This window comes from Carettochelys insculpta, chromosome 27 (assembly GCF_033958435.1).
Source record: "Carettochelys insculpta isolate YL-2023 chromosome 27, ASM3395843v1, whole genome shotgun sequence".
Classification (NCBI taxonomy): Eukaryota; Metazoa; Chordata; order Testudines; family Carettochelyidae; genus Carettochelys; species Carettochelys insculpta.
Window position 1 is genome coordinate 8,963,196 of NC_134163.1, and position 69,228 is coordinate 9,032,423.

The 69,228-nt window shown below is 48.3% G+C and overlaps 3 protein-coding genes across 6 annotated transcripts; 2 read left to right on the forward strand and 1 right to left on the reverse strand.

The window, feature by feature from the left end:
- The first annotated feature begins 1,980 nt into the window (after window positions 1-1,980).
- On the forward strand, window positions 1,981-28,083 carry CHAF1A (chromatin assembly factor 1 subunit A). Its single transcript, XM_074978353.1, has 15 exons — window positions 1,981-2,082; window positions 3,321-3,371; window positions 3,593-4,413; window positions 8,412-8,468; window positions 10,858-11,099; window positions 11,662-11,722; window positions 13,686-13,754; window positions 15,282-15,508; window positions 16,251-16,419; window positions 16,646-16,726; window positions 16,935-17,027; window positions 19,144-19,399; window positions 20,498-20,985; window positions 25,896-25,986; window positions 27,615-28,083. The coding sequence occupies exons 1-15, from the start codon at window positions 2,076-2,078 to the stop codon at window positions 27,716-27,718; spliced, it is 2,817 nt and encodes a 938-aa protein (XP_074834454.1). The 5' UTR covers window positions 1,981-2,075; the 3' UTR covers window positions 27,719-28,083.
- A 2,467-nt stretch (window positions 28,084-30,550) lies between these two features.
- Window positions 30,551-41,338, reverse strand: UBXN6 (UBX domain protein 6). Of its 2 annotated transcripts, none has more exons than XM_074978162.1 (11): window positions 41,131-41,338; window positions 37,109-37,266; window positions 36,659-36,720; window positions 35,511-35,642; window positions 35,010-35,107; window positions 33,768-33,843; window positions 33,604-33,688; window positions 32,711-32,930; window positions 32,450-32,580; window positions 31,569-31,714; window positions 30,551-31,183 (listed from the first exon to the last, which is right to left on the reverse strand). In XM_074978162.1, exons 1-11 carry the CDS (start codon window positions 41,139-41,141, stop codon window positions 31,055-31,057), a joined length of 1,248 nt encoding a protein of 415 aa, XP_074834263.1. In that variant the 5' UTR covers window positions 41,142-41,338; the 3' UTR covers window positions 30,551-31,054. The 2 variants fall into 2 exon arrangements, with proteins under 2 accessions (XP_074834263.1, XP_074834262.1); XM_074978161.1 differs by lacking the exon at window positions 41,131-41,338 and adding an exon at window positions 40,908-41,093.
- Window positions 41,339-46,104: 4,766 nt separating this feature from the next.
- HDGFL2 (HDGF like 2) lies at window positions 46,105-68,578 on the forward strand. Of its 3 annotated transcripts, none has more exons than XM_074978437.1 (16): window positions 46,105-46,250; window positions 50,597-50,673; window positions 50,759-50,897; window positions 53,837-54,025; window positions 54,598-54,714; window positions 56,198-56,269; window positions 56,785-56,926; window positions 57,111-57,186; window positions 59,212-59,497; window positions 61,791-61,888; window positions 62,996-63,066; window positions 63,516-63,586; window positions 65,003-65,104; window positions 65,192-65,402; window positions 66,828-66,954; window positions 67,313-68,578. In XM_074978437.1, exons 1-16 carry the CDS (start codon window positions 46,179-46,181, stop codon window positions 67,407-67,409), a joined length of 1,947 nt encoding a protein of 648 aa, XP_074834538.1. In that variant the 5' UTR covers window positions 46,105-46,178; the 3' UTR covers window positions 67,410-68,578. The 3 variants fall into 3 exon arrangements, with proteins under 3 accessions (XP_074834538.1, XP_074834539.1, XP_074834540.1); XM_074978438.1 differs by having other exon boundaries at window positions 61,797-61,888; XM_074978439.1 differs by lacking the exons at window positions 59,212-59,497; window positions 61,791-61,888.
- The last annotated feature ends 650 nt before the right edge of the window (window positions 68,579-69,228 follow it).

A 69,228-nucleotide genomic window follows, 5' to 3' on the forward strand; every position in this document is an offset into this window, starting at 1 on the left:
GGCCATGGTGGCCATCAGCTGAGGGGTTGAGAGACGCTCTCTCTCTAGCCCCTGCGGGGCTCTATGGTCACCGTGTGCAGCAGCCCTTAGCCCAGGGCTTCTGGCTGCTGCTGCTGCTGCAGCTGGGGATCCATGCTGCATGCACAGGGTCTGCAACCAGTTGTCGGCTCTGTGGATCTCGTGTTGTTTAGTGCAACTGTGTCTGGGAGGGGCCCTTTAAGGGAGCAGCTTGCTGTTGAGTCCGCCCTGTGACCTTGTCTGCAGCTGTGCCTGGCACCCTTATTTCGATGTGTGCTACTTTGGTGTGTAGGTGTTCCCTCACAGCGCCTATTTCGATGTGGTGCTGTGCAACGTCGACGTTGAACGTCGACGTTGCCAGCCCTGGATGACGTGTAGACGTTATTCATCGAAATAGCCTATTTTAATGTCGCTACATCGAAATAAGCTACTTCGATGTAGGCTTCACGTGTAGAGGTAGCTAATGAGTGCCAAGTACACTCTACATTTTTGTGTGTTCTTTACATTGTTGTGTATTCACTTTTCTCCATGATTCTTGCTGCATCTGTGTTATGCTAGATGTTGGCTAACTCCTTGCATGAATTCTTAAACAAATGCTCATTAAAGCGTGAGTAGGTGCTTTCATTGTATGTGTCTGACTCCTGTTCATAAGCAACCTGTATTGCCAAAACTGACCCGAAAAATCAATTCTTCTTTCCTATGGGCAATAAACATTTGATATAAAAGGTCTTTGTCTGTGACTTCCAGATACAAGAGTATGTGAATATTTAGTAACACTTAGAATTAAATAATTTGTTTGATGTAAATAGGACTAAATTCATCAACAAAATTTGCTCCAGTTTGTGAACAATCAGGTAATTTCACATTCAGGCAAATGCAATTACAACACTGTCCAGTCCAGTGCACCTTTTCACCATGCTAAATCGTTTGTGTACACCTCTGTCATTTGCATTACAGAGCCCCACTACCTGACTGCCCAGGAACGTGGGGATGGAAGTGCAGGACTTTTGGGAATTGTGCCAATAGAAAAAAATCTCCTTCTGATCTCCACTGGCCCTCTGCCACTATACTGGCAAGGAGTATATTATCCAGTAAATTAGAGAAAGAACTAGGAGTCAGGATTCCTGGGCAGTGCTGTCAGAAGCTCAGCAGTTTTAGGTCACGTTTCAACTGCCTCTCTGTTTTGTTTCATGTTGGTTCACCTGGACGGTCAAATCATTCCATTGTGCCAGTGTAAATCTGGTATAAATTCATTGCTTTAATTGGATTATTTAACATTTATACCTGTATGACTGAAAGAAGAATTGGGCATTATGACTCTTGCTCTAAATAATTCCAGTGAACACCCGGGCAGGGCAGAAGTGATTGTACACTTGGACATTTCACTCAGGCCCTTGCACATTGGTTGCACGCTCAAGGTCTTAGCAGGCCTGATTACATACTTAGTCATTGCATACTGGGGGTCACACTTGAGAGAGCAGCTGACCCTCTTGCACAGTCAGGAGCGCAGGTCTCACTGCACACGTCAGGGAAGCAGCACCAGGGATGTTTGCACACTCAGCGTTATTGCGTGGGGGTCACATTAAGGAGGCGCAGACCCATAGCAGGGGCACGCTCAGGGGGAGCAGGGCCCATGGCACAAGGAGAGAGGCGAGCAGCATCCTACCCCAACCTGTGCAGCACGAGACCCTCACCTGCTCAACCTACAGCCATAGCCCATCCTTGGGTGCTTCAGCCAATCATTGCCGTGACACGGCAGAGTGACAGCCATTTGCCCCAATGGCTCGCGGTCTCCTCCAGCCAACAAGAGGGAGCCCGCGGCCTCCGCCTCGCCCTCCCCTTCCGGAGCCGGCTGGGAAGAGGTTGGGTTCTCGCGGGGCTTCGCGGGGTCGAGGTCACGTGGGGCTCTCTGGGCCTATCAGCGTGGCGAAGCGTGGAGCCGCCGAGGCTCCCGCCAAATACGAGCGGGAGAAGCTGGCGCGTCCCGCTCCGTGCGGCCGCCGGGAGCCGGGGGACGGGAGGCGTCAGGCGTCAGGGCCGCGCTCGGGGGCCAGGCCATGGCAGGTACGGGCCGGGGAAGGAGCCCGGGGCGGAGGGGACAGGGCTGCCCCTGTGGGGGGAAGCACAGCCCCGGGGTTTCCGTCCCCTCTGTCTGGGGGCCGCCTCAGCCTCCCGGGGGGCGTCCCCGGCTGCCGGCGGGGCGCAGGGAAGGAGGCGGTGCCCAGCGTCCCCGGGGATGGCCCCCCAGCTGCCCTGCCGGCGCCGGGCGGGAGTGGGGAAGAGGCGCGGGGCGGGGCACTGCCCCCCCCCCCCCGCCCGGGGGGAAGGGGCACGACCTCCTCCCCCCCCCCCGTGGGGCAGCCTCGCTGGAGGGGGTCGGTCCGCCGAGCGAACCGCGGGGACGTGCCACAGATGGGCCCTGCGGGCGGGCCCCTGGGGGTCTCCGACGGACCCCTGCGTGGGGCGCGGGGGCTCCAGTCGGAGGGGGCTGTCCCCCGATCACGTGTCGCCTCCCCTCCACCTCGTGTGCGGTTTCGCTGGAGTCGTGCTGATCCGTAGGCCACCTGCACCTTCTTTCCCGCTTGTCCCCCAGACTGAGAAGGTCGAATTTCCAGCTGTCGAATAGCTGGCGAGCCCTGGCACTGTGAAACCTGTGCTGCTCCTCGATCGTCCTCCTTTTTATTCCGGTCTGGGGGCCTTTTGCCCTTTGTGGTTACAGCAGGGAGATCTTACTCTGTCCAGCAGAACATTCTCTGGGCTCCTACTGGGTCAGGCCGCTCCTTGCCCAGCAGAACAATGAAAACTAATCAGTGGGTCTGTCCCACGAAAGCTCAGCTAATAAACTGTTTTGCTAGTCTTTAAAGTGCTACTTGACTGCTTTTTATTTTAATAAAAGAGAGTTTTTCTTCACACAGCGCACAGTCAACCTGTGGAACTCCTTACCAGAGGACGCTGTGAAGGCCAGGACTCTAACAGAGTTTAAAAAAGAGCTCGATAAATATTTGGCCTTTAGGTCCATAGATGGCTATTGGCAAGGGCTAAGGTATGGTGCTTAGGTTTTTGTCAAAGGTGGGATATAGATAGCAGGAGACAAATCACTTGATCATTGTCTCTGGTTCACCTCTGGGGCACCTGGCATTGGCTACTGTCAGCAGACAGAATACTGGGCTTAGATGGACCTTTGGTCTGACCCAGTATGGCCGTTCTTATGAAGTAGCTGATGACAGGGTGATGATACCAGTTTAATATTTCCTGACTCTGTAAGAAATGTGAGCTAAAATGTGACTGTTTTCTGTTTACAGCCATGGAGTGCAGAGATAAACCTGTTATTCCCACAAGGAAACTCATACAAGGTAACTTTCAGGAAGTCCTTGTCTCAGTTTGCTTTCTAAAATATATTTTGGGTGTTGCATAAAGTTACTGAATCAAACAATTGTGTTCAGTATATGTAGTAACTTAGTCTGTTCTGAGTCAATAAAGGATTTCTTGAACTTTTAAGAAAACTCTTAATGTGTAGTTTCTCCCCTGCTGAGTTGTATGACTTCACTAAAGTAATTAAATCTTACCATTTCAGCACGGTTGCCTTTCAAGCGTTTGATTTCTGTACCAAAGGAGAAATGTGACACAGGCATGGAAGTCAAGAGAGTAAAGAGCTCACAAGATGTTCTTGGTCAAAATAAAGATTCCAATCTTGATACATCACACGGATCCTTGGACAACATGGAGAATGACTGCCGCTTGGATTCTGAAATGCAGTTCACTTCCAAGCTTGTTAATGGAAAGGGTCCTTTAGATAATTTTCTACAAAAAAACATAAGAAATAACCTCAGAGAAACTTTACTCCTGTTTGACTTGACAGAGGACTCTAACCACACATTAACTGATGGCCTAGACCACCATAAATTAAATTCAAAAACACCGTCATCAGTAGAGACAACTAATGGTATAAAAGAAGATGTAAGCCAGTTGAGTCCATTTAATCCCATTCAGAATGTCCAAATGGATGTTTCAGTGGATACCAGTCCACCCTTCAAAGCTACTACAAAAAAGGATGATTACTCAATAGATGTAACCAAATCCTGTTCTCTGTTGTTAAATACACAGTGGGAGAATAAGAGGGCTAATCAGAGTGAACTGAAGGATGTCATATTTGAGGGGAAGATGCCTGTGGTGGTTCTGGAGGATATTATGACTGCAAGATCTCCCCAGGCTGTGTCTCTGGAAGGAAGTATGACCTCAGAAAGTGAGACAATGGAATCTTCTCCTGAAGGAGACTCTATACTTACTCTTTCCTCATTAAGTTCCCCTTCTTCTGTCAGCTCACCTGAGGTACAGCCTGTCCCAGGGAACAGGAGCGATACTAGTCCATTAGCTGCTTCAATACCTGTCCGGAAGGTTGGTTTTTTTGTTTTTGCTTTTGCTTTTAAATATTTTCTCTTTTCCATGTAGCTAGTGTAGTCTCCCACCAAAAAACAAATAAAAAGCCCTATCTTAAGATTTTTGAATGTTTGTTTGGCCTTCAGCGGTTGTTAAAGGTCATGGAAAAAATTTCTGAAAAGTGGTGTTAATATACTTTTGCAAAAAGCTCATCACTCTTTTTATGGTGACTGAGATTCTCAAATGTTGCTCTTTAAGGTAGAGCTGGATTCTTAACTATTTTTAAAGTGACTAGTTAAGATAAAGTACTTCATGAGTGCATCTCAAACTATATGTTAATGTTATCACAGGTATTTCATATTTTGGTCATGAAGCAGACCTTGTGACTTTACATCTGGGTGATATGTGGGTAAACAGCAGTGATGAAAGATAATTGTTTTTGTGGGACACTGAAAATCTTTACCTTTTTATGAAGTGGTTAGAATTACAAGCCTTCCTGTGTATGCAGGATTGAGTTTTCAGGCTGTGGAAGAAGCTGCTCAAGCATGCAAATACTGCTTTAAAACTTACATACAATTGCTTGAGTGATTAAAAAAATTGCTCAGACTGCAAGCCTTATTTTGAACAATATAACTACAAACTCCTGGGCTAGGCAGGAGTGGGAAGAGGAAAACTCAAAAGGCTTTTCTTCATCTGTTAAAACCAGTGTGCAAATCTTGTGCTGTCAGCCATCTTGTTAAAGTATACACCATCTGATTATGTGCAGTTATCCATTACTTGATCTTGATCTCCCCCCCCCCACCCCCAAAAAAAAAAAAAATTAGTAGAAAACTGTTTCAGGCACATGGTGCTAACTGACCAGCAGCCTTAAGGTGCAATAAATACACATCTGATTAAGCTTTGCATGTGTTTAATTTTATTCACTACTGAATTAGTTTCAACTAAGGCTTCTGTTCTAGTAATTGTTAGAACCTTAACGGCACCGTGGTTTTTGGCACTGCAGTGAGGGAAACTTGAGTTTTTGAAACTGCAATCTGTGAGAATTGTGCTGAAACAATTAATCAAATGGCTTGAACAGAGTTGAAGTGAATAGGCTTTTCTGGAATCTATCAACTGAGATCTAAAGTGGGAGGTTTTCTTGCATGGAACACAAAGGCCTGATGCTTATTATTGCTGAGAAGACCTTGTAACTATATGCTTTGGGTTCTGCAACTCGTTCAGTGCAAAAGTCTGATTGTGTGGTCTGTGTACTTGTTTAGTTTTAGCTAGCTTCATTCTTTCAGCACTCATTTTTTCCCTCAAAGAATTTCATGGCTAGGGTGTGGATACTGCTCTATGAAGAAAGATTGAGAGTAAAATGTGTAGTTTCCCTAAATGAAGGGAGTAGAAGAGGGGAGGGGAAAGACATGCTTGGGCAACTGAAAGGTGTAAACACTGAGAATGGAGACAATTATTTAGGGGAGACATAAAGGAGAGATATGATCCCTTTAATTGTAACCTAACCTATTATCAGATGCTTGCTTATCAATTAAACTGTGGAATAGTTTCCCAAGGGAAATAATGGAAGCTCAATTACTGGAAAAAAGACTGAAGTGTATTGTGGAGTACTATTATGCCTTGGCTGGAGTTTGGCCTTCATTATGTTACATCTCTACCACTTCTAATTTGTTACATTTGTGGCTTGTGTTTTTTAGCAAGAAAAGAACAGTTATGGAGTTAAGTTACAAGTAGTCTGGATGGAATTAAATGTTTATAATTTTGATGGATAATATTGGTTTGTCTTAAGCCATTTTAGCTTTTATTTTCACAGTTGTGGAAATTATGGGAGGATCTGCCTTTAATGACAGACTTCTTGATCCTTAACTTTAACAAGTAAAACAAACTGGCAACATGTAAAAATGTGTAAATGTACTTAAATTTCAGAAATATTCTATGGGTTGACACGGGCAAAATTTGGACTCGGATGCTTTTGAATTGACCCTGGAATCTCTTTATTTACTAATTTTTCTCTGGTATTTGAATCTCAATTATGCCTTGATTAAGAAATTGGGATCTTTTTAGTTTTCAAGCAGTATTTTTTTGCCACCTGTAAATGGAAATATTTTGTATAAAGTGAAATTGACACTTGCCAAGAAAAAATTAATTCTTTCAAGCCTAGTTATAACTAAACTTGATACCAGAATAGACAAATATTGTCAGTCTACTACAAGCTTGTCTGTTGCCATAGCACTAACAAACACAAAGTACTTCCAGTATATAGCATCATAGGGTAAATATGCTCATATTTACACCTAATATGATGGTAAATCAATGGTTTTTATACTGAAGGTCCACTTGGAAATCCTGTCACAAAACTATGTCAATGTAATGATATAAAGGATTTGGTGCAGGGGCAGTCATCTGCATTCCGCACACCTCAAGCTAAGGTATAATATTGTATCCTTGGTATTTGAAATTAATGGAGTTTATGCCAAAAATGGGGAAAAGAGCACATATGGCAGCATCTGTGTCCTAGCTTCTTTTCCATAGTTAAATTGGGGAAAAAAAATCTGTTTACCTAAAGGACCTTGTGGCAAGGACTCAATTCTTATACAAGGCAAGATCATTGTTTGTTTGGTTACACTGCAGAAGCATACACCTTTGAGAACAGGAAACCGGGTATTGAGTGATCTCAGATGAGTAAAATGTTGGCTCACCTGATCTGTATTGAGGGGTCTAGAAAAGGTGAGAAGAAGGATTTAGCAAAGCTAACTAAATGACACACAATGCTACAGTCAAACTTAATAGTCCATTTAATCATTATATGAATTCCCCAGCTTCCTATGCAGAAATTTGTGTCTAAACCAAGCATGGATGTAGGGTTTGATGGAAGGTGGAGCAATAGGGGCCTTCTTTCTCTGACAATTTCTTGTCTCGTGGTTGTTAGTGACACTGCTTTTATTTGGGTAATGACTCTCCACTATCAGGACAAAAATTGATGTAAGTCAGCAAAAATATTTGCAGTTAGTAGGCTCTAACTTTGCTATAGCCTTGGTTCCTTCCCTTTATGTTTCAATGATTTATAGTGGCTTTGTGTTTAACTTCTGCTTTTGTATATGTACAAAAATAAACATCTTGTTTTCTAAATACAGTAATATGCTAGTTATCTGACATAATCAGGACTGACTGACTGGTTGGATACCGAAAAATATTGGATAAGTGGGAGTGGGGTGGGTAGCCCCCGCCAGTCCTGGGAAGCTGAGACCTGGTTGGTCCCAGGCCAGAGCCACTCTTAGCCCTGGGAAAAAGAGCACAGGTGGGTGGCCCCTGTTAGTCCCTGGGTGCAGAGCTTGGCTGCCCCAGGCTAGCTCCCTGGCGCTCAGCTGCTGCCAGCTCCTGAGCATGATGTTACCACTGGGCCTGGGGTGTGGAGCTGCCACCAGCCCTCTAGCTGGCTTCCTAGGTGGACATCTGCCCCCAGCTCTAGGGTATGGAGCCCCAGTGGACTGCTGGCTGCCCTGGTGCCATCTACCTTGGCCAGCTCCCTGAATGGGCAGCCACCCCCAGCTCGGGCAGGGATCCGCTGCTGACCCCTGTGGGGCTGCCAGCTCCCATATGCTGGGGGAGACTGTCCAACTCCCATTTTATCCAACACCACCTGAGGTGGTGTGGGATGAAACAGAATGTTTGATAACTGGAAGGTTGGTTAATCGGGGGTCAGATAACTGGGGTTTGCCTGTATGCTGTGGTGCTAGTAAGTTAGAGAAGAATGTACTAAAGTTTGCAGCAGCATAATATAAGCTTCAGTTTGCAATAAATTCTCAGAAATACATGCTTGGTAAATCAGTCAGGTTGGGTAGGAATGAAGAGTTGAATTCTGTTTCCTAATCTGGAGGCGCATTTAACCTAACCAACCTACTGTTGGATGTCTGAAATTACATCAGGCTTTCTGGAAAAAGGTGTGTTTTAGTAAGTGTGGAACTGAGAGAATTATGTGGAGAATATGCATCTATGAACGTGTGCTTTCTAAATTTCAGGCGTACCAGAAATGCTTCAGAGGCTCGGCAGAGAAGGAGAAGCTGAGATTGCAAAGAGTAAGGCATTTTCACTGACATAGAAAGTTTACCTGCTGTGCTTTTGCATTAAATAGTAAGCAAAGCCTTTTGCATTTCCTTTTGGTCTAATTTAGCACTTATCTTCCTGCTTCTCCAGCTCTTCTAACTGAGGAATGTGGAATCTTTATGCATGCAGTTTAAAAGTTCTTGGCTTGTCCAGAAGTTGCTTAATGCATGAGTAGAAGCTCTGCTTATTTCTTCTACAGTAGATCCTGCCTTATGAGAGAGTTGCATAAGTCAAATTTAATGTGCAAGTTGGGGGAGCCAGGAAACTGAGGAGGGCATCAGCTTCAACTAGTAGAGGGGAGCCAGGAGCAGGTGGCAGCCTGACTAGCTTGCAGAGTTGGGAAACTGACTGGGGCTAGTACTGACTGGGGCTAGTGCCCTTGTCAGTTTCCCTTCTCCTGTCCCTGGCAGCTGAGAACCTGATTCTTGGCTGCTGCCACTGACAAGACTGGGGAAACCTCTCTTGTCAGGCAATTTCTCCACTCCTGTCAGGGGTAGCAGTCGCATTAACCCAAGACAGATGTGTGTATCTGCTAGTGTCCATCAGACAGCCTCTGAGATTAGGCATGATAAGTAATAACATAGGCGTGTTTCTTGCTGACTTCAGAAATTCTTAGGATTATGTATTGTCTCAAACTTTTTCACTACCTGTCTAGATATGCTCTTGCCTTGCATTCTGCCAAACAGGGCTGGAATCCTGAAAAAACTTTGCTCTAGGACGGGCCCCCCCCCTTCAACTTTCCTCCTTTTCTTGACCGCTACAGTTATGGTGTCAAGAAATCTAGCAGTGCTCTGCTTACCTATGTTACTTGCTGGATGAGCTGCCACGTGCTGCTCCAGACAGCATTTGTAAGCTGCATCCTGTATCCATTAGAAAGCTGGTGGTCAGCCACTCCCTTGTAGTGGTTTGGTACTATCTTCTAATTCCCCAGCTTGCTTCTCTACCGCTCTTTCCTGTAATGTGTTGCTAGTATAAAAGCCTTTGACTAAATAGAATTTTATACATAGTCTGCAAGAGAGGCTTACTTTGTTGCATGATTGAACACCTAGACTGGCATTTTGTCAGATGCTACTAAAGCAAGCATGATTTACAAGCACCTACTACGTTCTCTCAGTAACTTGGTTACAAGGGCTAATCACTGCCTGATGCATTTCTTGTAAGGTAAATTAACTTTTGTAGTTTAGATGTTTCATATACATACTCCTACTTTGAGGGGGCTGAATGGAAATGCAAAGTACTCCACTTAGGAAGGAACAATCAGTTTCAGGTATACAAAATGGGAAGTGACTGTCCAGGAAGGAGTACTGCAGGAAAAATCTAGGGCTATAGTGAACCACGAACCATGAATCAGCAGCTTGAAACTGTTGCAAAAAAGCAAACGTGATTCTGGGGTGCATGAATAGGAGTTTTGCGAACAAGTCAAGAGAAGCAATTCTTCTGCTCTACTCTGTAGTTACTAGGCCTCAGTTGGAGTATTGTGTCCAGTTCGAGAGATCACATTTCAATAAATAAATGGAGAAATTGAAGAGGGTTCAGAAAAGAGTAACTAAAATGACTGGAGAACTTGGAAAAAAAAATCTGAGGGAAGATTGAAAGAACTGGACTTGTTTAGTTTGGGAAAGAGAAGATTGAGAGGGGATGAAACAGCTTTCAAGTACCTAAAAGGTGTTAGAAGGAGGTGGGAGAAAAATTGTTCTCCTTGACATCTGATAGGACAAGAAGCAATGGGCTTAAAGTACAGCAAGGGAGGCTTAGGTTGTAAATCAGGAAAAACTTCCTGTCAGGGTGGCTAAACACTGAATAAATTGCCTAGGGAGGCAGTGGAATCTCCATTATTCGATACGTTTAAGAGCAGGTTGGATAAACATATGTCAGGGGATAGTACCTAGTCCTGCCATGAGAGCAGGGGACAGGACTTGATGACTTCTAGAGGTTTCTTCCAGTTCTAATACAGTAAACCCTGATAAGCAAGAATTTTGGTTTGCGCTTAATGCACATTAATGCCAGTTAGGTGCAAATTGAAAGGAGCAGCTCGCTGCTCCAACCCTGCATGCCCCCAACGGTGGGAGGCAGGCTGGCAGACAACTGGTGCAGCATGGCTTCTCCCTGGCTCCCCCACTGGCTCCTGCAAGCCCAGGGGAGCCAGGCTGCCACCTGGTTGCTGGCTCCTTCTCTCCAACTTGTACAAAGTTGAGCGATACAAGGAGCATATGTGCAGGCACACGACCCTCACATAATTCAAGTCTACTGTATTCTGTGGTCTTTTCATGGAAATACAAGTATATGTAAAGTCAGCCTATTTTGATACATAAACACACACAATGTGTGACAAGGACATTTACTGAACTGTTTGGCAACTAGGATCAAGAACGTGCAGATAAGCTGCAGAAGTTGCAAGCAGAAAAGGAGGAAAAAGAGAGGCTGAAAGAAGAGGCAAAAGCTGCAAAAGAGCGGGCTAAGGAAGAGGCAAAGAAGAAGAAAGAGGAAGAGAAAGAACTTAAAGAGAAAGAAAGGAGAGAGAAAAAGGAAAAAGATGAGAAGGAAAAAGCTGAGAAGTTAAGAGTGAAGGAAGAAAAACGGAAGGAGAGACAGGAAGCATTAGAGTAAGTGATTTGTATGTGAAGCTTATAGAGATAAGTTATGCCAATAAAAACAATTTTATACCAGTATAACGGTGTTCAGATAGAGGGTGTGTAATTGTTTTCTAAATAGTTTTAATGCCACTTTCAACTATGTGGATCTGTCCTTAGTCTTAATTTTCATTGAGTGCAGATGATAAATTAAGCTCCTGCTCTGAAATGGCTGAAAAGAGGTTTTGTCTGAGCTGAGATTTTTCTTCATATTCTGGCTGGAGAGCTTCTGCACTCACTGTGGCCTTGCCTTCTCTTTTGATTTTTTTTTCTTTTTTAAAAAGCTGTTTGTTACAACCACACATCCCTCTTGTGAGTGTTGGAGGAATTGAAAATAGATAACTAGTAATGTAGACGTGTCCAGTGCAGAAGACATGAACAACCTCTTGTTCCATATTTTTTTCTGGTTTTAATCAAATGGAGTGCCATTTTGCTCCATTTGTACAAATGTCCTAGGCTCTGCCACAATGTAGATGATAAATACTGTCACCTTAATGACTTGTGTGGTAACTTCTTGAATTTTTATATTTTAAAGAGCAAAACTTGAAGAGAAAAGGAAAAAGGAGGAGGAGAAACGTTTAAAAGAGGAGGAGAAGGTAAAAACTTCTTTCTTTTTGGAGTCTAGCTGTCCCTGTGACATTTGCCTTTTGACTAGGCTCTTCTATGAGAATTGGAGATCGTTCCGGGTTCTTGGTCCGATATCCACAATTACCCCTTGCTAGATCATCCAGAACATGGCTTTTAATATTCTATGGATTTTGAATCTCTCCCCTTGCTCTCCCTTCTCCATTGCATCACATTTAAACTTGTGTTCTTATTCAAGGTGCTATGTATTCAATCTGGTCTGATTGCACTAGTCCACCAGTGATGCCTTGGCGGACTATCCATCCGTCCCAGGCGTACCGGTGGCCTTTGTTCGGACTTGGCAAAATGGAAATATTTCTAAAAGTCATTCAGGTAGCTTAAGTACTTCCTCAGGGAGGATATTCTGATGAGCTTTTGACACAGATGCCATCCAAAGTTGTCATAACCCATCTTCTGAGCAGGATAACAGTGTAAGCCCTCCACCAATTATACTTCCCACTCAGTCTAACACAGGCGCTCGAGTGATGAATTGAAAGCAGGAGAAAACAGAGCTGGAGCAACCCCTTACCAGAACAACAAACCTCCTTAGCGTGTATATTTGTTCTATTGTGTTTTGTGTTTAAGCTTAGAACTGGATAAGGAAGTAGTCAGGGTGGATGGATATAAATTAAGGGGGTTTTAAATCTCAATTTAAATCAAATTACCAAAAAACACTAGACTGTGCTTAGAGTGCATTTAATTTTAGAGTAAGTCCTGTTGAACTCACTGGCACTTCTGATTTTTTGAGAAAACAAGTATAGAACGGGCTTCCCTTGGAAGAGCTGGTTTATGCTGAAGTAAAATAGGGAATAATTTACGGCATCATCCTTTATGATCTGTGATCATAATGTTCCAAAGTTAAGGGGCATGTATTATGTATGATTACACTCAGTGACAGATGGCAACTTTAGATTTTTCTTTCTGCGTTTTTCTGTGTTAATATATTTGATTCTAAACCTAGTTAATTAGACAACCCATAAAAATTAGCTAAACTAAGCCTTTTTTTCCTAACACCACCCAACACAGAAAACAGCTTGGGAAAGTCCCCCCTTTACTAAAAAGCACAGAGAATCTGGGAAAATTGATGCATTGCAAAGTGAATTATTTGAGCTAGTAACCAGTTGATCCTCTCAGCCATATCTACATCTTTATCCAAATCTTCTTCTCCCAATAAGCAGTTTTCGTTCTTTCATCTTTGCAACTAGGTCCTGCATCATCTTTTTGCACTGCTTATACTTAACATCTTTTCCTTTTTTACCCCAGGAACAAATTTCTTCAAAATATTCCCAGATATAGGGTCTTTTGTCAAGAAGCCATGATGTCTTTTTCTGGGGCAAAAGTGTGAGTGACTATAGAAAGCTGTGCGCTGAATGTCATTTTTTTTTTTTTTCCAGTCTACTCCATTGTTGCTTCCATCTTTTTCTATATATTGTCTCTCTGTTTTTAAGATAGTGTCTTAAGTAACTCCTCTGTTGTGCTTGGCAAAGGTCTACAGCCACATAAGCATAGGACAAAAACAAACCTATCTAGCATGCATCAGTCTTTTTACCTGTTATATTTTAGTTTGTTGAGAGACAGAAATTGGAAGCACAGAACTTTCAAGAAGCAAGAGCTAGTAGTTGGGCTGTACAAATTAGAGTAATTCATTTCTGTGATACTAAGTGTGAATGTAGCATGCTTGTGATGGTCTAATGGTAACTTATTTTAACTGAAATTTAGTATTTTTGATCTTTAAAACTTTATTTTTGTATACCCTAGGGTGTTCATTAGTACTGACTGGTATTGCTATGTTATGGGAGCTGAGCAAAAAGACTAAACCCCTTACTCCATACTGCATCTTGAACTTTAAAGAGCTAAAGAACAAGCCTTCTTAAAAACTTTACCATATGAATGTTCATTTAAGGTGATAACATGTATTTCACTCTCTAATTCCAGCGCATTAATGCACAGAAGGCAGAAATCACCAGGTTCTTTCAGAAACCAAAGACTCCGCAAACCCCCAAGGTAGGTGGTTGTTAATTACTGTACTTGTCTACTTCCTTGATGATCATCTCAACCAGCACACAGGTTTACTTAACAGGCATCCTCACTGTTTCTTTTTCAAGGAAACAAACTTGAGGACTTATTTCTAATTTGTTTTAGAAAGCACTGGCTGACAGTGTCTCTGAATAGTAACAGAGGAAGCCGTACTAGTCTATACACTATCAAAACAAAAACAGTCAAGTAGCACTTTAAAGACTAGCAAAATAGTTGATTAGGCGAGCTTTCATGGGACAGACCCACTTCTTCAGACCAGAACAGACTCAATATTTAAGGCACAGAGAACCAAAAACTGTAAGCAAGGAGGACAAATGAGAAAAAGATAATCAAGCTGAGCAAATCAGAGAGTGGAGGGGTGGGGGGGAAGGTCAAGAATTAGATTGAGCCAAGTATGCAGACGAGCCCCTGTAGTGACTCAAAGTTCCCATCGTGATTTAAATCATGCATGTTGAATAGTAACAGAGAGTAAGCCGTGCTAGTCTATACACTATCAAAACAAAAAGCAGTCAAGTAGCACTTTAAAGACTAGCAAAATAGTTTAGTAGGTGAGCTTTCGTGGGACAGACGCACTTCTTCAGACCATAGCCAGACCAGAACAGACTAAGTATTTAAGACACAGAGAACAAAAAACAGTAAGCAAGGAGGACAAATCAGAAAAAGATAATCAAGATGAGCAAATCAGGGGGTGGCGGGGGGAAGATCAAGAATTGTGCCCATTGGCACAAAACAGACATCAAAACACTCCAGATCCACAAACCAGTTAGTCAACATTTTAATGGAATGGGGCATTCTGTCAATGACCTAAAAGTATGCGTGATACTGAAGAATTATCGCACTGTTCTGGAAAGGGAAGCAGCCCAGCTGCCTTTTATATTCAAATTTGGCACATTAACGCATGGTCTAAATCGTGATGGGAACTTTCTGAATCGCTATAGGGGCTTGTCTGCATACTTGGCTCAATCTAATTCTTGACCTTCCCCCCCGCCCCCCACTCTCTGATTTGCTCGCCTTAATTATCTCTTTCTGATTTGTCCTCCTTGCTTACTGGTTTTGGTTCTCTGTGCCTTAAATGTTGAGTCTGCTCTGGTCTGGCTATGGTCTGAAGAAGTGGGTCTGTCCCAGGAAAGTTCACCTAAGAAACCATTTTGCTCGTCTTTAAAGTGCTACTTGACTGCTCTTTGTTTTGATAGTGTCTCTGTGGCTAGACTCCTGAGAAATTTGTGGCTGATGCTGTGTGGGACAGAATTGTAATCTTCTAGCAGAGGTTATACTTCTTGCCAGCTGTACTGAAATCTGTGACTCTCAATTTAATAACTGTTCCAGGAATGGCTACAAGACTTTAATTCCTCTTAAGGAGATCTGCTGAACTCACAAATAGGAAGTATGTAATATGCCTAGTATCTCTTGAAATATCAGGACTTTAGATTTAACTCAGATGGGCAGGCAATGGATTCAGAGTATAACATTTTTAATTCTAACTTTTAATTTCAGACCCTTGCTGGCTCCTGTGGGAAATTTGCTCCCTTTGAAATTAAAGAGAACATGGTCCTGGCCCCACTCTGTCGTGTTGCTTTTGATCAGGACCTCTCAGATCAGCTAGATCAACTCATACAAGCACAGGATAGCGAAGTCTCTTTTTTGAAAGAACTAAAATGCTGCAAGCCACTTAAATCTGGGCCTACGATTGTCTGTGACCACAGCGCTGACATAGTCAACAGGTTAGTCTGGGACTTGGGTTGCTGTTCATTTACATTCCAGTTGTAAAACCAGTGTTGGAAAGTGGTTTGCGCCAACTGCAGTGATCACAAAAATATGGGGTTTTCCTTTTAGTCTAGTGATGAATCTCATATGATGGGAAGCAATGAATTGTGATGCAGATTTCCTTCATTTCATACACAAGGTCACAAATCCTCTTCTGGGAATCTTGCACTTCAGCAGTGTCCAGTGCAGAGGGGGACTTATCTGTTTGCTTCATCTAACTTTTTGTTTACACAGGCATGTGCTCAAAGCTTTTGTCATTGAGGGGTGTGAAAAAACACCCTCCAAACAACAGAAGCTTTTAAACAATTAAAGAGTGCCAGTGTGGAGAGTGAAGGTACCACCCCTCCTTAGAAGTGGTCTTCCAACAATGAAGAAGTTATGCAGTACACAGGGCTACAACAGCACAGCTACTCAGTTATCAGGTTTGCAGTGTAGACATAACCTAAATATGGCTTTTAAAAATAAAATAGCTGTCTGACAAAACAGAGGTGCTAATTGCAGTTTTTAGGGAAGGACCTGTCCTGGATAGTTGCTTTGTCCTTGGAAAGCAGATGGTGATGTGTAAATATGAATGCTCTAGAATTGTCTGAGATGGCTGAACTGAAGGCAATCTCTCAGGCCTTTAAGTGATGTCCATAGGTTCTATCGGCGCAGCAGTGGGAATAATAGCTGCTATGGGCTGTGTGTTTGTTTCAACAGCGGTGTGGTGATAGTGAATAGCTGCAAAGTAAACAGTGTTCCTGAAAGGAAGAAATTTGGCAGGATGAAACTCCTACAGTTTTCTGAGAATCACCGACCTGCATACTGGGGCACATGGAATAAGAAAACCACTGTCATTCATCCCAGGAATCCCTGGTCCAAGGATGATGTGAGCATTTCACAGTCACTATGATCTTACCCGCACCTTACTGATGTTCTTTCTTTCAATGCTGTTAGCAGATCTTTGTCCAGATACCATTCATTCTTCTGTTTGCATTTCACAGACCAATTGTCATTTATTCCCTTTTGCTGCTATTTGAATTGTTGCATGAACTCCTGCATTGCTCTCTGAGCTCACTGAGTGAGTGCTGGCATGTGGACACTTCTCATTACAGAAACTGCTGGACTACGAGATAGACAGTGATGAAGAGTGGGAAGAGGAAGAACCAGGGGAGAGTCTCTCTCACAGTGAAGGGGTGAGAATTTCTTGTGCTAGCTAGACAGAAGTTGTGGAGACAATTCAAAAGAAACTTAACTGTCTTAGTGGCCAGAGGGATTTGTTAGTCTCTAAGCCAGGCTGCTTGCACTCTTCTGCGTGTTCATGTCTGGATTTTTGCTGCTTTTGAAACTCTTGTTAGGCTACTTACAAAGTACTGGTTTCAGTAAAGTTAACTTTCTCTTCAGGATGATGAAGAGGAGGGAGGAGAGGATGAAGATGATGATGATGGCTTTTTTGTACCCCATGGGTACCTATCTGAGGATGAAGGAGTGACAGAAGTAAGTGAATTGAGTGGGCCTCGGTTTCTTGGTTTCCCAAATGGTACTGTGCAATAAATTGTACACTTTTCTGGAGGAGCTTCTGTGTCAGCTCAAACTTGTAAAGACTTGGACACTGTTCTCATTTGGTGCAAATTTTTTTTGCTATTTGGTAGAGGAGCCACAGCGTTCTCTGAATAGGACTGGTCTGCTTATCTGTTCAACAAATAAAATGGTATGCTTCAGCCTTAATACTAGCACGCTCCCCAGTCAGTTGGCATATCTGTGTCTTTGGACTTCCAAATGAGTATATGCTGCAAAATTTTGATCCAAGCAGGGGAGAACATCCATTTTATGGAAGCAGTTTTATTTACATGTATCCCTGATTGCAGCTGTTTTGAGTTTAGTAGGTCATCTGGCTATATGAAAATCCAAGAAAGCTCTCCTTTGAGTGGAGTAGAAGATTAAGCTAGAAGTAGCTACTAATAGTGTGTAACGAAGACTTCTCCCATGTCCTGTAATAGCACACTTGAATAGTGAGTGGTGATTAGAGAAGCATTTGAAAAAAAAATTATATATCACTAGTGAAAGTCAGTGCTGATTTGTAACCTTATACCTGGGGTGGAGAAGCTACACTAGAAATTCCACCAGACCCACAGGATGACAGGCTTTGCTATATGGCAGGGATGTGTAATTTTTGAGGGGGCTGCTCCAAGAATTTGGAAAGTGGTAAAGGTCTGCACCTTTCCATGATAATGGATGGGGTCTGAAATGGAGGGTGGATGCAGAAGGGAGCCTGGGGTAAGAGATTGGGGTGAAGGAAGGGATTGTGACCTGGGGCAAGGAATTGGGGTTCAGGGTCTTGGAGGTGTGGGTGCAGGTGGGGTGCAGAGGATTGAAGGTGAGGAGAGGGGCTGAGTTGCCTGGGTAACTCCCAGCCAGCAGTCCAGCAGGTTCCCTGCCTGTATGGCCATGTGCATCTGTGAACAGCTTCGAGAGGTACTTCCTTTTCTGCCTGGTCTTCAAAGATTGAACTGGGGATGGGGCAGCATGCAAATCCTCTCCCTTCCCCTCAGGTTCACAGCTGTTCAGACAGCCTATTTGACTGTGGTGGTGTGTAGCGGTGGAATGGGCAGGGAACCTGACAGGCTCCTACTGCTCCTGCAGGTGGCTTGGTGGTCCGAATCTGGCCTGTGGGCTGTATTTTGCCCAGCCCTGCTGCATGGGCCACTAAAATAGAATGTGAGGCTCAGAGTGAAAACCCTCCTCTAGGTGTATAGCAGCTAAAAGGGGAAATAAGCAGCTTATAGTGGCAACTTCAGCTTGGTGGTCTCAGGAAAATAAGTAAAAGCTTCTATAACAGGTTGAGCCAGTGCTTGGAAGATTCATTTCTAAATAGCTTCTAAAGAGGTATTCATCAAGAGCAGACTGAATTTCTTGAGTTAAGATGAAAGAGAGTGTCGGGTCAGGCCACAGCCCTGGTAGTGTTTATAAAACTTAGCCAGATAGTTCGTGTAACTCTTCTAGAGTTGCTGTTTTGCAAACTTTTTGAGACAACAGTAACAGAGAGGTAGAGGTGTTAGTCTGTACTCAAACAAAACAAAACAGCAGAAATGTAGCAGTTTAAACACCCAACAAAATGTTATCACTGAATAAATCATTTTGTTAGTCTTTAAAGTGCTACCTTTCTGCTGTTTTGTTGAGCCAGTGTGTCTCATGAATAGGAGACTCAAGAAACCAGAGTTCTGTTCTCAGCAATGCCCCTGGACTATTGCATAACTTTAATTTAGGTCACTTCCCTACATGCTTCAGTTTTCCACCTGTAAATAAGGCTATTTCCTGCCTATGAGACTTATGGATAACAAACTCAAAGCTAAATATTAGTGATTCACCACCTGTACATTGGAGATGGAGAATTAAGGTTTTTCTGACACTTTTTAAGGCTGTGACAATACTATTGCTCAGCACTGTATGGGATTTACTACTTTCTGGTAGGTTTCTTTTCCAAACTATTTGCTCATACTTCTGATATCCAGTATTTTTGATTTCTCATAGCTCTGAGTACACTAAAGCAAAAATGAGAATTTCAGTTTCTCTGGAATTAACGAGTTAGACTTTTTTTTTCTTGGTTTTTCAGGAGCACGATCCAGAGAATCAGAAAGTTCGGCAGAAGCTGAAAGCAAAGGAATGGGATGAACTGATAGCCAAGGGGAAGAGGTTCCGTGTTCTTCAGGCTGTGAAGATTGGCTGCATTTGGGAAACAGATGAAAACAGTGGTGCAGATGCAGACCTACAGGTGCTTCAGCAGTTTGCAGTTTGTATTCTGGACTCACCTGTTGCAGAGGAAGAGCAGATGCAGAAAACTAGCCAAAAAAGGACAAAAGACCAGCAAAGTAAGCCTGGGAAGGGGCAAACAGTTGTGCTTTCTCCAAGTCAGATGCCACCTGTGAGGAAACCCCTCACACCAGTCATTGGCCATGTTTACACTAGCCCCAAACTTTGAAATGGCCATGTAAATGGCCATTTCGAAGTTTACTAATGAAGCGCTGAAATACATATTCAGCACCTCATTAGCATGCGGGCGGCCGTGGCGCTTCAAAATTGATGCGGCTCGCTGCTGCACGGCTCGTCCCGACGGGTCTCCTTTTCAAAAGGACCCCGCCTGCTTCGAAGTTCCCTTATTCCTATGAGCAGATGGGAATAAGGGGACTTCGAAGCAGGCGGGGTCCTTTTGAAAAGGAGCCCTGTTGAGACAAGCCACGCAGTGGTGAGATGCGTCAACTTCGAAGCGCTGCGGCCTCCTACATGCTAATGTGGCGCTGAATATGTATTTCAGCGCTTCATTAGTAAACTTTGAAATGGCCATTTACATAGCCATTTTTGAAGTTTGGGGCTTGTGTAGACATAGCTATTAAGACTCAAAACAGACTGGATATGTGAAGTCAGAAATATTTGCAGGTGAACTTTGTGGGAACTTTTTCCATGCTGGGTACCGATATGTTCCAACTGAAATCTGTTGCTTGCTTTTAAATGCTGGAGTCTCTTACTGTGAAATAGATTAGGAAATAAGACAATTTGTTGTGTTATCACTATATACTATTCAGGAGAATGGAGATTCTGTCGATTTTATCGACTTCATGCTGTGAACAGGCATAACTGTTGCTGTGAAATTAGAGGGAAGGGCTAGAGCAGGGAATGGAGTTCTGTTCCCAATAAACACCGATTTTTAACAGTATGACTTCCTCTTTGTAAAATGGCAGATACTGGGTTGTTGAGCATTACTTGCATTCTAAAATTCCTTGAAGCAAAGTGCTCTTGCCTTGTGTGTTGAGTGACTACAACTCCTGTGTGTGTGTGTGTGTGTGTGTGTGTGTTTTCTTTCAGTAACAACTGCTTAGTTAATACCAGCAAATCAGTGATGCACCTTGAGTTCTAAACATATAACCGCTTGCTTTCAAAAACCTACATGCATTGTCTTTTTCTCTCTCCAGTCTTGGGACAGCTACTTCCGCTGCTGCATGGAAATGTAAATGGAAGTAAAGTGATCATCCATGAATTCCAGGAGTGTTGCCGCCAAGGCCTGTTTGGTGAAACAGCCCTAGCCCCAGATACTAGTGATGTTAGTCGTACAAGTCCTAACGCTTCCCAGCCACAGACTCCAGTCAGTGAGGACTGTGCTATTCCTTCAAAAGCTAGACTAAAGCGAATTATTTCAGAGAACTCTGTGTATGAGAAGAGACCTGAATATAGGATGTGTTGGTATGTCCACTCAGAGGTGCTGAAAAGCTTTGATCAAGAGCACCTTCCTGTTCCGTGTCAGTGGAACTACATCACATCAGTCCATTCTGCAGCCAAGGAGGACAGTAGTACTACGCCAGGAGTGACGGTGACACAAACCACTCCAGTTTCAGCAAAGAGGAAGTCAACAGGAAGCATGTCTATCACCAAGTTCATGAAAAAGCCTAGGGATACAGAACAGGTGAGTTACTCTAAGAAAATTCTGACTTAGAAGGGGATAAGAACCATTAATGCAGAATACTGATGAGCTAACTAGGCAAGCATGGATCTCCCTATGGAGGGCAAAATGTTGGTTTTACAGTGGGGAATGTTAGTGTAAATTTTACAGCAATAATCTCTTGTGGTGTATTGGGAGGAAAAGGCAAGAGAGGGGAAGATGAGACAGTAATTTGAATAGACAGAGGTATCTTTGGAGTACTAGTTTTCAAGCAGAATAGAAAGCCTCACTAAAATATTAAAAGCTTTGCTTTCTATCCATCCACTTTCCCCTGTTTTGGTTGGTAATCACCTCCAAACCCTGAATGCATATTGTTTTGAATGCCTAGTTAACCTTGCTCATACTGGGGGCGGGGGCGTGGTGGTGGTTTGAGTAAAATTAGTAGTGTATTCTGTCACTGTCAGATATATTCCTTGCTGCCTAGCATCGGCTTATTAGAGTACACTAGCCCGCTCTTCAGCGGCTGACCCCGATTCCTATAGTAAACCCAATTTTCAGTTGCGCTTAACTTGCCCCACAAGGCCACTTCTTGGGGGGCACTCCCCCAGCTCCGCTCACTACCTGCACATAGCTCCTCCCACCCCTGACCCCTGCCTCAGGCTCAACCTCCCGAGCCCTGGTTCAAACCCCCTGCTGGCTCCCCCCCCAGCTCCTGGCTCTGGCTCCTAACCCCTCACATGTGGCTCCGGCTCACCCCCTGCCCCAGTTTAAACCCCTCACATGTGGCCCTGGTTCTATCCTCCTGCCCCAGTTTAAATTGCCTGCATGTGGCTTAGGTTCTCACATACGTGTGCATGCACACACAGCCCTGCAGCTCCAGTTCAATCCCCCCCTGCCAGCTCACCACCTGTGCCCACCTCTGGTTCCAGCTCAGACCCCCACTCCCCACGCACAGCTCTGGCTCAACTCCACTCCTCACCCCCTTGCAGCCCCAACCCACCTCAGGCTTAACTGTCCCCAACTGCCCCCCCATCCCAGGACTTACCTTTCTGCTGCTGCTTCCCCGGCTGCAGAACATGTGTGTTCTGCTGGGGGAAAAAGTTGGACCCCCACTTACGCAAAATCTGGGTTACGTGACGGTGCGTGGAATGGAACCCTCACATGTTGAGACCTTACTATACCTATGGACTACATCCTTAACTTGTCTCCTTACAAAGTCTCAGAGCTATAGATTAGCAAAGTATTCTCACCAAGGAAACTGAGATTTAGTAAGCTTAGACAGCTCAAGTACAGTATGAGGCAAAACTGAGCATTTATAATTATGCTCTGGCTTTGGGCCACATTTTTTTCCATCTGCTCTCTCTACTTAGTGTAAGTGCAGATTTTAATAAGAATTTTAGCTATTAGGTTGTTAAATTTCACTGAGTCCATGGGTCTAAGGTACACCATGTGTTATGATAGGCAAGTTTATCTGCTGTAATGAAATGCTGAAATAACAGCTCTGTGGGTGAAACTAGACTGTCGCTACGCTCTTGAATAAACTCTCAGAAATTATAAAGACAAATACCCTATCACCTGTGGGTGAATACTTTTCACAGAGCAATTACTATATCTGATTGCTCAGTCCCTAAAGGAAACCTGTACAACACCTTCAGTCAACATGCCTTGACACTTAACTGCACTAGACACTAAAAATCTAACTGAAAAGGTGCTGATTAATGGCTGCTTATAACAATCTATAACTCACTAGCAACATCCTTCCTTTCCTGGCTCTGATTGGAGGGGTAGTAATGGGCCACTTTCTTTTCAAATGGTTCCTCGAAATGTTAACTACTTGTGCTAAACAATCTGTTCCAGCCTGCATTTAGCTGACGCTTAAGTTTTGCCAGACCTGACGAAAATCTGACAGCTTGAAAGCTGCTTCTCTCTCTCTCTCTCTCTCTCAACAGAAGTTGATTTAATAAATATATACCTCACCTACCTTGTCCCTCTAACATCCTGGGACCAACAGAACTACACCAACACTATCAAAGCAAAAAAGCAGTCCAGTAGCACTTTGAAGACTAACAAAATAATTTGTTGGTGAGCTTTCGTGGGACAGACGCACTTCTTCAGACCGCAGCCATACCAGAACGGACTCAATATTTAAGGCATAGAGAACCAAAAACAGTAATCAAGGCTGACAAATCAGAAAAAAAATTAAGTGCTACTTGTCTGCTTTTTTGTTTTGATAATTTTTTTTCTGATTTGTCAGCCTTGATTACTGTTTTTGGTTCTCTATGCCTTAAATATTGAGTCCGTTCTGGTATGGCTGCGGTCTGAAGAAGTGCGTCTGTCCCACGAAAGCTCACCAACAAATTATTTTGTTAGTCTTCAAAGTGCTACTGGACTGCTTTTTTGCTTTGATAGTATATAGATTAGTACAGCTCCCACTCTATTACTATACACCAGCACTGAGTACTTTTTTATTGAAGTTATTTCAAGAGATGTTGACTTGTAGGTCCAGTGAAAAGCTAGAAAAGGTTGTGTTTGTTTAAAGCTACAAGTGTTCTAACTTCCTTGCTTTTGGCATCTGGGATGCTAGTGTCTTTCCTGAGTCTGGGGTGGTTAAAACAGGACTAAAGCTCTTTTCCAACTCGATCCCATCAGCTGCTTGTTTACTAACTCCAAAAAATGGAACAGAGGTAGTACTTTGCTCCACTGACTGCACACGGTTTTTTTTTTTGTTTTTTTTTTTTAAATACCTGCAAGCCTGGGAGAGAAGTCATGACTGACTCTCCTTTCTCTGTTTTTTATCTCAGTCTTACTCTGAGTACATTGGGCCTTTTCTTCTTGGTCCTGTAAGTGAAGCTGCTCATCATTTGAGGCTTGCACTTTAGGTGTTCCTGGCCCCAGAGATCCATTTTGCTCTTGATTGGCCTAGACACTGATAAGGAAGAACCTAAAACCTCTGCTTGGTGTACAGTAATGCATGTGTCTCGCAGGAAACCCAATGTCTGGAAGTGTTCCTGCAACCACCACACAAATTTTTGTGCAAGTCAAAGGGAAACAGGAACCAGACTGCAGCCTTGTTCTGGCTCCCCTGGGCTTGCAGGAGCTGAGAAACTGACCAGCCCACCCATGCTGGTCAGTTTCCTGGCTCCTGAAGTGGTGGGGAGGTGGGAACCAGGGGGCAGCTCATGGCTGGTCAGCTTCTCAGTTTCCACAAGGGGTAGGGAGCTGGGAACCAACAGCAGCAGCCTGGTTTCTGGCTCCTCTCAACTTGTGCAAAAATCTGAGTTTAAACAGAGGTTGAAGGAACACAGCCCGCATGTAACTCAAGGGTTTACAGTGTTCAAGCAGTTATCTATGGACCATGATTCTCCTGCAAGAGGAGGAGAGAAGGGTGAGACTGAGGTTACTGGTAAGCAGCATTAAATTTCAAGGAGGTAGACACATTTAATTTGAAACACAGTTTAAAGGTCTGGATGTTAAAGGCAACTTTGTAAAGTAGAACTCTGTGGGGTGAGAAGAGTGCAGTTTACAACAAGCTGCAGGAAGCTTCAGATTATTTGTATTGCCTTCAAGTCCACTTTTTGCGGCTGCTATCTTATTGTTTCTCCCCTCAGATAGGATGGGTGCTTGTCAGGAAAAATCAAAATTAGATTGTTTGTTTGAATCTGTGCATCCAGGTCTTAGTGAAAATTATCTTTCAATGAGCTGTTTTCTTTTCCATCTTATTACCTACTCGTCTTTCTGCTACCATGTTTTATGATCTGTCTTCTAAATACTGGTGCTCTTTAAGCTGAAGAGCTAAAGAAAGTAACGAATTGTTGAAGTCTCGGGGGAGTAGCCCTGTTAGTCTGTAGCTGCAAAAACAGTGCATCCGATGATGTAAGTTTTACCCATGAAAGCTTGTGCCCAAATAAATCCTGAGAATCAGTGCATAGAGTAACAAATATTAGAGGGGAAGCAGAGTTCGCCTGTATCTTCAAAAACAAGTAGTAGTCCTGTGGCACCTTATAGAGTAACAGATATTGTGGAGCATAAGCTTTTGTGGGCAAAGACCTGCTTTGTCAGATGCCATCTGTAGGTCTTTGCCCACAAAAGCTTATGCTCCAAAATATTACTTTAAGGTGTCCCAGGGCTGCTTTTATAGTAAACTGAATCTTAATTCAATGAATCTTAACTATATGAAAGATATTATCAAACATGTTAAAACGAAAATACATTTTATCTTAAAAGTTAATCTGATTTGTAATGAGGGGAAATTGCTGGGAATCTAAATTTTCCTAATTCCAGAAAAAAATAGATGCAGCTCTCAGTGCAGTAAGCACAGCTCCTCTCACTTTCACTCTTGGCTGAAATGGCAGTGGTCACTGCTGTTCCCATTTCCATTTCATAAAAAAAGGAGAAAATTAGTTTGTGTTTTTAACACTGAAAAAATAATCCTGAAGGGAAAATTTTGGCAGGAATATAATTTTCCATGTAATTCCCTATTGAAAGCAAGAAAACTTTTTAAAAACCATTTTTACTCTTAAAACAAATTTCCATTTCCGAACAAAGCTTAACAACACTGTTTTTTACCCAAGCTGAAACATCAGCTAGTACCTTACACAAAAGGCAATTAATAGCCCACATGTTTTAGCAAGCAGTTTTTGATACAGCAGCTGGTGTACCAGGAAATCTGATATTTGCAATATACATACTAACTTTTGACAAGAGGTCCAGTCTGTGTGTGAAGTCAGTTGATTTGTCCCCAGGGAACAGCTATGCCTAACTGTGCTTTCAGGATATCCTGAACAAATCCTATGACATCTTTACTGTAGAGAGAGAGTCAGCACAAAGGAATTCAAGCCCAATTTGCTGAAGAGTTTTTGATCATCTTGCATGTTAGAATCACAAGCAAACTTAGTTGCTGGTATGTCTGGTGCAGCTTTTTTATTTGTTTAAAGGCTGAAACTATGGAAATGGATGGGTTCCAGGCAGACACTGAAGAAGAAGAGGAAGATGACTGCATAATTGTCGACGTTAAACCAGGGAAAGGTGAGAGAGAACCTCTGCCAAATGGCTTTTGACAGATCTGTTCCCAGGAGCCACAGTGAAAGCGTTTTCTATACTCAGCAGAAGAGAAACAGGACACAGAACTAAAACTGCTTCGGTTCTTTCTGCCAATATTTCCCACCATGGGCTGCTTCATTCTGCATAAAACCTACTATTGATGCTTCAGTTGTTCCCTGCACCATTTAATGCATCCTAGCCCAGCAGACTCATCATTGTCCACTAGGCAGCCTCACTCTTCTAGTCATACCTCCTATTTCAGAGACAAGGTGGGTGAGGGTAATATCTTCTAGTGAACTAACCTCTGTTACTGATGAAAGATGCTTTTGAGCTACATAGAGCTGTTGTCTGAAGAGTTCTGTGGAGCTTGAAAGCTACTTTCTCAGCAAAGTTGGTCTAATAAGAGATTTCCTCACTACCTTGTTTGCCCCTGTCTAATATCCTGCGATGAACATGGCTGCAACAATACTGTAAATCTTCTTCCATTCCAGTCAGTTCTAAGCTGGGCTGCTTCTTCCTGCTCTGCTTGGTGCTTTAGTTGGACATCAAGATTATAACCAGCCTCCTTGTGGGAAAGTAACCTCTGAGTGCACACAAAACACAATCAGGGTTGGGTGGGGATGTAATAGGAGAAAAGTCTGAAGACACGCTGCCCTTACGCAAATTGCGTCAGAATTGCATTTAGCTGTCAGATTAGTTACCACTGATTTGATTTTTTTTTTTTTTTTTCTTTTTATATATGCTGGTAACTGAACCACATTGTTCTCCCCTCCTTTGGAAGAAGTAACATTCAAAAGACCTAACGAATCCCTCACAATACACCACTTATAGGTGCTATGCTTGACCTTATTGAGTACTTCACTGCTGGTCAGTTTAATACGAAACAAAACAACTCTCCCTTTATACAGTAGTCCAGAGCTGTCAGTTCCCCTAACAAATTCTGCAGTGCAGCTGATCTTCATGAGACTCCCCCTGCGGAGCCGGGTGCAGATAATGGTGTGCACATTGTTCTTTGAGCCTATATTCTGTAGGCAGGAAGGATGTAAAATTCCCCAGCTTTTCAGCCATCTCTGTTCTTTTCTCTGTACCAACTGGAACTGTCATGGTACCATCCTTTCCTTTCTTCTCCTTTTTAATAAATATTTTTAAACATCAGATATCTTAAGCTAAAATTGTGTGCATTGTTTGATATGTACATAGATTTTTTTTTCAATCACCAAAAAGAGCAAATTAAAGGCTCTAACCTCTTATGTTGAGAAATGGGGCTGTTCTTGTTCAGTTTTTCACCTAAGGACTTGTCTTTGCACAAACTTGCACTGATCTGGCAGTGATTTTAAAAAATTCACCAGATGACCCCTTTGTATAAACAAGTTATTTTGAGTTAATGTAATGTATTTTGAGTTAATGTGAGTTAACTCAATCCAAAATCAGCCACTTAGTGTCCACACAGACAATTGTACCAGTACAGTAATACATACTTTGTGAGTAGATAACCCTGAAGACTTGGACAGAGCCTCTAACATTAGCTGCACTTTTTAATGAGGAGGGATGTACTGCAGCTGTTGGGTTATACCGTATTTCTGGTGAATATGAAAAATATTTTTCTATTTCAGAGTCTACACCTGCAATTACCGAAATTGCTTCAGAATCACATGGTGCAGTGGAGATGGTCCCCATGCGGAGAGCTATTGCAGTTGGCCCAGCTAATGCTGTTTGATACTAAATACCTACTAACATATGTCTGTAGAATTTTTAGGATTTTTTTAAACTGGTGTATCTTTCTACGAGATACTTGAAAGTATTCCGTATTTCTTGTAAAGAGAAGACAGCACTTTGGTCTGAAGCAGAACAGATGAAAGCTTGAAAAATTTTAGGTTAGTTTTTAGCCAAATATTGCATATGTCTTTTTAATAAAGCATTATTGAAATTGATATTGTATGAAATGCATCTAACTTGTGCTCTTTAAGCAAAGTTAGCTGTGTGATCTTGAAAGTGTAAGCTTACTGCAATACCCATGGGCAAGTCTTCTGTTCATAATTCTGTACAGCATGGCTCTTGGGGCATAAATGGTGATGTGTACAATTATATTTGAATTTGCTACCTGTATCTTTGTCCTGTTTCTGGTCTGTCTCCCTATAGGGGCATTACCAGGGATGAATTTTCTGTAGGGGCTAGGAGAGAATGTACATGAGATGGTACAGGCCAATGCTTCTCAACAGATCTGTGGATGGTAACTGGTCTCTGAAGTCTCCCTAACTGTGTGGAAAGGCAGCAAGTTGGTTCCTGGCACATAAAAGGCTGAGAAGCACTAATATCAGTCCAAAGGGACTGAATCTGGGTGAAAGACTGAAGTGTCTAACATACAGATTTTTGTTTGCAATTTGAAAGAATCTAGTAATATACTGTAAGTAGGTGGGTAAACTTATCCTTTGACAATCTCCAGAGCCTATGAGAGAATGCAACTCTGCACCCACAGCTTTTTTGCTTTATTTCTGCCAGTCTTAAATATTGGTCATTGGCTAAAAGGAAATTTGACCTTTCAGAGTCTGTCTTAAACACTCTAGTATGCGATCCAGTAATTCCTGCTTCAATTGCTGGGAATCAATAATTGAACTATAGATGTCTAAAAAGACACTTCTGTAATAGAACACAGTTGTGTATTTTCAGTCTGAATGTTTGAGTTCAACTTTTAGGTCTTATGCCTTGGGCGCATTAGCCTCTTCTAGCATTGATTATGGATCAGTCTATAAATACACAGAACAAGTTGCCTCTTACAGAACCATGTTTTTCTGAAAAATATGGTCTATTCAGGTAATTATGTAGCTTTCTGGACTGGCGGTTATACTACCTGTTTTAGGGAATGTGGAGATATCCTGTTGCCATCAGCTATACCAATGATGGGCAACTAAGACTTTTATGAGTAAACCAGAGGGCTGTGTCTACACTGAGTTTTGTCAACAGAAGGCCCCTTCTGTTGACAAAACTCACTGTCTCCGCACTTAAATCATTCTGTTGACAAAGTCTTGACAGAACTCTGCATTTTCTTTGACACAGCCCTCAAACTTGAGGTATAAACAATCTCTGGACAGAGTACTTTTGACAAGTGCAGTGTAGACATTTCTGTTGACAGCACTCTTTGCAGTTCTGCTTTCTAGCAGGTCTAACAGTCCAAGTTGTGTGTAAATACAATCTATTGACAGGTTCTGTCCATTACCCTAACAGATGCTTCTAGTGTAGATGTAGCCCAGGAGTTGTCATTTTATGTTCAAGTTGCAGTAAGGAGTATAAATCCACTGAATTCAGGGTGCCAAAAATGTCAAGTAGGGGAAGGCTCTCATGCCCCAGTAGCCAAGAGGGGTAATAAGCACCTGCAAGCTGCAGGTGGAACTCTAGGAGGGTGGAGGTTGTCCATCACTGAGCTACAGGCATGTGATGGTTCCTAGTTATAGTTTAGAAACTTAAACCTTCTGAAACCCTCCTGTTTGCTCTGTAGCCTTCTAGGCTGTCTGTCTTTAGTGATCTTGAACTCAAGGGCCAGCCCCAGCTCTACTCAAGACCCACTAATATCACTAAATATTAAAGGGGAGCAATTCTTTCTTATTTTACCCTAACCTCAGCATGGAGGAGAGGTTTATAAACAGCTAGTGAGAGGGAAATGAACACACAGGGTCACATCTAAAAACTTAGAATTTGCACACCTTTATATAAACAGGGCTTCTGACAGTGAATTGAGCTGTGAAAATTTCATGGCTAAAGTAACTTGAAGCTCTTACAGCTAGGGACAGTTTGACTCTCAAACAGTGAAATTACTTTAGTAATCACATCTCCCTCAAACTGCAGGTTACATTCCCCTTTGTCAGTGAGGATTAGAACTGACTCCAGGAGCAGGAGCATGCAATGGGGGGGGAGGTGTAAGACTTCTGTACTTTGCTTTCACTATTAGGGAAAAAGTGGCAGTGAAGTTTGTCAACAGCCATTTTTGTAACCTTTACAGTAGTATGCTCAAGCTCATGTTAGCATTTCACTAGTTGTGCTCATTTTAGCTGATGCTAGGGTAGAACCTTCAAGCTGTTGTTGTCAGTTCTAGATAATTCTACCTCCCCATTTCTTCTTGTCAAGTTCACTAGCATGTCATCTTCACTGTGCAACAAGAGGTGGCAATAGGGAATAACCAACACAGCAGTACACTATCAGATCTGGTATCTTCCTCTGGCTACATTTAGGCTAGAGGGAGTTGTTGGAAAGTGTCTGACAGATTGGCCAGACTACTCAGCAAAACATCCAACTGGAAGCATAGCAGCCAGGGTTGTTCAGTATCCTGGAAGCCCCTTCTGTGAACAGCAGGCCCTCTGGGACATCCTCAACAGGTCTGACAGGTTCTTCCTCAGGGTAAAGCATCAAAAGTGGTGGTCTGTGAATTTACTGGCAATAGAACACCCTTGGAACTTTGGATGCCCTATTGACAAAACCTAGTTTAGACAGCCTCACTCACTCAAGAACACAGGAACCATAAAGCAAATTTAACTCCAATCACTTGACCCCCAGGAAACTATTTCCAAATTTTCATTTAATCAAGCCAACACAATTAGTGTTTGAAACAGGTATTAGCAGCATTTATACAATGGAAGCATAAAGAAATGCTTAACACTAGCCCTGTTCACTATGAGAGCTTATCAGGTAATCCTGCAGCTGTCCCTTGTTTGCAACAGTTCAGTAGTGATTTTTTTTTAGTAGATCTAGAAAAGATTAAATATACATAACCAAAAAAACTTTACATTGAGCCCTACAAAAACACTTTTTTTTCCTTCCTGGGCAGGACAGTCTTCAGCCCTAAATCTGGTTAAACCCAGTCCTCATGTCCATTATATAGCCACTCCTATTGATCTGGAGATAATGCATTAGCGTAATGAAACCTGACCTAGTGCTTTAGATACAATTGAAGTCTTCCCTCAAACAAGTTCATGACAAACAGTTAAGGCAGCTTCTATTTTCATGCTTGAGGAGGCAACAGCACATAATAGAATCAAGAACCCTGAATCCAGTCCTATTTATTTCATGACAATATCTGGACAGCAGAAAGGTGTTTGGGTTTTAATGGGCTCCCTTTCTTCTCTTCTCCAGAAGCTTTTATGTCTGCCATGACAGCTGCATCCCAGGTGAATGTGAGGAGAGCAGAGGGTACCTAAGACAGGCAGAAAATGTACAGAATATTAGTAACAATAGCTACACTGAAGCTGGTCAGTGAACATTTCATGTATCTTAAACCCACTGAAATGTTCTTTGATGTGGTTGAGTACGATTGTTAGTTCTAGAAGCCCACCACTAGCAGGCAGGCAAACAGGGTACACAGGTCAAGCTTGTGTAAGACTCCTAAGCTTTGTTCCCAAAGCTTTCCAAAACCCTTTTGACAGGAGATGGTACAGCTCAGGACCAGGCTGAAGTTTAACTGCATTGAGCAGCAGATAACCAAGAACTTAGACCATCCCAGGAACAGAATTACAATCTAATTTCCTTTCCCTGAATAGTTTATCTGCTGGGAGTAGCTTCATCTAGGTCACGTTACTCACCAGTCCACACTCATTGAATGCCAAGTTTTCATCAGTCAGTTTGATACCTCCAGGAGCAAGCAGGTCAAAGGGCATCCAATCATCCTGCAGTGCTTCTCTCACAAATTTGTAGAGCACAGATACTGGCTCCCGGGCATAGAATGTCCCTACCATGAGAAAAGGCAGAGTGTTCTTCTACTTAAGATAAAACCCACTTAACAAGCAGATTCCCATTATGCTGCTCTCAGTTTGCAGAGCTGGAGAATGTTATGTTGGTTCATCAGAGGAGGAACCAAGTTTGTTATTTATGCAAAACAAACAATTCATAGAAATACACTGGTCATCCCAAGAGCAAAGCAGAGCAACAAAATTAAGTTACTGTGGTACCTCTAACCTAAAAATAAAATACCCTGGAAAAGATCAATTCAGTAACATCACTGCAAGATTCCAGACGTGTCTCCTATTGAAGAATGTAACCGGTGTTCCTCAGCCTGCAAAGTCACTTTCAGCTTAGTGCCCCCAATGAGTTAAAATCAACAAACCAAGCCAATAAATTGCTCCTTTACTATTAACCAGATGGAAACATACAGCTTTAGAGTGCATCAAGGCATGATGCTGACCAAAGATATCCCAGATCTTCATACTCACCCTTTGTTTAGAGGAAAAGAGTTTTAGACATTTCTACAGAGGCTGCAAAAATAGTTACCCCAGTGTTTCAGTGACATGAAGTAGCTAGAAGAAACCCAGCAGGTTTAGTTATTCTATCCCCATATGTTGCCAAGTTATGTCCCACGGTCCCACCAGAAGCTTATGGTTCTTGCTCTTAAGATACAAAGCTGAATATCCAGAAGGTTTCTGGGTTGTGTAAGTAAGTTGCAAGGCCTGGTCTGGCCATTCTTTACCTTGTAGAATGTATCCATCAGGCAAACGGACTCGTAGCAGTGTATAGTTATATTTCCGCATTTCCCTTTGCTCTTCTTTTTCCCGCATAGCCTTTGTCCTCAGCATAGAGGCCTTCTCCACAGCTTCTGTCCTTTATAGACAAGGCAGGGAAGGGCAGTGAGACTTCCCCAGCCCACAGCCACACGGTTGGACCATCCCCCTCCCCCCAGTTATGCAGATCCTTCTAGAGTAAGCAGTGCTTAGTACTACAGGCCACTCACCGGAGCCGCTGTTCTCGTTTTAGCTCCTCTATTGTGAGGTTGTAGAAGTCATGGGGCAGTTCAAACTGGGCAGCTTGAGGGGAGGGTTTGAATACACAGAGCTGGCGATCCAACTGGGCTTTCACTGGCTCAGAGCTCAACAACTTCTCCTTATAGTTCTTGAGGTCCTGCAGTTTAGTCAACGCTTCCTCCTTCAGCACATAATACTCTTCTGTGGTCTCTAAAACACATGTAGGAGAGGGCTCAAGTACCCTTTTTCCCTTCGATCCTAACTGCACTCCCCATACATTAGGAGCATATCCACTGCTACCTGTGAGCTAATGGAAAGCACACCCACGAACACATCACCTGGGGCAACAAGCAAGCTGCAGGTTGAGGGTGTGGGTAAAATGGTGATGTTACAATGTAGAGCAGTACTCTGCAGTCTGCTGTTAATCTTTGTGGACTACTGTTCCCCTTTCAGGAGTCTGATGTGTGTCAAATATACTGAGTTACACTTCACCTAGCTACTTACAAAAAAAAAAAAAAGATCAGACAAAACATCACAGCACACCATTACTGAAAAACTGCTGACTCTCTCCTTTTTACTGTATAGTTAAGAAATAAATCAACTAGAACACTGTACTTCATCTCAGTGTACAGTACACACAGCAGTATAACATGTCATGGTTGCTATGAAATTTTAGTTTGCACTGACTAGCCTGTTGTAAAACTAGACAGATGTCTGGGTGAGTTGATGTACCCCCTGGAAAGCCTGCACATACCTCACAGGTGTGCATACTCCTAATTGATAGCCACTGCTTTAGAGTAACCAAAGCTGTCTTCTCAACATGCCCTGCTACCACTCAAGTAGCTGATCTCAGTCTCAAGTCTAACAGAGTTAGATTTCTTGCCTTGTCCTGGAATAGGCAGTGCTGCCTTTTCAAATCCAATGGCTTCAAAAAACTTGTGTGCCCCTTCTAGAGGGTTTATCCTTTCCTATAAGATAAGAAGAGGGTTAGACTTAATCTGCTAATTAGTGAGACTTCCTCAGTAGGGCAACAGAAAGCAACCTCACCTGAAACACTTTATTCTGCAGTTTGATTTTCCGGTACTTCTCCTCCTCTGGATGGAGGTGGATGTTATCCAGATACCTGCAGAAGACAGGACTTTCAGACACTTCATTCACAACAGGCATGGATACTCAGATTACTAATGAATCATGGGTCCTATCTGGTCCCCAGATCAAAGTTTTAAAAAACATTACATGGTCCAAATTGATTTCCAAGTGCCTCTCCTCCACTAACATCCTTCCCAGGCTTGTTTATCCCAAACCAAGTCTATTTTTGAACACTCACGCATTGCACTAATAGCCTCAACCACCTTCTCCAGATAGGAGTCTTTAGAACTCCCCATTGAAGAGGCACGTAAACACACAGGACATAACTAAAAACGCAGAAGTCCTCTCAATATGAAAAGATGGCTGAAGACTACTGGGTTTATTTGCATGCCAGCATCCAGACTGCTCTTCTTTTGCTATGCTCCTGACAGCTTGAAACAAGCTGTAACTGGTATTTATGCCTCTCCCCCACTCCACCCCCAACCAGTCTGCAAGCAAAGCCTCATTCAGATGCATTCACATGTCAATCAGAGATGGTTCATTTAGGTGTACCAAGTTCTACACCTGCAGAGACCACATTTATGATCTAGTCCAGGGGCAGGGGACCTTTTTTCACATGGGGGCTACCCATCAGTGAGAGAAAACACACACACACACACACACCCCACGCACACAACTAACCTGGCTCCCAACAAGAAAAAAAAAAAAAAACTTTATTCCACCCCCCCACTGCTGAACTCACTGACCTGGCTCTTAAATACATAAAAGACCCCACTGGCTGCCAGTAACCTCACACTCCAGACCCGGGGGAGGGAGGAGTGAGGCTCTGGGTTGCCTGCGCTTGCAGTCAGACCCTGGAAGGCAGGTGGGGCAGACGACAGCAAGACACACTACAGGCCAGATCCAAGTAAGCTGGAAACCTAGGTTCCCTATGCCTGATCAATTCCATCTCCCACTCACAAGTTCTGTCCCCTTGACTACCCACTTGGTACTATTTAAGACTTCATTATTAAGAGATATTTCCAAATCTTCACCTTCAGTTTTCCCTCAGGCACCACCTAGACCACAAGAAAATTCCCTTCCCCTTAAGCTTCTGGGAAAGGTGCGCTGGCTTTCACCCTGACTTCTCATCTGGAGAAGTGACAGATTTCATGCAGGCCACCTGTGAACTAAGCTGCACAAGGAATTCAGATCACTTACTTAGCAATGGTCTCAACACCCAGTTTCACTTTCTCTCGGTCCCTGTTGAAGGTGTGAATCTCCATGATTGAGGCAGCCACTGGGTCTTTAGAGGAATGCTGAGAAGGACAGGAACCAGTCACAAAGGGGTCAGGGGACTGTCTTGCCAATTTCAGAAACGGAGGGGCAGACTGAATGGAGTCCTGGAGACAGTCTCTTGCCAAGCTCAGAGGAAAGAATTGGGGCAGGCATTTGTCAACCACTATCCTTATCTAGATTTATGGTCCTTGCAGAGCTGGAAGCTTTGGTGGAGAAAATGGGGACAGCAGAGGACTGTGATTTTGAAAGATGATGGTAAAGGACAGAACATGTTGTTTTGCACAGTTTCAAGCCCAGGGCTGCCTGGGAATCTGGCTGAAACCACAGCTACCTGAGGATTATACTACACCGGGGAACCATGCCGGCGACAGAGTGAAGGCAGGAACTGGTGGACATCTGTGGTTGGCAGAGGATCTCACTTACCAAGAGGATGGCCTCTTTTATGTGCGCTTCCTTCTTGTCTTTCCTTATGGTGGCCCCAGTTAGTGGGCAAATGAAATAGACCCCTGACACTGACAGTCCTCCTGTTTCTTCCTCGATGGCAGACACGGGATCCTGAAGAAAGGAGTTGAAATCAAACAACTCAAAAGGGGAGAATGTTTGACACCCACCTCCCCCACGCACCGCTCTCTTGCCAATGTCACCCATCCGGGGAACTTATGCCGAGAGGAGACGCCAGTCTCATATCAGCACACGTTTTGGACTGTGCGGGTTATTCAGCAGCACTGTGCCATGCTTCCAAAGCTTGTCTCAGATCCTTTCTAACACAATGAGAGGTACTGAAGGCATCCTGAGAAGATACCAGTGACAGACCCCCGCCCCCCATATAAAACCAGAGGAATCGATTGCTGCCAATCAAGTCATCTGAGGTTTGCAAAGCGCTTATAACTAAAAGGGTAAAGAGCCCTGAAAAGAGTTACAAGGGCAATTCCCACAGCACTTCTGTTATACCCGTAATCTCTACTTATGTTAAAAAGATTCAGCCATAAGAAAAGATCCTTCCTTTACTTTCATCATGTGGCTTTGAGCTTAGCACCAGCCAGTGCAACAGAGGGCCAGATTCCAGTATCCTTACTCATACCAGCCAGCACCTTAATCCAGAGTCGTCTTGCTGACTTCGATGGACTGCTTGTGGTATAATGTACCACCCATTAGAGGTATGCAAATTTGGCCAAGGACCAGTCTATAGGAGTAACTCTCCTTGGCGCAGCGAAACTCAGGCTTAGCCAAGCAACGTTTTGGACAAGGAGTTTTTAAAAAGAAAGGGGGTGAAAAGTTTGTCTAGAAGAGTGTAACTGTTCTTAATCCTCGTCCTTCTTTCTCACTCCCCACCAAACCAGCAGATTGCAGAAGAGCATGAACAAAAAACATTCACAGTATGAACCAAAGGGTATTTTTCCCCCTCTCTGAACAGCTATTTCTCTGCTCCTTTCTGAAGTCAGACTGAAATACACAGTCCCCACCACACTTGGGCTGGCAGCCCCTTCCCTAGAGATGCTTGAGCTTCTGAACTCAGGGATTCTCAAATGTCCAGGGGTCACATGCTCTTGACTGGCAGCATCACCTCATACCTTGTGATCAGCAGAGAGTCCTCTCTCACTTGCTGCTGCTTCAGCCAAAAGCTCCTTTTTCACTATGAGACATAAATCCTGGTTACAGCGGCAGATGTGGCAAAAAACTACACTGAACTGGGGCAGGAAAGCAGCAGTTAGGGTTCACAATGCTGAATGAGGCAGGTGGGTTTAGCTCCTTTGGTATCTTGCCTCTGGCAGTGGGTCAGAACATGATGGTTCAGGAGACTGCAACCCCTCACTTCCAAGAGTGCACCTAGCGGTTGTGTAAAACTGTCCATGGGGTGTGAAACTACAGGAGACAAGCTCCTCAACCTACTGAGATGAGTGCAGGTTTTGCTGGGCCAACAAACAGACCGGTGAAAATACTCCCCAGAAATGGGCACTCTTTGAATTGACAAATATGCTTGTCAAGGCCCTGGACCAGCTGGCACCTCTTTCTGTTCTTACCCTGATTCTTGATGGCATCTTGTGATGAAGGGAGCCAAGGCTTGGGCTTCTGTTCCAGCCGGGCCAAGGCTGCAGCTGCTGCCATCTGGGCCTCATCTGTGGGTCCTTGGCGAGGCTTTGGGGTCACTGCTTTTGACTTTTCTTTGGGGGCCCTCTCCCTGGTGAATAAAGAAAGGCACAAAATAAATCAACAGCTTTAGCAGGCCAGCCTGCACCCTAAAGGAAGTCAGCTGGAAGCAGATAAACCAGTGAGTAGAGTGAGATGTACTTTCACCTCAATTAAAGGGGCAAGTTAGGATTTGTGTACTTCCCCTTACCTCAGTCACTCAGACTACAGATAATTAAAATTAGAAGGTTTATAAAATCTAGTTTATATTAACTGTCTCCCTTTGATCAATAAAATGGAGCCTGATCAATTTCATGTTCTGGCTGTCCTGCTATGAGATTGTATTTGGGTTGCAGACACAACAGAAGACCTTTCAAGCAACTCTTCCTCAAGGTTAAACAAATTGCATGTAATGCAACTTAAAGAGCTGAATTTCAGAGTCATGAGCACGTACAACTAAACTCCAACTGAAGGGGCTCCAAAATGGTAAGCTAACTCTGATGGTGTCCTTAAAGTATACCACAAGCTTTGTGCCTCAGGCATGTGAAAAAACCCCCACACTCCTGAGAGCTGCAGCTATGCTGACCTAACCCACAGAGTAGATGGTGCTATGTAGACAAAAGAACTCTTCCATCAGTGCAGCTATTGCCTCTAGGGGAGGTGGATTAACCAAAGCCATGGGAGAATCCCTTCAATTCATGTAATTAGCATCTACACTGAAGCACTACAGTGGTGGGCTGCAGCTGTTGCGTACAAGTGTAGACAAGCCCTGAGCCTTTGATTAAAGATGATCTGCAGAAAAGGGAAAGACACGCTATGTTTTTGTTACATAGAAAAGAAACTCTTTGAGGAGATGATGGAGGTTGGGTTTTAAAAGGCTTTTACATTAGAGCTTCAGGTCTTGTTTACCCTGGAAGACTATGGACATCTAGAAGGAATTCAATTGCTAGAGAATGAGATTTCTTCCAGACTTAAATTATTAACCCCTATTTCACTCAAACTTGAAAGAGGAGCTCCTTGCGAACCTGCTTTAATAAGAACTCAAACATAGGCACAGAGAGGTAGCCGTGTTAGTCTATCTTCACAAAACAAAAAAGAACAGTCCTGTAGCACTTTAAAGGATAACAAAACAATTTATTAGGTTATAAATAATAAATTATATAAATAAATTTATTTATTATTTTTGTTTTGTTACTCAAACACCTCAGACTCATTTAGGGCATCCTTCATCAAAATCAAGACAGACGGAAGACAAGCAGGATTTTTTAACAAAGATTCATGCCTTTAAGGCAGAAAAAAGGCATCTTCCCCTCTAAGAGACTGTTTTCCCCAAGATATTCTTCTCCCATTAAAACATGAGAAAGGGATGCTGTGTATACATATACTCAATCAAGTCTGGAAGATTGCAACCACTGCAAAGTATAGATAGCATTAGAATGGAGAATGTGTGTTGCTAGCAGGAAATAGAATATAACACTTCCAGCTGCTCTTATAAACATCCACCCTCACCAGACTATAATCCCAAACAACACTACACTGGACAGCTCCAAGAATGGGTTTGAACTGGAAGTAACTACAAATGCTCAGTGACATAACAGCTTTATAAGGTCACAAAGCAACCTGCTGCTCCTGTTAGGTAGCATTGCTACTCAGCAGCTGTAGGGCAATCAAACCTTCATGGCCCGGTTTTGAGCAATAAATACAATTGGGTTAGTTCTCCCTGAAAACCAGAACAAACTGGATTAAATCTATATTTACAACAACAAATCCCTTGCAACTTTTAAAAAATATTGGTATTGAAAAGTTCTGTTATTAAACAAACTTATTAGTCAGATTTCTTCAGGATTTAGGCTAGAACTGGGGATTCTGGCCTTCTCTGAGTGTATTTGAACAGTGCAGCAAGGCTGAGATCAAGCATGTGAAAAATCACATGGAAACTAAAATGACACTGAAAGAAAGCAAATACATAGCGCAGCTCTGAGTAGGCCAGGCCACTGCAGACTTACAATTCCAGTCCATATGCACTTTCACCATTACTAGGCTGTGAACTGGTCTAGTATCTTAAACTTACTCTGAAATATATACTGATCCTGAAGCCATGTGAACTAGTCCATCAATAACATTACTACCCAACAACAAGAAGTCTTATGGCACCTTATAGATTAACAGATATTTTGGAGCATATAAGATATGGAAATATTTTGTTAGTCTATAAGGTGCCACAAGACTTCTTATTGTTCTGGAAGGTACAGACTAACACGGCTACCTCTCCGATACTATTACTACCCCAAAGAGTTATATGGTGACAGGTATCAAAGGGGTAGCCATGTTAGTCTGTATCCAGAAAACCAATGAGAATTAAAAAAGTAAAAACATCTGACAAAGTGGGTCTTTGCCCACAAAAGATTATGCTCCAAAATATCTGTTAGTCTATAAAGTGCCCCAGAGAGAGCTACCTTTTCTTTCTGCCTGCAAGGAGCTTGTATTCCAAGACAATTTTACCAGCCACGATCTCCTGAACCAGCTGAGTTTGGGCTTCCCTGAATTTATATAACACAAGCAATCATTTTTTCTTTGACTTTTCTCAAGATGCTAGGCCTTACAAACTTTAAATGCCACACACTGGCCAGGGAGGTGACATGGTGATTTTAATTCCCAGTATGTTATTCCATATGCACTTAGCTGAAATATTTCGTGAACAGCTGAAGTACAATGATATTCAGAAAGGTGACTATCCACAACATGCTAAAGTTCTGTTCTTGTCTCAACTCTCTCCCTATTCCTTTACAAGTCAAATGATTTTTCCTTCATTAATCACTGAAAAAAAACCTTAATTTTGTATCTGAAAATCAGCCCCCAGAACAACAACTCTGTGGTCAGAATTTGAAAAAAATGTATTCCCTGAAGCTGCACTGGGTCCGGTCAGTTCTTTGCTGTACCAGCTACTGCTCAGCTAACAGGAGTAAAAAAAAAGAGTGTGTTTATGACATAGAGAGTCAGCAGCTCTGACTCAGATCCAGATGAAATACATAAACAAAATCACTCCTTCCCAGCTATTTTTTCCCCACTTGGTGGAAGCCTTTTTGATTCTAAAGCCACACGGAAGACAAGTTCAAAACAAAAAGCAGTCAAGTAGCACTTTAAAGACTAACAAAATAGTTTATTAGGTGAGCTTTCGTGGGACAGACAAGTTGTTCCTCTAATGGTGCGTTCTGCACTTCACTGGGGAAGTCCAGTCCCCACCCCCCAAACCTACGTGTGGTCTGGCCTGCAGACCCCAGCTCAGAGACTCTTCTACTGCTGTGTGCCCAGAGCTCGCCCCGTTTTGGAGCAGTAGAGCAAGGGGGAACCACGGCACCGCCTGCTGCATCAGAGGGAGGGAGCCGCGTGGCGACCCACCTAGCAGCTGATTAAGGAAAGACGATTTGTTCCCCGGCAGCTGAACAGCACCACGGACCCCAGGAAGAGATGGAGACCGGGACTGGACGCCTCGGAGCACCCACAGCTTTGAATGCATCACCCTGAGCGGATCGCATCTCACCAGCTGCTCCCCGACCCCAACACCGCCTCCTCCCGCCCTCCCGAGCCCCCGCCGCCGCCGCCCCTCCCCCCATTCTGGGCCCCCTCAGCCGCCGCCCCTCCCCCCCATTCTGGGCCCCCTCAGCCGACGCCCCTCCCCCCCCGCCCCGGTACCTGGGAGGCTCCGTCAGCTTCTGGCCCGGCCCCGCAGTTTTGAATTTCAGATCCGCTTTGATGTCCTGGAAGAGCTTCCGCATGGCGGCGGCGGGGCCGGACAGAGCCGGGGAGGGGGCGGGGCGGAGCGGAGCGCAGACACACCGAAACACCTGCGGAGCCTCCTTCCCCTCTACCGCCGGCAACAGGAAGTCCCGCCTCTTGCTGCGGGCACGTGACTTACCGAGCGGCCATCGGTCCGAGGAGCGGGCGGGAAGCTCCGGGGGGCGGGGCCTGCGCCTTTCCATCACCTCACGCGCCGCCAGTGTGACGGGGCCTCGCTGGGACGCTCTGGGCCTCTCTTCGCCTCTCTGTGGTGCGAGAGGTCCGCCAAACGCTGGCAGCGCGGGTGTGTGGCGACCTCTAGTTACTCGGCCCGGCGCGTGTCGGTCCCCGCCCCGCCCTCACACATACTCCTCCTCCCCTCAGCCCGCCCCCACCTCCTGCAGCCCTGCCCCACCTCCTCACCCCTCCCACTCCACACATCGCCCCTTCTACCCCCCCCCCACCATACACCGCCCCGCCCCTTGTCCCCAGCCCAGCTCCACGCATGGCACCCTCCCTTCTCCCCCGACCCCACACGCGGCCCTCACTGCTTCTCTGGCCCCCACCCCCACATAGCACCTGCTGCCCCTTCTCCTACCCGCTCTCCAGCTCAGGAAGCCACCTTCACTCCCTCCACCGTCTCCATCTCCTCCCCCCACACATTCCTGCCTCTCCCTGCTGCACCCCCTGCACCGGCCCCCAGCGAGGGTGGCCACCTTTGGTGGACAGAAATAAAGGAAAAATAAGGGGCACTGCTCTCTCTGCAGTGCACATTTCCACCAGCCCTCAGGTATACAGTGGAGTGATCACAGGCATCAGTCTTCCCACTTATCAGACTTATTTTTTCCAATACATTTTACATGAGTAAGAAAAGGGTGGTCAACCTAAGGGACAAATCACTGAAATAAGGAATGGTCCTTCAAAGCTGTGGTTCTCAGTCTGGAGTCTGCAGACTTAGCCTAATATTTTCAAAGGGCTCTGAACCTCCACTTCACAATCTTAGGAGCCCACAAGTGGGAAAAGAAGGTTGAGAATCACTGCCTTAAAATAAGGGAAGAATGGTCATAATCAGCCTACTCCCAGCTCCATCCCTGCCATGATTCCAGCCTTCATACATTATGCTCCTGAGGCCTTCACGCCTGGCACCCACTGCCCCCTACTAGTCCCCAGTTCCCCACCTCATGGTATTCCCACAGCCCCCTCCCCACCTTTGTTCCTGGTTCCCCCTGCCTTTACATCATCACATCAACCTTTACTCACACCAGCACTCCTGTTAGCATTGTTGGTGCAATGGCACTACAGTTACTCCTGTCTCAATGGCACTTCCAGATCTAAAAGCACAAGCTGCTACACCTTGAGATAAAGAGCCAAGACTATTTAGCCAAGGGCAGAAATCAACTTATATTCTCAGTACTGGGGGTCTGGAACACACACTCTCTAGCAGGTATCGTAGGGGTAGCCATGTTAGTCTGGATCTGTAACAGCAGTGAAGGGTCCTGTGGCACCTTATAGACTAACAGAAAAGTTTTGAGCATCAGCTCACAAAAGCTCGTGCTCAAAACTTTTCTGTTAGTCTATAAGGTGCCACAGGACCTTTCGTTGCTGTTACTCTCTAGCAGGTGACATAAGTTTGCAGGGTCTGGATCTTAGAACACTGGGAAGCATCTGAAGAAGGACCTTTCTCATTTCACTTGCTCCCTAAAGCACCTCACTTGCTTTCGGACGCTGCACACAGGTTCTTAATTCACCCTCAACAACTCAGTATTTCAGTGCCTTCCAGTCATGCATTAAGCAACCTGATTAACATCTGAGATACTTTCTTTCACTCACCCTCTCTCCAGGGGGAAAATTGCCATGCAAACCTTTAAATCAGGGGTGTAGATGTTTTCATTGTGTAAATCTCTGCTCCTCAGTGGCATATCCAGCTAGTTTAGGCAAGTTAGCACGAAGGCCATGCATGCAGTCACGGACCCATACAGCTGTGCTGCGATCAGAGCACTGGCGCAGCCACCTTACTGCTGAAACCAGCTCAACTGACTTGCTTCAGGGCTGGAGAAAAATCTGCAGGAGTTCAGCACCCATCAGCAGCCAAGTTCCCCTCTGTTCTCCTGCCCTCAGCTCCTCTTGGTGGCTCAACTCATTCTCACTCTCAGCACCCCCCACATACTGCGAACAACTATTGCAGCAGGCAGGAGGCTCAGGAAGGAAGCAAGGGAGTGGAGGGAGCAGGGATGGGTGTACTGCACTTGGGGGATGGAGCAGAATGATGTGGGGGAGGGGCCTGGGCAGAGTGGGGGATCAAGCCCCCCCCACTAGAGAGGAAGCTGTTGCCTATGGCAACACTTGCATCACTCAGGGAGATGAGATTTTTCTTCCACGCTCCTGAGCAAGGGGCTGTGGACTGAATCTTGCACCTGTTGAGGGTGGCGGAAGGTTTCAATTGACTTCAGTGGATGTCACATAAGGATCTAAACACACATCCTGCTGCCACCTTTTTTCCAGTGTCCATTCAAGTTCACTGAAAGAACACCATTGGCTTGAATGGGTATTGGGTCAGGCCTGACCTGCTGAGTCAGTAGCAGGCTCTCATGCTTGCTAGAGCCAGCCACCAGAGACAGACATGATCACCTGCACTAAGCCAGGGCGTTTCACTGAGAACTGTAATAAGATCAAGGACGATACCAACTTCAACTCTAGCTTAGACTTAGCATACCATTGAAACAGGAAAAAGAAAACAATTCAGTTCTGTAACATCTCCAGAGACAGCGATCCAGAAGGTCCCTCCTCACACTGCTTGAGGTACCTGGATACACATGGGGGAGGGTCTTTAATAATTTACCACTCACTTCTGGCCAGATCATTAATTTATAAGCATCGTGTTTAGTTTTAGGGAGTCTTTGGGGAAGTAATATCAAACAACCTCAACAGAGAAGGTGAAACACAAAACACTGACGCCATCCCATTATACAACCCCCTTATCCTTTAATAAGGGCTTCTTTATCCCCCTGCAACCAGCCTGGGAAATGCCCCAGAATACAGTGATCTGTGTGTATGGGTTTTTACACCATACCAACCACAGTCTGATCAGTCTCCCAACATAATCAGTGCTTCAGGGCAGACCAAAATGCGCAGCTGAGCCCAAGAGACAAAACAAACCAAGGAAGTGGAGGGTATAAAATGGAGCAAAGCAGTAAGGGAGGGACATGAAAGGCACACAGCAGTGTATTTCTCTTCTAATCTTTTATCTCCCTGTATAGCTCAGCCCTGTACTCTAAAACCCTCCATACTGCCCTACGATGTTTTTCTCCCTAATACTCAGCCCTCCATTTTACCACCTCCCTCCTTCCATGTCCATACATCTGTATACCACCCTTTACCTCCCTCAACCTACACATCTTACCCCAGCTACACTTATCTTCCCTCCAGACTTTCTCCCATCTACATCCATCCCTTGAGTTGCCTTACCCCATCTATACACCCCCATCTCTCCACAAACCTCCACGCTTCCTCTCTACAGCCAACATTCAATACCCCATAGTATTAACTCATGCCCCATATTCCGTCACCATACACCTAGGTCCTCAGGGTCCCTTCACTACCACCCGCATGGCCCCTTAGCTTCTTACTCAATATACCTACATCCCAACCCATCTGTCACTCCTGGCCCCATCCTTCCCCCATGGCCCATCTAGCCCCCAGGCCCCTCCCCCATGCCCCATAGAGAATCAGAGAATCCTAGGGCTGGAGGGGACCTTAGGAGGTCTAGTCCAGCCCCCTGCCCAAAGCAGGCCCAACCCCAACTAAACCATCCCAGCCAGTGCTTTTCAAGCTTGACTTCAAAACCTCTAGGGATAGAGATTCCACCACCTCTAGGTACACATTCCAGTGCTTCACCACCCACCTCATGAAATAGTTTTTCCTAATGTCCAACCTACACCTCTCCCGCTTTAACTTAAGACCACTGCTCCTTGTTCTGCCATCCCTCACTACTGAGAACAGCTGCTCTCCATCCTCTTTAGAGCCCGTGTTCAGGAAGTTGAAGGGTGCTATCAAATTGCCCCTCAGTCTTCTCTCCTGAAAACTAAATAAGCCCAAATCCCTGTCTCTCCTCGTTGGTCATCTGATGAAGTGAGTCTTTGCTCACGAAAGCTCATGCTCAAAGCTTTTCTGTTAGTCTATAAGGTGCCAGAGGACCCTTCGTTGCCGTTACAGATCCAGACTAACACGGCCACCCGTCCGATACTCGTTGGTCATGTGCTCCAGCCCCACTAATAATTTTTGTTGCCCTCCACTGAATCGGACCCAATGCATCCACATCCTCCCTGTTCTGGGGGTGGCGTGGGGGCGCTCAGAACTGGACGCAATACTCCAGATGTGGCCTCACCAGAGCTGAGTAGAGAGGAACAATATCTTCTCTAGATCTGCTGGAAACGCTCCTCCTAATGCACCCCAATACGCTGTTAGCCTTCTTGGCTACAAGGGCACCCTGGTGACTCATATCCAGCCTCTCATCCACTGTAATCCCCAGGTCCTTTTCTGCTGCCCTGCTACTCAGCCAGTCGGTCCCCAGCCTGTAACCGTGCTTAGGATTGTATCGTCCCCCTCATGCCCCATCTAGCCCCCAGACCCCCATGCCCCTATCCTCCCCGCCATGGCCTATATAGCCCCCAGACCCCTCCCCATGCCCCATCTAGCCCCCAGACCCCCATGCCCCTATCCTCCCCCCCATGGCCTATATAGCCCCCAGACCCCTCCCCATGCCCCATCTAGCCCCCAGACCCCCACCCCCCATGGCGTATAGAGGCCCCGGCCCCTCCCCCATACCCCGTTTATACCCCCCATGCCCCACCCTCCCCCCTTGGCCCCTCCCCCACACACCTATCCTCTCGACGCACCTCCCTGGCGTCACACCCCTCCACTACCCCCCCCACCGCCCCGCGTGCCCCGACAGCGGCCCAATCCCGTTACTCCCCAGGCCCCACCCCGAGTCTCGATTGGCGGGCGCGGGCGAGGAGCAGGCGCCGGGGCCAGTGCGCTGCGGGCGTGCGGAGTGGCGGGGTGGGACATCCTGCGGGCCCAGGGCCAGTCTCCTGCCGCCCTCCCGCCCCCCGCTTCCCCGGCGGTGCCAGCGGCCTGGGCCTGTGCTGCGGCCTGTCCCCTCCCCCTCCCCGGAGCCCCGGCCCCGCCATGCCGCACTGCTTCAAGCCCGGAGACCTCGTCTTCGCCAAGATGAAGGGGTACCCGCACTGGCCGGCCCGGGTGAGAGCCCAGCCCGGGGGCGCGGGGAGCCCCCGTCACTGTCCGTGTCCCAGTCCCAGCGGGAGCCCCCCAGCCCTGGGGGAGGGAGAGCGGGGTACCCCTAACCCCAGAGGGAGCCCCCCAACCCCAGCCCCGGGGGAGGGAGAGTGGGGTACCCCTAACCCCAGAGGGAGCCCCCCAACCCCAGCCCTGGGGGAGGGAGAGCGGGGTACCCCTAACCCCAGAGGGAGCCCCCCAACCCCAGCCCCGGGGGAGGGAGAGCGGGGTACCCCAACCCCAGGGGGAGCCCCCCAACCCCAGCCCTGGGGGAGGGAGAGCGGGGTACCCCAACCCCAGGGGGAGCCCCCCAGCCCCGGGGGAGGCAGAGCGGGGTACCTCTAACCCCAGAGGGAGCCCCCCAACCCCAGCCCTGGGGGAGGGAGAGCGGGGTACCCCTAACCCCAGAGGGAGCCCCCCAACCCCAGCCCCGGGGGAGGGAGAGCGGGGTACCCCAACCCCAGGGGGAGCCCCCCAGCCCCGGGGGAGGCAGAGCGGGGTACCCCTAACCCCAGAGGGAGCCCCCCAACCCCAGCCCTGGGGGAGGGAGAGCGGGGTACCCCTAACCCCAGAGGGAGCCCCCCAACCCCAGCCCTGGGGGAGGGAGAGCGGGGTACCCCTAACCCCAGAGGGAGCCCCCCAACCCCAGCCCCGGGGGAGGGAGAGCGGGGTACCCCAACCCCAGGGGGAGCCCCCCAGCCCCGGGGGAGGCAGAGCGGGGTACCCCTAACCCCAGAGGGAGCCCCCCAACCCCAGCCCTGGGGGAGGGAGAGCGGGGTACCCCTAACCCCAGAGGGAGCCCCCCAACCCCAGCCCCGGGGGAGGGAGAGCGGGGGTACCCCTAACCCCAGGGAGAGCCCCCCAGCCCCGGGGGAGGCAGAGCGGGGTACCTCTAACCCCAGGGGGAGCCCCCCAGCCCCGGGGGAGGCAGAGCGGGGTACCTCTAACTCCAGGGGGAGCCCCCCAGCCCCGGGGGAGGCAGAGCGGGGTACCTCTAACCCCAGGGGGAGCCCCCCCGGCCCCGGGGGAGGCAGAGCGGGGTACCTCTAGCCCCAGGGGGAGCCCCCCCGGCCCCGGGGGAGGGAGAGCGGGGGTACCTCTAACCCCAGGGGAGCCGCCTCGGCCCTGGGGGAGGGAGAGTGGGGGTACCTCTAACCCCAGGGGGAGCCCCCCAGCCCTGGGGGAGGGAAAGTGGAGACCTCCTAGCCCTGAGGGAGAGAGCAGGGGACCCTCTTGCTCCAGCAGGAGCCCCCCTTAACTCCAGCCCTCGGGGAGGGGGATGGGGGGACCCCCAACACCTTCCTCTGGGGGAAGTCCCCTGCCTAAGCCCAGCCCTGGGGTAATCCCCCTAACCCCAACCCTGGTGGAGGCCCCTGCCTAAGACCAGCCCCTGGGGGAGCCTTAAATGTTGCTTGTGGGCCCCCCACTCCGAGGAGACCCCCTTACCTTCCCTGTGAAAGACCTTTAACTGAGCCCACCCCTTGGTGTGGGGATGCTTAGGGAGGGAGTCCCTAGTCCAGCTTGTGGCCTGGGGCTACCCTACCTTGGAGAGGGGATATAGGCAGTGGGTGATGGACTGGGGGGCGGGGGTTGTGGGGAGCAGGGCATGGGGCGGTAGAGGTGGCGCAGCTCAGGGATCGTGGGGCAACGTATTGAGGTGCAGAGAAGAGACAGAGATGATTCTGGACGTTGAAGAGCTGGGATAATGGGGACAAGACGATGCACTGTGGGACGTAAGGGGGAATGCTGGGGAAATGGGGTGTAGAGAGCTAATGGATTGGGGTGCTAGGTGGGAGTTAAGGGGAGAAGCAGTATAAGGAAAGGGTCATATGAGGTTTGGGGGGGTGGGTGCTGTGCTCTAGAGAGGGTACGGTGATGGACTTTGGGTGAAGGGGGCTGTGCAGAGATGAGGTGAGGAAAGAGAGATATGGATTGGGGTAAAGAGAGAGGGGATCCAGGGTGACAGTTTGCAGCAATGGTAGTCAATTTTTTTTTATTTTTTTTTTTAAAGATCCTGATACCAGAGAAAATATTTCTTTTTTAAAAAGTAGCCATGACAATAATAGTAAATAGAAAGATTTTGAGATGTATTCAAAAACATCTGGCTCTCTGGATTTGGCCTGCAGTCTGCCTGTTGACTGCCCCGGTCTGCAGCATGAGAGGGGAGGTTCGTAGACACATGTGGTCTGGGGTAGGGGGACCATTCTCAGGGCCTAGGGTGAGAGTTTGGTCTGTTCCTGAGTGTCAGGTGAGGGTATTAAGAACTGCAGTGTGATAAGGCTGTAGGGTGACCGTGCTGTGTGGACACAGTGCTTGGATAGGGTATGGATGAGACATGGCCTTTGGTAGGAATGAAGGTACATTGGGATGTTGATGACTCAGAAAGGTCAGTGTGTGGGAGCAACACACACTGGATGGGGGGAAGTGCCTTGGGTAGTGGCTCAAAAAAGTAGAGATGTTGGGTTCCCTGTTGGAAGCTGAGGGAGGGGCAGGGTCACCAAAATGCCTCACAGGATCTGCTGGTATATTTTTCCTAATTCTCCTGTGCTCAGCTGCTGCTAAAATGTGGGGCTGCAGTAGAACTTGATTAGAATTGGGAGGGCACTCGCATTGCTTGGGTCCCAGTTGGCTCTAGGCTGGCTCTCTCCCTTCCCTGGAGGATGATTTCCCCGGTATCTGAGGTCACCCCCTTGCATGTACATTCCCGCTTTTCTGCAGTCATAGATGCCGTAATATTCCTTGGTTCCTGCCTAGGAGCTATGCCCAGGCATAGGGCCCTACCAAATTCATGGCCACGAAAATGCATCGTGGACTGTGAGCTTTGGTCTCCCATTGTGAAATCTGGTCGTGTGGGTGCTTTTACCCTAGACTGTGCAGATTTCATGGGGGACACCAGTGTTTCTCAAACTGGGGATCCTGACCCAAAATGGGCTTTCAGCGGGGTCACAAGGTTCTTTCAGGAGGATACAGTTATCGTCGTCTTTACTCCTGCACTGCCTTCAGAGTTGGGCGGCCAGAAAGCGGAGGCTGTTCGCCAGGCAGCACCCTACCAACAGCAGTGCAGAAGTAAGGAATAGCAGTACCGTATCATGCCACCCTTACCTCTGTGCTGCTGCCTTCAGAACTGGGTAGCTGGACAGTGATGGGAGCTCAGTAAGGGCTCAGCTCTGCAGGTATACAATCCCCTACTATGCCACCCTTACGTCTGTGCTACTGCTGGCAGCAGCTCTGCCTTCAGAGCTGGGCTCTCAGCCAGCAGCCGCCACCCTTCAGCTCTAAAGGCAGCACCACCACAAGCAGCAGTGCAAAAGTAAGGGTTTTACAGTTTGAACCTCTCTAGTCCAGCAACGTCCATAATCCAACATGATTTTAGTTAGCTGGATGACCGCTTATCATGGGTGTGGCCAAGCTTCTCATAAAGTTTACAGCCACCAGTCCTGGCTGTCAGTGTTCTGTGCTGTTGTTTAGCTGTAATTTACACTTCAGTGTTTACTAAGAGCCCAGTAAACAGTGGAGATGTTAGTAATGTGCTAAACAATATTGATCTCCCATAGTTCTGCAAATTCTCTCGTTCGGCGCTGATCTGGTACCGATGGTGTTCAACCTGTAGTACCACAATCCTCCTACAATAACCATGTGACTCCCACCCCCAGCTCCTTTTTGGATCAGGACCCCTCCAATTATAACACTGTGAAATTTCAGATTTAAATAGCTGAAATCGGGCAATTCGTGATTTTTAAAATCCTGTGACTGTGGAATTGATCAAAATGGACCATGAATGTTGTAAGTCCTTATCCATGTGCAAGTGGCTGACGGGTACAGGAACCAGAGGGAGGTGTAGGAAGGCAGAGTTTCCTATGCATTGAAAGCCAATTGCCTCAGGCCTCATTGGCTCCTAGCAGCTTGGGCTTTTCAGGAAGGAAGGTTTCAGGCCACCTGCTGGAGAAATCTTCCTCTTTCTAAGTAGAGCTAGATGGGATTCTTCTGGGAGTCCTCCTTCCATTGTGCCCTGTCTGGTGGCTCCCCACGTATGAAGAGCTCATAATCTATGCTGATTCCCAGCCTCAAAGAGACTGAATGCAAGTCTTAGAATAGAGCTCTCGCAACACCGCAGCTGGAGCGGTTCCCTGTGTGGCCATGAAAATGGCCTTAGAATTCAGCGTGTAAAAGGCTCCCTTTCTCTCTGCGTGTGCGTGTGCGTGTGCGTGTGTGTATGAAGCCCCCAGATTTGTCTCTGTATCTTAGCTGCCTCCTGATGCTGCACCTGATCTGCTGTCTCTGACCACTACCTGCTTTGTGCTTCCTTTCAGATTGATGACATAGCGGACGGCGCAGTGAAACCCCCGCCGAACAAGTACCCCATCTTCTTTTTTGGGACGCATGAGACGTAAGCCCCACTGTCCACGTGATTTCCTTGCCGTTGCCCGCGTCCCAGCTGCCTGCGACTTGACCTGTGCTTTGTTTTCCCCCAGAGCCTTTTTGGGACCTAAGGACCTGTTCCCTTATGACAAGTACAAGGACAAATACGGGAAGCCAAACAAGCGGAAAGGCTTCAATGAAGGATTGTGGGAAATCCAGAACAACCCCCATGCCAGTTACAGTGCCCCTCCGGTGAGTCTCAGAGCTGGCCTTGCCTCCTTTTCCCGCTGCCTGCCCCTGTGGTGCTGGAAAGCTGCTCTGTCAAAAATCTCCTTTGTTGGAAGCAAAATAAGTTTTACAAGTAACGAACGCTCCTCACACCTGCATTACATATGCCTAATCCAAGGCCAGATCTACACTAGACCTTGAAGTCCAATGAGGATATGCAGTTCTCGCTATGGCAGTTGCGTAGCTGGAATAGACTTATCTACAATTGACTTACCTGGCTATCTTCACTGTGGGAGGCCGATGACGGGAGACTCTCCCTATGACCTCCCTTACGCCTCACGAGATTGAGGAGTACAAGGGTCGACTGTCAACCCCTGACCGGGTCAGTCTTCCTGGTAGTGAAGACATAACCCGAAGCACAGAGTTTAAATGACTTGTTCAAAGTCCCAGAGGAAATTTGTGCTGGAGCAAGAATTAGAACTGGAGAGTTCCTGACTTCCAGTCCTGTGCTCAAGCTGTCAGACAAGATCAGTGTCTTCACTGGCATGCGAACATCTGAACCAAAGGCCACTGAAGTCACTAGTGTTGTGCCAAGTATCAGAGAGCGAGCCATGTTAGTCTGTAGCTTTGAGAACAAGAAGTCCTGTAGCACCTTATAGACTAACAGATATTTTGGAGCACAAGCTTTCGTGGGCAAAGACCTGCTCCATCAGATGCATGAGATCTGATGAAGTGGGTCTTTGCCCATGAAAGCTTGTGCTCCAAAATATCTGTTAGTCTAGTGTTGTGCCATGGACTTCAATGAGCTTTGGATCCAACTTGGAGAAGACTGTTTACAGTCCAGTGTTTGTGTATGAAGGGCATTACACATAATTGAATGTATTATCCAGTGATTTTTGTAGAGACAGAGGAAGGCTTTAAGATGGGACATATCTAAGATGGCTTAGAGGAAGACCATTTCAGACAAAGGGTATCCCCAAATGGCTGGATACAAGGGCATAGGTATAGGGTGAGAGGATTCCATGGAAAGTTTTGAGAGTCACTTAACATTCGAGACAGAGATTACTGAGAAATCCTTGAATGTAAGAGATGATGGGGTGACACAGTCCTGGCGTCTGGAGCCAGGAGGCTCTTCTGGAACTTCCTGAAGTTCACAGAGCAGGGTTGTCAGAAGCCGTAAGAGATCTGCTGTAGTCAAGGTGGCTGTTGATTAAGGCAGATTATCGGTTAAGTATTTCAACAGAAATGGGCTTGAGGGAAAGATGAACTTTGGCATTGTAAAGGAGGTGGCTCCAGAGAAGAAGAAAAACTTGGAGTCGAATGGCTTCGAGATTTTAACTCTTGGGAGCAAAGTTAAGGAGAATGTGAAGGGCATTAAAGCCATAGAGCAAAAAGGCCTTTTTACTGGGAGGGAAGAATTCCAGTAGCAGGAAACCGGAGAAGTGGGAGATCATGTCAAGGAAAATAGGGAATTCTGTCATTGTCAGCTTTGATGTGCATGCTTGAAGTGAGGCCTTCGAAGTACTGTATTATAATGAGAAGGCAGGAAGATGTGAGGTCTTCATTGCAGGTGGTTAAAGGAGTTGTCGGAGGTAGGGATCAAACTAGGAGAACAGAGTGCTGGTGAAACCCAACTTGTCATGTGGATGCTTTCAAATGGGAGCCTTTCTGAAGCTGCCCTGGGATAAGTCGCTTGGCAAGGGGAATCTGTGATCACAGGTTCCCCAGCCACCTAAGAACGGTCACTTGCTTAAGAAAAGCTCTAAAGCCAGAGGGAACCAATGGAGAGGGTTGCATTGAAGGAGGTGAGAGCAGACTGCCTTCTCCAGGACCTGTGGAGAAAAGAAAGGTGGAGTTTGACTCACCCGTGGGGAAGAGTCAGGTGTGGGCTTGTCAGAGGAGCCCTATTATAGCACCACCTTCAGCACAGCCTGAGGGCACAGTGCAGCACTAAGGAAGGGGAACCAGTGGGGAGTTGTCTGAGTTCATGGATGGTCTGAATCGCAATGGTGTAGAAAGGGGCTATGGCAAGGGGAACTCAGAGGGGCTGTGGAGGAAGTTTAATTAGCAAGTTGACCTTTTACTGTCCCTTATCATGGATACCACCCCGTGGGGGTTCTAGCTTGCTGTCCCACCGCTCTGAGAGCTGCTGTTTATGTGGCACTGTAAATAATAGAATAATAAACTGGAAGGAACCTCAAGAGATCAAGTCCAGTCCCCTGCACTCAGGGCAGGACCAGGTGTTTGTCTGAGCAGCTCTTTAAAATCTCCAACGATGGAGATTCCACAGCCTCCTTAGGCAATTTATTCTGATGCTTAGCCACCCTCAGGGTTAGGATGTTTTTCCCTAATGTCCAAACTAAACCTCCCTTGCTGCAATTTAAGCCCATTGCTTCTTGTCCCATTATCGGAGGTTAAGGACAATGACTTTTCTCCCTCCTCTTTCTAACAACCTTTTAGGTACTTGAAAGTTGGTATTTCACCTCTTGGTGTTTTCTTTTCCAGACTAAACAAACCCAGTTCTTTTGGTCTTCTCTCCTGGGTCATGTCTTCTAGACTTCTAACATTTTTTGTTGCTCTTTTCTGGACCTTCTCCAGTTTGTCCACATCTTTCCTGCAGTGTGGTGGCCTGAACGGGGCACAGTACTCCATTGGAGGCCTAACCAGTGCAGAGTAGAATGGAAGAATTACTTCTCCTGTCCCGCTTCTAAAAGGCCTGTTAATGCATCCCAGAATGACGTTTGCTCTTTTTGCAGTCATGCTACTGACTTATATTTAACCTGTGGGCCCTCGATCGCTTTCCAGAGATCTCCTTCCTAGACAGTCATTTCCCTTAGAGTCCCCTCGGCTCAATCCTCCTCACCATTGTGCTTAGCTCTCGTAGTCACTCCTTCTTTGCCATGCATCGCGAGGCCTGCTGTTGAGCAGCAACTTCTGACCATTGCCTTTCTGTGCCCCTTCAGCCAGCGAGCTCCTCAGACAGCGAGGTGCCCGAGGCCGACCCAGTGGCAGGAAGCGATGGAGGAGACGAGGAAGAAGAATCGGCTGCCAGGGCAGTTGCTGCAGTGGCCATGGAGAAGCTGGACAGTGATGAGGAGTCCAACAAGGGGAGTGACCACAGCGGGCCGAAACGGAAAGCAGTCGCTATGAAAGTAGGTTTGCCCCATGATGTTCTGTGGGAGGAATCACCTGGTTGGGACCAGGGGGAAGATGGTTACAGTTCCATCCCAGTCTTATGCTTGGCTCACAAATCCCTTTAGAAATAGCACATAAGATGGTCCCATCACCCACCGCTTAGCTGCTGTGATCCACCCCGGGGTGGCTGGACTTCTCTTGTGGCACCCAAAGCGTACAGCAGGGTGTTGTTAGAAAGGGCGTGAAAATAATGTTTGATGTGCTCAAGGGCATCCCAAGTTCAGCAGTAGCCATGACATCAGGACCAGCCCACCGGCTGACGTAGCCAACCCTGTTTACACATACGTGCCCGAGTACTGGTCAGAAGACCCCGTCACAGCATGTACAGTGCGTGGAATCAGGCATGTATCGGGTGCACCTGTAGGCTGTACTCTGGCTGCTATCCCCAGTTAGTTATAGAAAACACTAAAGAGAGCAGTAGTTAAAGCCCTGCTCCACAGGCTTTGTTTGATCTTGTGGGCAGAGCAGGCAGCAGTGAGGGATATACCAGCCGGTGGCAGCTGTTCTGTTGATGTTTCTCTGACTCCAGATGCCAGTGTCTAAACGACCCCGGAAATCCTCCAGTGACCTCGACCAAGGCAGTGCGTCTCCCTCGGAAGAGGAGAACTCGGAAAGTTCTTCTGAGTCAGAGAAAAATAGTGACCAGGTGAGCGAGTGGTGCAGAGATTGGCCCTGGGCTGCCATGGCTGGGCTGGGCTGGGCTGGGTAGGTTCAGAGTAACTAACCAAATAGTGGAGAGGACATAGGCTGTGGCATGCTGTTTGTGCCCTCCCTTGCACCACAGTTGGCAGCTACATGAGTTACGTGAGGGACAGTATTTGAAGTATTTTCCCTGCTCCTGTCAGGGACGGCAGCCTGACTCACTGCTGCCCTGCCCCCCGGCTGGAGCGATTTCCTGGTCCCCAGACTGGCGGGGAGCTGGGAACCAGGCAGCAGCCTGGCTCCCAATTCCCCTCCGCTTGCAAAGCTGGGAAACTGAGCAGGGCAGCAGCCCTGGTGAGTTTCCTGGCTCCAAGGAGTGGAGGGGAGCCAGGAGCCAGGAGCCAGGCTGTCCCTGGTTCCCAGCTTCCCTCCACTGGCTGGAGCTAGGACGATGATTAAGGGGCTGGAGCACATGACCTATGAGGAAAGGCTGAGGGATTTGGGCTTGTTTAGTTTACAGAAGGGGAGACTGAGGGGTGATTTAGTAGCAGCCTTCAACTTCCTGAGGGGAGCGCTAAAGAGGAGGGTGAGAAACTGTTCTCAGTGGTGTCAGACACCAGAACAAGGAGCAATGGTCTGAAGTTAGAGGGAGAGGAGTAGGTTGGATATTAGGAAAAACTACTTCACCAGGCAGGTGGTGAAGCACTGGAATGCATTGCCTAGAGAGGTGGTGGATTCTCCACCCCTCGAGGTTTTTAAGTCCCAGCTTGACAAGATCCTGGCTGGGATGACTTAGTGGGGGTTGATCCTGCTTGAAGCATGGAGCTGGACTAGCTGACCTCCTGAGGTCCCTTCCAGCCCTAGGATTCTATGAAAATAATGAAGGCTGCTGCCCTGCTCAGTTTCCCCCCTCTGCCAGCGGAGGGAAGCCGGGAGCCAGGCTGCTGCTTGTATTCCATCTCCCCAGGGCTTGCAGGACCTGGGAAACTGACCAGCTGGTCAGTTTCCTGGATCCCATGGCCCTACAGGGAGATGGAACCAGACTGCCACATCCTTTCTATACTGGGGGGCCCAGAACTGGACACAATACTCCAGATGTGGCCTCACCAGTGCCGAGTAGAGGGGAATAATAACTTCTCTAGATGTGCTGGAAATGCTTCTCCTGATGCACCCCAATATGCCATGAGCCCTTTTGGCTACAAGGGCACCCTGTTGACTGATTGTACTTTTTTGTACTTGGGTTGATAGGTCACAGGTGCTGCCCAAAGCACAGGGCTTATGGAGCTCAAAGTCAAGGGCTGTTGAATAACGAGGTGGGGAAGGAGGTTTACCTGGAAGGGCTGACCTGGGGCTGTTCTTTACCCCCAATGCCACCCAAGGAAATATCTGGTGCCCTCAGCTCTGTTCCCTGTCGAGAGTGGTGGGATGAAGAGTCCTGAAGCCAAAGTGAGGCCTTTCCTAATTGGAATATGTCTGTCCCTTCCCAGGACTTCACTCCAGAGAAGAAGCCGGTTGCCAGAGCTCCCAGGAGGGTGTCTGCAGGCAGAAGGAAGAAAAAGGTCAGAGTTCTTGAAATGTACTGCCCTGTACTGCTGCAGCAGCTAAGCCCTTGCCCTTGAGAACTTCGCTTTGCCAGCCAGCGCTGTGCTAGCTGGAGGGAGGTGGAAAGGAAATACAAGCACAGGGCAACTGAAAGGAGAGGAGGAGACGAAGCTTGGGATTCCACGTTGCCCCATGGCATAGGAAGGAGGAGAGGTAGGAGGGTTACAAGGTGGGGGCAGGAACAACAAGTTTCCTGCTTGTGGATTGGATGAGTTGGGGGCCAGGAAAAAGGGTTGCTCTGATGCTACGGTCATCTCGTCTGGCCACCTGTATAGCAGAGGCCTCAGCGACTAAATCTTTCACTAGGCAGTGGTGCTGATAACAGAACTGTGTATGAGGGCTTCCCCTAGATGCAGAGCTGTCACTGAGGGGGTTGGAGGCAGGTCTGCCGGTTCCCATGGAAAGGCAGTTCAGCTCCATGCCTCGCCGACCCACACACTGGTCCCCTCTGTGCTCTCGTCTTTGTTGACAGAAGGTGGAGTCAGGCTCTGACTCGGACTCCAGAGTGGATTCGGAGGAGGAAAAGGACACTGTGGATATGACTAAGATGGAGTCGGACTTGGACTCCGACTCGGATGTGTCTGTGAAGAAGGTTCCGCGGGGCAGGAAGCCAGGTAGGGCTGAAGGGGGAGGTTACCCGGCTTGCCAGGCTGCTGTCAGCTCTTCCCAGGCAGTGCTGGAAGGGAGCTGGCCAGCAATCCACCTTTGTGCAGGAGCCTTCGTTAACCCTTATCCCCGTAGGCCGGAAGGGGCAGACTGTCCTGCTGTGCTGAATCCCTCACCCCTCGTCTCTTGTAGCTGAGAAGCCGCCCCCAAAGCCTCGTGGCAGGAAGCCAAAGCCTGAGAGACCTCCGACCAGCTCCAGCAGTGACAGGTGAGAGCCGAGGCCTTAGGGAGGAATCTCAGGGCCGCGGGGTGGGTTTTGTCTGCCTGCTCTGCTGCTCATGTGCTTTAACCCCCTTTGACCCAGAAGCAGTGGAGTGTGACCTGGGGCTTGGGTCACTGACCCTGGCTCTGCATGGGATCAGCTGCTCCTTCCAGGGTGACACGCTGGTGTCCATTCTCAGTCGTCAGATGGGGCAGGGAATCTCTGTGTGGAGCGAGGGAGTCCTGGCTTGCGGAGTAGTGTCTGGCTGAGTTCAATTCTTTGCTCTGCCACAGACTTGCTATTTGCCTGGTCTCCCTCTAGCTCAGTTTCCCCATCTGTGAAAATGGGAACAAAATTACACACCTCCGTCCCCTGGGGGTGTTCTGAGGACTTATCTGCTGCAAGTTGAGAGAGTCTGTCTGTGTGTCTGATAGTCTGTTTGTCCAGGCGCTCCTCCTAAACGGTAAGAACTAGGATCACCAAATTTGATAGGCAGCTTCCTCTTAGCATAACCTAAAGCGAGGCTGGGGTTTGGTGTGCCTGGATGGATCGTTTCTTATCAAATGGAAAGGGAGGGTGATAGCAGGGATAGTTATACTCATCAGTGACCACAGGGGGGCAGCAAGCACAGGTGACAGTTAGACCCCACAGTGACGCGAGGGGAGCAGCAAGTGCCCCTGGTGTGACCACTTCTGGGGAGCAGCTGGACAGTGTGGCCCTCACCCCAGCCAGCAGCTGCCCCCACCCTCTGCCCCTACTCCTGCACCCCAAACACTGGATCCAGGGGCAATTGCTGTCGGATGTTCTCAGTTCTGTGCAGCCCTTCTGGCTCTGCCTGAATCTGTGGGTTGGCTGGGCAGCTCTAGGAGCATCACTACACAGACTGACCCTCTTAGTGCAGACTCTGCGGACTGCAAAGGAGAACTCGTGCTGGGGCAGTGTGTACTGGTTCCCCAGACGAAATTAGCTCTCCTGGTGGATGCAGGTCTCCGCATCTGCACCAGGGCTTTGGAAATCACACCCCTAACTGGCACTGAAACCAGCCAATGCTTCCGTTGTGGGCCTGGTCGGTTAGTGGCGGGGGGAAGGGGTGGGACTGACCAGGCTCCAGACAGGCTGCTCAGAGGAGCCCGTGTGAACTCTGGGGAGGAGAAGGCGGAGTTCGGAGGGCTTTGGCCCAGACTTCCTTGTTGCAGCCCAAACCGAGGCTTGAGGTTGGAGCTCGGTTCCCAGGAATCCCACCCCAACAGCTGGTGCTAATTGGACTCCCCTTGGCAACCTGGCAGAGGGACAAGGGATTGCGTAGGTCACGAGTCAGCGACCTTTGCAAGGTGGAGGGCCGAAATTTGACCTCTGTGGACAGTCCGAGTGTTTGTGGTACTTTTTAACGTCCCTAATAGTCCTCCTTACAACAGCTTCATTAATAGCGCTGCAGAGCTTTATGGCTGAGGTGCTGGTTGGCAGCATTAGCTGCTATTTTGTTAACCCACAGGCGGCCTGGCTTTGAGCAAGCTCCTGGCTGCATGGGGGAGGGCGGCCTGGGGCTGAGCTCCCTCCTCGTGTGCCGATGAATATCAGCTTGTGTAGCACTCTTAGCACTCGGGCTGTGGGTTGCTGACCCCTGGCATCGGCCCTGGAGACTGAACCCTAATGCAGGTGTCCCTGAGGGACTTGCTGGGTGCTCAGGGGGAAGGGTGCACAGCTGGGTGTAACCAGAGGTCGTCAGGGCTGGCAGGCTGCCCCTCTCCAGCAGCTCTGCTTTTGAGAAAGGGGCCCTTCCTGCAGGCAGCGAGGACAGCGAGTGAGCAGCTGCTAGGGGGCTTCAGACCTTGGCACACCCACGTTCTGTTGCGAATCTGATGCTGCAAATCAGCGGTGCCAGGAAGCGAGGCGGATAGCGAGCACGGAGCTCCGTGGCCCATGCTGCAGAAGCAGGGCTCACAGTGGGGCTGGAAGGCACCCAGGCTCTGTTCCCACAGAGGGCTTCCTGGTCCCCTGGTTTCATTTCTCTCTGCTCCGCGCCCCTGCCAGTGACAGTGACAGCGACGTGGACCGCATCAGCGAATGGAAGAGGCGCGACGAGGCGCGCCGGAGGGAGCTGGAGGAGAAGAGGAAGAGGGAGCAGGAGGAGGAGATCCGCAGGCTGCGGGAGCAGGAGAAGGAGGAGAAGGAGAAGAGGAAGGAGAAGGCAGAGAAAGGGGAGGAGGCGCATTCCGACAGCGAGAGCAGCGTGGATGACGAGGTGGCGAGGAAAGGCCGGAAGGGCCGCGGGAAGGACCCTTCCTCATCGGACTCGGACTCGGAGCTGGCAAGGGAGGTGAGCGTGCAAGACCCATGAGGTCCAGGCCTCCAGGCCACCCGTGTGCATCCAGCCCAGGCTGGCAGCGACGGGCTGGGCCTTGAGCGTGGGGGCATTGCTGAACCTCCCCGAGGTTGGCACTAAACCCTTGCTGGCCTGAGAGAGGCCGAGGAGGCGGAGTGCCCCTCGCCCTCGAGATGGTTCTGTCCCAAAAGCAGAGGCGTGGGGAAGGACGGGGGTCAGGGAAGCTCGCCCAGCAGTTGCCTGTGCAAAGTCATTCCTGTGCTGCCCGTGAAATTCTGCGGCCAGACCTGGCAGGAACCTGTCCTGCTGAATGGCCCAGGTGTGTTTGCCCAGGGTAGCTGAGGGCAGTCACGGTGGCTCGCTTGGGTGCGCAGCGTAGCCAGGGAACAAACTGCCACAGTAGGGAGAGGTGGGCAGGGTGGAGCCACCTTGACATAGCATTGGTAACAAACTCTGCCATTGAGGCTTGCCCTTGAACTCAATGGCTGGCTGCTTCCTGTCGGAGGAGGGGGGGGGTGCTGCTCATGGCCCAGGTGAAGCCCTGAATGCTGGTTTTATTCCAGCATGGGTGTGTATTGTGTGTGTTCTCCCTCACTGCGCTTTGCTGGCAGTCTCAGCTGGTGGGGGAAACTTCTTTGCTACCTGTTCCAGCCTGCCGTGTAACAGCTTTTATGTTCCACCCCAGAGCTGGCTGTGTTTCATTGGCCGAGATGACCTTGAGCATCAGTTAGTGGAGGCCTTTGGGGTTTGCGACTGGAACGCTCTTTACATGTGATTCATTTGCTGTAGTTGGAGCAGCCAGAGCGATTCCTGCCCTTAGCCAGGACGGCAGCCGGGCGCGGCAGGAGCTGCAGCAGTGTTTTGTAGCAGTAGTTACCCTGGTGCTTGGCTGGAATTTCTGCAGGAATTCTGCCCGCTTTGCTCTGGGGGTAGGATTCCTGCCCATAGCTGCCAGTGGCTTTGCTGCGACACTTCACCTTTTGGGGGGGGCGGGGGGGGGTCGGACTCGATGACCTCCCGAGGTCTCTTCCGGCCCTAGGGTTGTGCGATTCACACCAGCCCTGGGTGAGTGCTCTGTCACCTGTGACTTCAGCTCAGGAGCCAGGCGGGATGCAGGAGAGAGACCTCCCTTCTCGATACAGCAGCAGTCTTCTCTGGCACTGTACAGATTGCCCTGGAGCGCTGCTCGTCAGCAGTGTTCATGTACCCCTCCACCCCCATGATCTGCCCAGCCCCGTCAGGCCTATGCTGAGGCTACCGGCACAGGGACTAGCGAGTGCTGCCGGAAGGGTGGGGAACGTATGTATGCAACGTAAACTGTGTGTCGATGGGAAGAGACCAAGACCTTCCCAACTGGTTTCACACAGGACAGCCACAGCACAGTCACTAAACTTCCGGTCGTTGCTGCCCTAGTCAGGTGTGAACTGCTGAGCTCAGGGTGGAAATCTCCGTAGCCTGTCTCCCTGTGCCAGTTTCCTGGTGCTGTCCAGGGAGAAAGGAGAGTTTGAACTGAGCCAATCTCCCCCTGCCCCATCTCCATCCACTGCAAGAGAGAGGAGCCATCAAAGCAGTGTTGTCTCGTGGGTGACGCTAGAGGCTTCCTGCCACTGACTCACTGAGTAACCTTAGGGAAAGTCACCTCCCAGTGTTGCCTCGGTTTCCCCAGGTGTCACATGAGTGTCGCGGGGGAGCTGTGGTGTTCAATATTAGCAAATAGCTTTGAGATCTGCTAGAAAGGCACTGCAGGGTCCACAAGCACGGGGCGGGGCTTGGATTGCAGACCCCTGGAGGCCGTATGAGTTCTTACACTGAAATCATCCCTCTGGGTCCCGGAGCAGCCTGTGGCCGTGTTCTTGGCAGGGCGATAGGGTTCTGACCAACGGGCCCTCTGTTTTTTCCATCCACGTGCGGGATACATTTTGCTATGCGCACTGAGGCATGTGTGGATGCGCACCACCTGGAGAAACACGCAGTGCTGGGTGTGGGCAGCTGGGGGCGCTCGTCCTATCAGCTGGGCAGCTGCTCAAGCGCTCAGCTTCCAGGGAGCGTTGGTTCTGTCTGATCAGAGCCTGTGAAAGGCTGGCTGACCCTGAGCAGATCTAATGTCTTCAGCAGTCAGCTGTTGGGAGCAGAAACTTCCCCGTAATGGTGCCGGGCAGCGCACCCCCCACCGACACTGATAACGCGCACCGGAGGGGCTGGAGTAAGCCACCAGCCCTCTCTCCCCTCGTGAGACGAGGAGGGGCCTGCCGCAGCTCTCAGCCTCCGCTTTGTTCTCTTGTCGAAGGTAAAGAAGCCGCTGAAGAAGCAGCAGCTCTCCGAGTTGTCAAGGAAACCGAATCAGAAGGAGAAGAGGGGCCGATCGGAGGAGAAACCTCGCAACAAGTCAGCATCTCTCTGCCGTGCTCACGATTTCTCCTAGTGCTCAGCCCCTTCCCTGGGCAGGGGCAGCGGGACTGAATGGGAGTTCCTGTTCCTGGGCTGCTGGGGAAGGTCCCCTAGCTTGCATGGCAGAGCTGGGCTAAGCACCTGTGGTTCAGGGCAGAAGCAGCTTTGCAGGGGCTTGGTGAGGTTCTTCTCCCCTCTGTGGTCTCTACGAGCCTCAAGGGGGCAAGGGAGGTGGTGCTGGAGCATCTAACATCATGTGCCCTTAACCAACTCCACTGCAGCTGGAGGGTCTGAGCAGCCTGCAGGGCCTGTACCATGGGTGGGGGGCAAGTGACCGGCTCAAAGGCCTGTCTAAGGAAGAGACCATCTCTCGACACCTGCTGTTGTTATTGGGGCTGCTGCTGTGGAGAGGGGACTGCAGGGACTTGAGAATCGCTGATAGAGCCCTTAGGAGCCTGGTCCCCAGGTGAGAGGGGCTGTAGTTCCTGGCTCCCCAGGTGAGAGGGCCTGTAATTTCCAGGCCCAAAAGAGGAATGGTGGTGGTGCAGCCTAGAAGGCCAGGGAGTGGGAATAAAGACCCCTGGGTCTTACTCTAGCCACTCACCTGCTTTGTGACTTGCCCAAATCACTGGGGTCACCTCAGAAGTGGCCTGTAAGCCTCTGGTCCTTCAGCCCTCCAGAGGCTGGGAGCGCCCCCAGTTTCCCTCTGACTTCTGCAGGCGCTAAGAGTTCTTGGCAAATCAACCTGAGATATCACAGGCTGGTCACGTCGAAGGATGCGGCCTTAGTCCCTTCTGCGCCTCACAGTTCCTATTTGTAAGATGAGGGTGACGACTCTTGCCTGCCTTATTCCTGCCCAGAGAGCTGGGGCAGCCCTCTCCCCTGTGTGATGCACCTGAAGTAATCCAAACCCTGCAGCAGGTGGTGCCAGGGCTGGGGTTGCTGCCAGGTAAACCAGGTGGGTAACACTCTGCCAGGAAGGCAGGGCATCTCCTTGCCCTGCCCAGTGAGTTAAAGACCCTCGTCGTCTTCTGTCAGCCAGGGCAGCGAGCGTGACTCCTAACGGGGCCACTTCTAACGTCTCGTTGCCTTAACCCGCTGCAGGCCCTTGAGAGTGGAGCGAGGCAGGAGAAAGTCGGACGTGATCCCAGAGCGGAGGATGGAGAAGAAGAAGGGTGAGAGAGCGGGTTGTTTCTGGGCTTGACAAAGTGTGTGTTGGGGTGGGGGCCGGGGGCTTTTTCTGACCCATTATCCTGACCTGAGAGGATGGGGGCGCAGAGACCCAGTACCAGTGTTGCTCTGATTTGGCTCTTCAGGGCAGAGCAGCTGGGGCCCTTAAGATTGGCTGTAAGACGCTTCTTTGGCAGGCGTTAAGGGGCTTCAAGCAACATGCCCAGCTCAGGATAATCCAAGTGCATCCCCAGCCTGCCCTGCCTTTGGGGAGGTTTGTCACACAGCGCGTTCCCGGGAGGCCAGGGTTGTGCGGTATCTGGGCAGAAGTGCTCAGTGCACAGTCTCTGCTTTCAAACTCTCGGTGCCCTGTGGGGTCCAGCAGTCCAAAACCAGCAGGAAAAGCCAACCCCAGGCAGGCTAACTTCTTGGCCTCTATTTTACATGCTCTCAGAGCCCACAATTGAAGAGAAACTGCAGAAACTTCACAGCGAGATCAAGTTTGCGCTGAAGGTGGACAATCCGGTGAGTGCTGGGGGGTGAGAGGAGACCAGAGTCTAGTCCCCTTCATCTGAGAGCAGTCCTGCTTGAGTGTCCCTGAACTCTGTGACTGGGGTCTGTACCTCCCTGCCCCTTGTGGCACTGCCGTCTGTACAAGACAAGTGTCCTGCTTTCCCTGACGGAACCCTCTGCTCCTGCCGGTGAGCCCTGTACACCTGCTGCAAAGGCGTCCGCGACCATGCAAGATGCAGGGCCAGACAGGACCAGACTCTGTAGTCTTTAGGCATCTGTCAGCTTTTAACCGTCAGTGGGTTGTGTTTAACTGAACGATCTTGTTGGCTGGAGGCCTTCACTCAGCTTTGTGGAGCGCTCTCTGGCTTTCCCGCTTGTCGGAGGATGTCCGGCTATCAATGCTGACGTCTGGCAGGGGTTCTATGGTCCTCCTCTTCCTCCTGCTAATCTCCATCTGAGGGAGCACCAGGATTTGTCAGGTCGTTCTTCATGCTGCGTATTAGCCATAAGGTCATATTTCTGCCCGAGATGGCTGCTGCCTGGGGACAGACTCATTGATTAGATTGGCCTCTTCCACGTCCAACTACTAGAGGTTGAACCTCTCTAGTCTGGCGTGCTCTCATCTGGCTACATCTGATTTGAGTTAACTGGGTGCCAACTTACCATGGGCATGGGCAAGTTTCCCAAAGTCCCATAAAGTTTATTTACAGCCACCAGTCCTGGCTCTCCATGTTCTGTGCTGTTATTTAGCTGTAATTTACCCCACGTGTCTTCCCAGAGCTCACGAAGCAGTGGAACCGTTGGTGAAACTGCTAGACAATATTGACCACTTGTGGTCTGGCAAATCCCCTTGTTTGACACCAGTCAGGTCCTGAGGGTGCTGGACGAGAGAGATTCAACCACTGATACAGTTGATTCTAGTTTTAAGGGAACAATACTCAGGTTTCTCACTATATGGTGCCCAAGGGGATTTTTGTGTTTCCCTGGTCTCTCCTTACCCGTCTTTGTGAATTTCCCACTGGCTCTCTGAGTCACAGCTGTAGTGTCTTGCCTGCTGGGGATCAGTGCTGGATTTGGTGGGGGAACACAGCAGAAAGTGGGATTAGGTGGTTGGTGTCAGATCTTGGTGAGGGTAGGTTGCCTCGTTTAGGAGGAAGGATCAGGGTCTTGGGAAAGGGACAAAGACGAACATGTGGTGAGTGTCATAGACTTTTGCTCAGTGTCAAAGAGGTTCTTCAGCCTCTCTATCAGTGTCTCTGCTCCTCGGCCTCTCCAAGGAGAGGGGCAGATCCTGAGATTGTCCTGCTGCCTGAAGCCTGAGAGGGGATAGAGTATTCCACTCAGTAACTTCCCAGCGTGGTGCTTGAGCCCTTGCCACCTCCTCTGCCAAGTTTAGATAACTCTCTGACCTCCCCTCTCTGCCTGCAGGATATCAAGAGGTGTCTGAATGCACTGGAAGAGCTGGGAACCCTGCAGGTCACCTCTCACATCCTCCAGAAACACACTGACGTGGTGGCTACACTGAAAAAGGTACGATGCCGGCGGGCTTGTGTGCGCGTGCTCACGCCTTTCCCTTCAGCCTGTTGCCAGCCCTGCCTCACTGTGTGTACGTGACAGATCCGTCGCTACAAAGCTAACAAGGACGTGATGGAGAAGGCTGCTGAGGTTTACACCCTCCTGAAGTCGCGCGTCCTTGGGCCAAAGATCGAGGCAAACCAGAAAGCCAACAAAATGGGGCTGGAGAAGGACAAGGGGGATGCGGAGAAGGGCCCAGAGAAGTTGTCCGGAGGGGAGGCCCGGAACGAGAAAGAGGAGGAGACAAACGCTGGTAACTATATTGCTGACTTCTGGGAGAGTCCTAAGCCGCCTGGACATGCAGCAAGCCTGCAGGGAGGGCTGGGGCTTTCTCTCTGACACTTGCCCTGCGTCAGACCCACAGACTGAAAGTAAAAGATGCTCCAGGGACTCAGCCCTCCCTCCTCCTGGGAGAGACAGGACTCCAGTTTTACCCCTTGCGAAGCAGAGTCCCTGCGGTCGTACAGGGATTTTCTTAGTGCAGCTGTTGTCCCTGGCAGGCATGGAGGTGACCGCAGCATCCTCTCTGGTGGCCCTCCAGGTCAGGTTCGTAGAGGTACTCTTTGCTGAGGCTCAGCACAGCCTGGAGCAATGCAGCATAGGCAAGAGGCCAGCCTGACGAAGGGTCACGGACATCCTTTGCCTCTGGTGCCCCAGACCTGGGACACCACCGTTTGCTTCAGGGCTCGGGAGGGTGGGGTAGCATCACTCAGATGGCCAGGAAAGGGAGAGTGAACGCTGTTTCCAAGGAAAGTGCCCTTCTTATCGAGCTTCCCCGGCAGCCGAGCGCTTGGGCGGCCGTCCAGCTGATTAGCAGAGTGCCCACAGCCAGCTGGGTGTGTTTCTGCTGGCGGTGCACATCCACACATGCCTTGGTGCACATAACATTTATTCCACCCGGGGGGGGCGGGGGTGGAAAAAGGAGATGGGAACCTGCTCCCCAACCAAACACACAAGTGAAATGCAAGGTTCAGGCCAGTGGGGAGGGAACTGGGGGAGCTTCACCTTTAGGTGGCGGCTTCAAATCTTCCCCAGGTGGCTAGTGACCGAAATCTGTGGGTGCCTAGTGAGCCCCCATCTGAGTGGAGCCCCACGGGGCTGTTGACTCGACCTGTGCAAAGCGAGCGATTTCCTTGCGGTGGCCTGGGGCCAGGTTCTAGAATCCCCGGCTGGAAATGGGGCAGCAGGTTCAGCAGAGACTAAGGCCTGAACAGGCTCCAGAGCCTGACCCATCCCTTCCCCTCTTAGTGGGGATGTGTCCAGTCAGCTGGTGGGTGGTGCTGTGCAGGGAGGTTTTCCCTGCAGCTGCCGTGCTGCAGATAACTGGTCCCCGGGGCTATGGAGCTCCCGAAAGGGGGAGGCTGTAACTCAGAAGGGCCTGGTGATTGGACTAGCAGCCTGACACCCCCCCCGCCGCTCTGTCAGACTTCCCCCGTGAGCTTGGACAAAGTCCCTTAGCCTCTTGGGGCATCCCTTCTCCCTCTTCCCTGCCTCAGCTCCCTGAGGGCATTCATGGCTGGGAGGCAGGCAGATCCTCCCATGCGGGGGGCCAGATAAGCTCATAAGAGAGCAGGATAGAGGGGAGAGAGCACCAGCTGCCATTGCTCCCCAGTGAGAACCAGCAGTACAAACATCTTTCCCTCTGCCACATTCTCCTCCCGCTCTGTTCCTGCTGCAGATCTGTCAGCCCCGGTAAATGGCGAATCCGTGTCCCAGAAAGGGGAAAGTGCGGAGGATAAGGAGCGAGACAAAGCCCAGGGATCTGGCGATGGAGACGGAGAGGCATCGCCGAAAGAGACACACGAGTGAGTGGCTGCTTCCGCCTCGGGGAGGCTCAGTGGTAGGGGACCAAGGCCCTTCCTGGTCCATCTCGTGCCTGCTGAGAGGAGCAGCAGGGTGAGGGCTGGGAAGCCCCCAGTCCACAGGGCCCAGTAGGCCAAGGCGACTCTTTCCTTCTTGGAGGTCCTGGTGCTGGCCGCCAAGTACAGTGCTCTAGAGCAGCCGCCTTGTAGAAATACTGTCAAGCTCTCTGTCTGGGTTTCCTTGCCCCCTAGGAGTCAGACAGGAAATCCACTAGGCTGCCACAGGGTAGTTTACTTCACCAGGAAGTTCCCAGCTGGGAATAGAGTCCACAGGGTGAGTTTTCTCTGCTCTCCCTGGCAGTGCGGAAGACTATCCTGAAATGAAGAGGCCCGGCCCAGACAGAGAGAGGGCCCGCCTGGAGTCGGAGTCGGCGGACGAGGAGGATGATGACAGCTGAGGCCGGGAATCCCACGTGGAGGAAAATGCTCGCAGGGTCTCGGTCCCGAGGGCAGCAAAGGAGACCGGCTCTGCCTTGCCCCCGTACTCCAGAGTTACTTCACTAAGTCGCACCGTAGATGATGCGTAGGTCTTGTCCCCCTGCCCCTACTGCTCCTGCAAAAGGAAAGAACTTGTGGGAAGGCTGTGCTGTACGGTTGTATGTCTCCCCTCCTTTGTTTGGGGTATTTTTTCCACCTAAATTCTTGTGATTTAAACCAATATGAACTGAACATAAAGGGTTTTTTAATGAAAAATAATCACTTGTCTATTTTCTTGAGCCGCTGGTGATGGCTGTAACCCTGGGGTGAGAAGGGACAGCCTTTGGGCTTCCTTTGGAAGTGCGGTTAGACTCGGGCAAGTGACTGTACAAATAACATCCCCGGGCTCCCACGTTTCATCGCCCGGCAGCACCAGATACACTCTGGCCCATTTTGCAAACCAGACACCAGAGGGGTGGCGCTGTGCACTCCAGTGGGGCTAGGACAATCACCTGGATGCCATTTTTCAGGCCCGACCTGGAGACTTTGCAGTTGGACTGCAGCTATTCTGCGTGACCCAGACGACACCAGCGCACGGTCCCATAACTGTGCTGGTTCTTTCGGGCCAAAGCGTGGTGTGAATGAAAAGCCAGCAGAGCTCTGGCTTGGCAACATGGAGCAGCAGCGCCGAGTGCAGATCCTGCTTTCTTTCCAGTGACTACCGTGGTGTAACCGCACTTTACAGGGCATGTTTGAACTAGAAACGGCCAGACAATTTGCCCTCCTGGTTCCCCACTGCTCCGGAGCCCCAGCATCACGTGGGGGTTGTCCTTTCCTGCAGCCCCTTCCCCAGAACACTTCAAGCAAGAGGCTGTTGGTGCCTCATTCCACCAGTGAGCTGAAGTCTGGGACTGGAGCATTGTATAGTCATGCTTCTTTGAGGGATGCCCCTCCTCTGGGGGTCGGGGAGAGACTGGCTGATTTTTATTTCAAACCCTCTTGAAAAACACAGTGGCTTATAAACAACTGCAACCTGAGGGCTTCCTCTCATCAGCAGGAGTAGCAGCAATCGGTAGGTTTTGATGTGTTTCAGAAGGATCTTGAGCTTTTGTATATGTAAAATAAAAAAACTTGTCCATCTGAAAAGGAAGATGTGTCCTGTCTCTTGTGTCCTTTGCACTGCAGGCAGATGAATCGCAGAACCGTGCGGTGCTTAGCAGGCTCCAAATCCTCCCACTGCAGGGCAGCTTGTTCCAAAGCAACCCACAGGACTTAACTCAGCTTTATAGCTACGATGCTCTGCACTGTAGAGTTTTATGTATAAAATTGAATCTCAATAAACCAGCACACCTCTTTACTCACTAAATGTATAGGATGGCTGCCACCCCCAATGTGCTTGTGTTTACAGAGTGAATTCTGCCCAAGCCCAGTACTCAGGGAGCTCTCCTTGAGTGTTTGTATCATAGGACTCCAGCTCCACCCAAGAGCCAGGGCCCTATCATACTGAGTGCTGCACCTACGGAGGGAGCATGGTGGATGCTCTGAAGAGCTTTCAATCTAGAAACAGACAAGGATGGAAAAGCCTCGTCCCGTTCTACAAAGCAGTAGGGGAAAGTGGGAGGGGGCTGAATCCCAGAGAAGTTAAGTGGTGTGGCCTGGAACTCTGTGGTCAAGTCAGGAATGGAAGCCAGCCCTTCTGAGCCCCAAGCCAGCCCCTTGAGCATGACTCCACAGTACCTCGTAAAGCCCGAAATTGCTCATCAGAGGGGATGCCTCGTTTTCAGACTTGCTACCCTGCTC

Coding starts and splice junctions, on each gene's coding strand:
- CHAF1A (XM_074978353.1), top strand. Junction 3,372..3,592: donor CACAAGGAAACTCATACAAG/GTAACTTTCAGG, acceptor TTACCATTTCAG/CACGGTTGCCTTTCAAGCGT. Junction 15,509..16,250: donor AGCGCTGACATAGTCAACAG/GTTAGTCTGGGA, acceptor TTGTTTCAACAG/CGGTGTGGTGATAGTGAATA.
- UBXN6 (XM_074978161.1), bottom strand. CDS start 40,990: ATGCGGAAGCTCTTCCAGGACATCAAAGCGGATCTGAAATTCAAAACT. Junction 32,931..33,603: donor ACTGCCTATTCCAGGACAAG/GCAAGAAATCTA, acceptor CATGTGTTTTAG/AGACCACAGAAGAGTATTAT. Junction 31,715..32,449: donor TGATGGATACATTCTACAAG/GTAAAGAATGGC, acceptor TTCTCATGGTAG/GGACATTCTATGCCCGGGAG.
- HDGFL2 (XM_074978437.1), top strand. CDS start 46,179: ATGCCGCACTGCTTCAAGCCCGGAGACCTCGTCTTCGCCAAGATGAAG. Junction 65,105..65,191: donor TGGTGGCTACACTGAAAAAG/GTACGATGCCGG, acceptor TGTACGTGACAG/ATCCGTCGCTACAAAGCTAA. Junction 65,403..66,827: donor AGAGGAGGAGACAAACGCTG/GTAACTATATTG, acceptor TTCCTGCTGCAG/ATCTGTCAGCCCCGGTAAAT.